The 63,466-nt window shown below is 37.4% G+C and overlaps 2 protein-coding genes and 4 long non-coding RNA genes across 15 annotated transcripts; 4 read left to right on the forward strand and 2 right to left on the reverse strand.

Annotated features, from left to right (window-relative positions):
- Positions 1–5,736: 5,736 nt before the first annotated feature.
- Positions 5,737–8,147, forward strand: LOC133742339 (uncharacterized). Its single transcript, XR_009862518.1, has 3 exons — positions 5,737–6,367; positions 6,922–6,999; positions 7,880–8,147. It is a non-coding gene; the product is annotated as an uncharacterized LOC133742339 (long non-coding RNA).
- Positions 8,148–11,382: 3,235 nt separating this feature from the next.
- LOC133744549 (uncharacterized) lies at positions 11,383–12,051 on the reverse strand. The gene is made up of 2 exons (XM_062172643.1): positions 11,686–12,051; positions 11,383–11,565 (listed from the first exon to the last, which is right to left on the reverse strand). Exons 1-2 carry the CDS (start codon positions 11,968–11,970, stop codon positions 11,383–11,385), a joined length of 468 nt encoding a protein of 155 aa, XP_062028627.1. The 5' UTR covers positions 11,971–12,051.
- Positions 12,052–18,487: 6,436 nt separating this feature from the next.
- LOC133706823 (uncharacterized) lies at positions 18,488–20,707 on the forward strand. The gene is made up of 5 exons (XR_009844737.1): positions 18,488–18,692; positions 18,820–18,844; positions 18,916–18,966; positions 19,772–19,837; positions 20,526–20,707. It is a non-coding gene; the product is annotated as an uncharacterized LOC133706823 (long non-coding RNA).
- An 8,264-nt stretch (positions 20,708–28,971) lies between these two features.
- Positions 28,972–43,711, forward strand: LOC133746192 (uncharacterized). 9 transcript variants are annotated; one of them, XR_009864018.1, is made up of 20 exons: positions 28,972–29,010; positions 29,138–29,231; positions 29,502–29,657; positions 29,765–29,981; positions 30,973–31,036; positions 32,190–32,296; positions 34,480–34,551; positions 36,448–36,622; positions 36,724–36,789; positions 36,872–36,987; positions 38,440–38,582; positions 38,700–38,858; positions 39,218–39,635; positions 39,751–39,967; positions 40,171–40,207; positions 40,379–40,436; positions 41,220–41,541; positions 41,665–41,902; positions 42,726–42,873; positions 43,031–43,711. It is a non-coding gene; the product is annotated as an uncharacterized LOC133746192 (long non-coding RNA). The 9 variants fall into 9 exon arrangements; XR_009864019.1 differs by lacking the exons at positions 28,972–29,010; positions 29,138–29,231; positions 29,502–29,657; ... (2 more) ...; positions 32,190–32,296; positions 34,480–34,551 and adding exons at positions 35,139–35,629; positions 36,182–36,277; XR_009864020.1 differs by lacking the exons at positions 28,972–29,010; positions 29,138–29,231; positions 29,502–29,657; ... (2 more) ...; positions 32,190–32,296; positions 34,480–34,551 and adding exons at positions 35,139–35,621; positions 36,182–36,277.
- A 172-nt stretch (positions 43,712–43,883) lies between these two features.
- On the reverse strand, positions 43,884–50,166 carry LOC133746191 (ATP-dependent RNA helicase DEAH13-like). 2 transcript variants are annotated; one of them, XM_062174355.1, is made up of 9 exons: positions 50,011–50,166; positions 49,806–49,927; positions 49,665–49,725; positions 49,318–49,584; positions 48,702–48,935; positions 48,335–48,565; positions 46,974–47,087; positions 45,668–46,894; positions 43,884–45,365 (listed from the first exon to the last, which is right to left on the reverse strand). In XM_062174355.1, exons 1-9 carry the CDS (start codon positions 50,062–50,064, stop codon positions 43,998–44,000), a joined length of 3,678 nt encoding a protein of 1,225 aa, XP_062030339.1. In that variant the 5' UTR covers positions 50,065–50,166; the 3' UTR covers positions 43,884–43,997. The 2 variants fall into 2 exon arrangements, with proteins under 2 accessions (XP_062030339.1, XP_062030340.1); XM_062174356.1 differs by lacking the exons at positions 49,665–49,725; positions 49,806–49,927; positions 50,011–50,166 and having other exon boundaries at positions 48,702–48,957; positions 49,318–49,456.
- A 1,933-nt stretch (positions 50,167–52,099) lies between these two features.
- On the forward strand, positions 52,100–54,260 carry LOC133741953 (uncharacterized). The gene is made up of 3 exons (XR_009862257.1): positions 52,100–52,482; positions 52,948–53,008; positions 54,038–54,260. It is a non-coding gene; the product is annotated as an uncharacterized LOC133741953 (long non-coding RNA).
- Positions 54,261–63,466: the final 9,206 nt, after the last annotated feature.

Genomic DNA, 63,466 nt, shown 5'->3' on the forward strand with positions numbered 1-63,466 from the left:
AGCATTACTTCACTGAAAGCTGCTTTTAAAACTTTGGGTGGTAAAACTGAACTGTACTCTAGTTCTGATGGGAAACAGTCCATTTCAGTTACTGTAGATGCTTGCTGTAATAAATCCAAGATTCTAAAAATCGGCCTAGGTGGCTGTAAGCCGTTTTGATTATGGCCTAATCGATCGAGCTAGGCGCGGGGGTGAAAATCGGCCGCCTAGGCAATCTAGGCAGTTCCTGGGCGGCCCTGACTGGGCGCTAGGCGATCTGTGACTAGGCGTTCCGTCCTTTTTTTTTTTTTTTTTTTAACTCGTCCTAAAAGGCTAAAACTAAACTCGATCTCTGACCTAAACTCAAACTAAACCTCCCCTCTCTCTCTCTCTCTCTCTCTCTCTCTCTCTCTCACTCGGCAAGGTTGCACGTCGCAAGGAGGCCTTTTCTTTCTTCGACAGTGACGCCGTGATAGACTGACAGTGCGCGGTAAGTCTGGGTTTATGTTTTTCACTCTTCAGTCTTCAATTGATTTATGGGTTTTTCTTACTTTCTGCTTCTGGGTATTCAATTTTCAGTCTTCAAGTCTGGGTTTGGCTCGAACTCAAGCAGGTGAAGCAGCAAAGCATAGACGTCGTCAAGGCTGAAACAGTTTTCTGGGTTCGATTTCAGTTTTTGACTTTTTGATTTCGGATTCTTCAAGCTTGGTTCGAATTGCATCTGTTACTTTTGCTATACATATGAGATGAAATTTGTATATGTAATCTGTTTTGCCTTTCTGGGTTTTCAACTTCAAGCCTCTTTGTAATTTGACTTGAAAACTTGAAATTGAGTTCAATTTATAGTTGTATTTGTACTCTTGTATCTGTTATTCCAGTTTTGGATAGGAACTAAATTGTATGATTTATTGATTTGTATCTATTTTGTGACTTTTGCCACTACCAGTTTTCGAATATTTGAAAATATTTATTGTGCTCTGTTGTGCTCTGCTAGTTTTGGTCTTTTGGATGGTATGATAATATGTATTGTGCAATTGATTGTGCATTTGTGCTCTGGCAGCTCTGCCGATTTTGGATGGTATGAAAATATGCATCTGTTCATTAACTTCATTTAATATATTGTGCATATGTTGTGCTCTGTTTGTCGTTCTTAGTTTTCAAATATATTAATCATTCAATTGTTACTTTGTTGGTCTATGATTCTATGGATATTGCATCTGTTACAATTGTTGTTGAATATTCTTTTTATTTATTTAGGGCAATGGTGGGTAGTACATCTTCCTCGGCATCTAATGCAATTTCTAAGATGGATAGATCATTAAAGCGTGGTTGGGGTGATATTGGGTGGGAGTATGCAGAGTTGGCGAATGCTTCAAACTTGGATAGGTTGAAGTGTAAGTTGTGTGGGAAATTAGTGAGTGGTGGAATATATCAGATGAAGCAACATATTGCCCACATCAAGGGAAATGTGGCTATTTGTAAAAAGTCTTCGGATGAGAATAAAGTCAAATGCAAGAATGCTATTGAAGAGGCAAAGTCTAAGAAGCAACAAAAGAGTAACATGAAGAAGAAGTGAGGCAAGAAGTTATTCTTGAAGAAGATGAAGACAATGAAGCGAGTCAAGGGGCTAGAAGAAATCCGCATACTCTTGGGCCTATGGACCTTTTTGCATCCACCATCGATCCGGTCTTCAATGTGCATCAATATTTGGCTAGATTGTTGTATGAAGCTGGGATTCCTTTTCATGCCATTGATAATGATAGCTTCAAGAGGTATGTGGAAGCGGTTGGTCAATTTGGCCTGGGTTACCGACTTCCAAGCCAATACCAATTAAGGGAGTCATGTAAAATATTATTTGGACCTAATATTATCTACATTAAGTAAATAACAAACTGATTAAACTTATTACAATAAATGGGAAATATATGAATTATCTACCTAGACACCTAATGAGCTTTGGTATGTCACTCATATGGTTAGGAATCCATTTTGATAAAGATAAATATCTAATTAGTTGATATGATAATTATAGCATCTTTCAGAAATAACTCATTGGCTGGAATCAAGGATTCTTTTATGGGAAGACCTATCTAGCTTATATATATAGGTGCTTGAAGTCCCTATTCACTGTGTGACAAAACATTCAGTCCTGCCCCATAGAGAGGAGTTAAACACATAGTTGAGTAGAAGATTTCTTGCGTGTGGCTGCTTGAAGTTTTGGAGCTCGGATTAATTGTGTTGAATAGCTGTGTTGCTGCTACTGCTTTTGAAGGAATGGCTGTTGTGCATGAAGCAGGTGATGCATCTCCTCTTGTTGTATTCTAGTTCATATTGTATTGATCATTTGGTTGTGTTTATGCATTTTGTGAAACGATCTTGGTTTGCTCATTAAGTTAACAAATGGTATCAGAGCCAAATTTCACAATTCATAAATCATTTTTAGAAGATCAATTCATTGTATTTTGAACTAGAGTTTTGTGTTATGTTGAATTGCAAAACGTTTTGGGAAATTAGGGTTTTGGTTAACAGGCCAAGAAAAAAAAAAATTAAAATCGGATAAAGATCGTTCTTCGGGAATACAAGTATTGGGAATTATTGCTTCCGCTAAAATTGTTGCAGAATTGCAGTCGCAAAGGTTAGGCCTTCCGAGAACCATGTTTCGATTCAAAGCTTTAATTCGTTTTCTGTTGAATTACAAGAACACTAGAAGCATTCCCGGCGTGCACCTAGGCTAGAGTAGATGGTGACCGGATGAAATTTAAGTTTTGGTGTGCTTGTGTCTCTGAATTGAATTGAGTTGAATTGAGTTGAATTGAAACGATTTTGTGCTTTCTCTGTGATTGCTTATGGATGGATGTGCTTAATATTTTGCATTCTGCTAATATATATCTGTGATTGAACAGTGATTATATGATAAATTGATGAATGTTTGAGTTAAGAAGTTCACTGTCTCCTTGTAAATGTTGTCATATTTTCATTGGGAAAATTGCAGATTGAGTAAAGTTTCTTTTCAAGTGCCTTGATGTCTTGAATGGAATTTAGTTAAACTTTATTTAGGTCACAGGTTGTTGCAAATAAAAATAGGCATGTTGCACAAAGCAATTTCTGTTATTATTTGCATTTGATCATTAAGATAAAAATGACCTGGAAACTTGTGTTAATTGTTTTCAAACTGTGCTTACTCGTGTCTTCCAAAGAAGTGTTAATATAGCATAGTTTGGTGACAAACAGCTTCACACATGATTTTGAATTCATATTTTGATACTTAAAGACTCTTCTACTGTCATAAGATGTTGATTGTCTTTTTGGATAACTTGAGTTCTCTAATTATGGGGTGAAGATTCAGAAACTTAAGTACATTATGTCTACTGCTACAAAAGTGTTGCCTAATGTGAAATTCAGATTTGGGGTATTTTCATTGACATAGTATCTTGTGGTACTTGTTGCCATTATGGTTGATATTTTGTTTTGGTGTTTTATGTGTTTTTGAACTGCTTTTGGAACTAACACATAAATATGCAAAAATATTGCTAATATAGATTCAACTTGTGCAACACGTGTGTGCAACACATAAATCTGAGCAGAAATATTGCTAATATAGATCATTGCAGTGAGTTACATAGGTGCAACCTTGTCCTGCAAAAGCAACCTATTCAATTAATACCAACCTGCCAATATAGATTCAACTTGTGCAACACGTGTGAAACTACATCAAAGTTTTCATATGTAGGAAACTAAATTTACAATCAGTAAAGTGCATCGTTGATAAGATTTTATATGAAGCAATTTTAAACAATAAAAAAGGGCTACAATTTATCATCAGCAACTCTCCTCAGTTCCACACTATACAAACAAAAAGCAGTAAATTAAACACTGTAAAATTCCAAAATTGCTCAGTTTTCTATTGCTGTTCAGCTTTCCAAAAAAAAAAAATGATGAAAATAGAAGAGATCAGACCTTGCATCGTTCGTCTCTGATATTAGGAGGGAGCCTTCCAAAGTGGTTTTGAGAGCTTCAACTGAGAGACAAATAGTTATGAGGTAAAATTTAGACCATAAGCTTTAAACCACTTTATTTAGAAAGAGGATAACATTACCATGTGTTTTCTTTGCATATGCTCAAGCTGTAATCAGTCTTTAATCAATAGTTGATGAGCAAGACTCATGCTCCAGGGTTGTTTTTGGGTTTTTCAACGCGCTAGAGCCATGGAAACTTGTCTTCTTTAAGATCTCGATGACATCAGAATTCCTTCTTAGCTCATCACCCTCCTATCCTTCTCCCTACAAAAACAGTCTGGCTAATTTCCACTGCCGATACGAAATGATACAATGCAGATTTATTAACTACAAAAACAATCTGGCTAATTTCCACTGCTGATCCGAAATGATAGAATGCACAGTTCTTCAATAAGATTGAAAACTATCTCCTACTGCCCTCAAGCAAAAAACACTACATTCACTAAACACATAAAAGAATCAAATTTTGATGATCTAATCAACAACCTTGCCCTCAAGCAAAAACACTACATTTACTCAACATACTCAGAGTAGCTTCAGCCACAACATTTTATACGTGTTAAGAAGAACAAAAAGTTGCTGCTCATACTTTGTAACTAATAATTAATAGCAGTCTCAATACACTAATGTATATAAAACAAAATACAATAATGTACACACTTCTTAAGCACATGGTCGCGGTTGTGAAGATCTACACATTGCAGCACAGAATTTAGACAAACAAACACAGATGGAGTCATCAAGTTACAAATTCATTTGTAGTCAATGTATTTTCAAAGAAATAGAAACTGAACAAAACAAAGGTGCAGTAAGCTTCAAAGCTTCTATGAATTGGATTAGTAAGTGCTTATGATTCTTTTCTGAATAGACACAAAATCCCATACAGATAACTCTAGAAAATCCAGACTAAATTTAATTAAAATACTTCAAAGGTAAAGATTGATTTGTGAGATTGTCAAACCCATAGAGCAATCTAACCAAAACCCTGTTTCATATACCATCTTTTAAGCATAAGAAGAGTTCCTCAACATCATATAATCTCACACCAGCTCATATCAGTTGTCTACTCTACACTCTGGCCATGGCTTTAAAATTGTACTAAAAAGTTCAAAACTTACAACTTCAAAGAAATTAATCCTCTAGAGAACTCAGAAAAAGAAACCTTATCAAAAAAGTTCTAAAGATTTAAATTTGAGCATGATTTCTCTGACAATTCTCATGCTAAATTCAACAAAAGTCTAGACAGCAAGAACACTTACCAAATGAGGTCTTCTTTGCCGAATCTATTCCGGCACAAAAAAATAACATGCATCAAGTAAAAACCCAGAACCCGCCCACCTAATTACCCTAATCAAAAGCAACCGGAGAAAAGGAACAAAAGCAAAGCATCGATGATCTGACCACAATTACCTTGATCAAAATCTAAATTCGCAAATCGCAAGCAACAAAGCTCCGTCTGTTGCCAAAAAAAAAAAAATCAAAAAATTATAAAACCCCCAAAAAAGAAATTGGTGAGAAAGAGCTTGCAATAATACCTGGGTTGCACCATCAAAAACTCCTCCAAGCGACGACTCTATCTCTCGATCATGGAGGAAAACATTGATGTAACAATCGGTTGTAGCTGGGTTGCACCGATACGTACCCTCTCTCTCTTTTTCTCTCGGCTGATTTTGTAATACCCCGAAAAATCCAAATTAAATTCCATGGTTTTTTAGAAATGATTTCACGATAGTAGGAGCGAGTACGAAGCTTGGAAAAGTTGTGGAATTAGTTCGAACGATTTTATTTTCGAAAACGAACGTTTTTAGGGGGTCAACAAAGTTGACTTTTTATACGTTCAAAATTTGGGAAAACTTCCTTCATGAAAGTTGTAGAGCTCGTCGATACGAGTTCGTGGACATGTGGAACGCATTATTTGGAGTTCGTATGAATAAGTTATGAATATTTTAAAATTGAGAATTTTCTATAAATACAAAAAATCAGATTTCTCAATAAGGAAACCCGAAAATTTCCAGATTTTTCTCCTCCTCGCTGCCTTGGCTTCACGGCGTCGCCACGACTTCATCCGGCCACCTATGGCCATGAAATTGATATCAATCTCTTCGCCTTGAAACCAGCTTTCCATTCATATATGTCTTGCATCCTATCATTCACCATAGACAACGAATCGAAGCAAAGAAGGTCAGACCATTTTTCATGCATTTCTTCAAATTCCAGCCAACTCCGGCAAAGGTAGGAGGGGAGACCAACTGGGCTTTGTTCGCCTTGCCATGCTCTATAAACTCACCAAGTTTCACATCTCGATTCAACCCGAGGAAGACGAATTTCAGATTTGAGCGATTTTGGGCGATTTCGGCCTCTTTCTTCTTGAGGTAATTTTCGACCACTTCCGGTCATTTTTAGACTTCATGCTAGTTAGGAAAGTGGTTGGGCTTGATGAGATGAAGAGGAGCAGCCCGGCCCCGACACCATTGGCGGTGGTCGGCGGCGGCTCTGCCACTAACTCCGGCGGCCCTTTCCGGCCAACTCCGGGGGTCAAAAATATAGTTTCTGTGCATTTTTAGATTCTATATTTCAATACGATCATTTCGATATATTATACGCAATTTTCGGATATCGTATGATTTAGTTATGAATTTTACGATTTCAAACGATTTCGATTGTTCGATTAATGATCTGTGAAGATCGGACCGTCTGATGGACTTGTAGTTTTGATATGTTGATCGTATGACTGTCCCAATGACCTTGTGTGGTCATGGGCGAAGATCCGACCGTTGGATCTTCGTATAATTGCAAAACAGTGATTCGGGAGGCGATTCGTGAGAATCCGTCCGTCGGATTTTTATATAAGTTAGAATCCGACCGTTGGATTGTCGTTTAAGTATGTTTTGGAATTGTTAGCTAAATTCAAGTCACATTTGATTAGGTGATTGGCGGATTGATTTGGCGGACGATTCGTAAAATCGTTGTTGAGCTGTTTAGAAGACGCAGCGGGATTATCGAGGTGAGTAAACCTCACGTGGTTCATATTACGAACCCAATATATTTAATTGCTTTATTTTGCAATCATATGAACTATTGTTGGTGTATTAGACATTCCTGTGTGAATGTCTGTATATATATTATTACGTGAAATAATATGTATTGTTGGAGTTGTGTTGAGTTTATTGTTGAGAAACAATATATTGTGAGAGGTATTGAGTTTATTGTTGAGAAACAATATATTGTGAGAGGTGTTGAGTTTTATTGTTGAGGAACAATAAATTGTTGTGATCTGTGGAGATCACTAGGTCACGAGGTGACCATGGCATCTATTAGTGAATCACGCTCTCGTACCGGGCTGGTGGTTATTAATAGTATTAAATCGTAATCACGTCTGTGGCCGGACGAGTGGTTACGTTCAGTTAGAGCTCTAGTCTGTCTGCCAAATGTGGAGTGACCTTATGAGTGAAATTGAGAGTAACTCATAAGTGTCAATATATATATGGTAACCTTATGAGGGAAATTGAGAGTAACTCATAAGTGTCTATATATATATATGAGTCTGTCTACCAAATGTTGGGAAATCTTATGAGCGAATTTGAGAGTAACTCATATGTGTCTATATATATATATATATGAGAGTGAGTGATCTTATGAGCTAAATTGAGAGTAACTCATAAGTGTATATATATATATATGAGAGTGAGTGATCTTATGAGCTAAATTGAGAGTAACTCATAAGTGTCTATATATATATATGAGAGTGAGAAAGTAACGTGGGTTTGTGGTGGTCTTGTAATTTAATAAATCAACAGTTCTTTCTTGTTTACTCATACTAGCTGTCAAAAGCTTACCGGGTTTTGTGTTGTTGCAACTCCCGGTACACTATTCAAATTGTGTAGCGGGTAATCCTACAGGACAGGAGAACCAGGACGGTGACCGTGCGGTTAGAGCAATTGTTAGAGTTTTACAGCAATTGTAAGTTGTGAGGTGTGTTATGCTCATTTAGAGCTTTACAATATTGCTTGTGAGAGTGAATTGTAATAATGAACTCGAGGTTTCGAGATTTGGAGTTTGTGTACCTTGTGGTGAGATTATATTGAGAAAAAAATTCAGAACGTTTATTTGATTAAGTGGTTTAATTCATGTTTCGGATTTGAATTTATTATTCAAAATTCGGGGCGTGACAGATTTCTTTCTGCTTCTCACTGTCGGGGAATGATCTAAGAGAGAATGAGAAATTGTGGAGGGACAATCCACTGAATAAGCCGATCAACAATCCAAAACAAACCCGGAGATGAGTTTGCTTGTTCAAAACTGATAGTATAGGGCCACAAAGAGTGAATTCCTAAAGAAATTGTATTGGGTACCTGAAATTAGAGGAGATTATGAGCAGAAAGAAAGAAAGCAAATCCAAATTTACAGATGAAAAGCAACGAACCTAACTCTCTCAATGTCGTTTATATGGCTGTAGAAGACATGGAGGAATCAGTAGTGGCACGATTGGGATCAACGATTTGGGTATTTGGGTGTGACAGGAGAGGTCAGTGTAAACAGATGCTTCCCGAAGAAAAAGATACAGTCGAAGGTTGAAGTCGGTGTAAATAGCAACATACCACAGGAAGTTCTTCCCTCTTTCCAGAAACTACTTGCTTACTGCTGAATCCTTTCTTCTTCCTCTAGTCTCTTCGCTCTCTATCTCTCTCTTTGTGCGGAGGAAAGAAGCAGACCCTGTATCTCACCATCGCTGTTTACCTGAAATTAGTGTTAGCATATGCAGTTGCATCAACAGTTGCTTTGAGTTTATCAAATCCTTTTGTGAAGTAGTTTGAAAATGACTCAAATAACCATGACTTGGATCAGGATGAAAATCTCAACACTCCTGTGAACAATAAGGTCTTGGAGAAGTAAGAAAAGTTAAGAAGGAAGAAACTATAAAAATGTTTCATGAAAAATTTTCAAATCCTTTTGTGAGGCAGTTTGAAAATGGCTCAAATAACCATGACTTGGATCAGGATGAAAATCTCAGCACTCCTACGAACAATAAGGTCTTGGAGAAGTAAGAAAAGTTAAGAAGGAAGAAACTAAAAGAAACTGTAAAAATGTTTCATGAAAAAATTTCAAATCCTTTTGTGAGGTAGTTTGAAAATGGCTCAAATAACCATGACTTGGATCAGGATGAAAATCTCAGCACTCCTACGAACAATAAGGTCTTGGAGAAGCAAGAAAAGTTAAGAAGGAAGAAACTAAAAGAAACTATAAAGATGTTTTGTGAATTTTTTTTTAATCCTATCAGTGATGTTTTGTCTGTAGCTTATGCTTTGCAATGCTACGAACTTTCTAGGAGTCCAGTAAAGTTCTGCAATGATAATGCCCTACACAAAAATGTTAGAGGAAATGTCTAAGCTGAGGAAGCAACTGCTCCAACTTGTATAGTCAATGTGGTGTATCTGGCAGTGAGAAGGATTTTACATGCATTTTTAGAAGTCTGGAAGATATTGGACATGTTTGGAGGGTTTCTCATGATAAGAGTCATCTTTCATTGTATAAGGAAGTGCTCTTAGGCCAAGCTACGGTGCTGGTTGGGCAAATAGGTGGCAAAACGCATTAAAGGAACCTCAGGGTCATCTGAAGTAGATAGAAAAGTTCATGCAGTGCAATATCAAGCCTTCATGATTAAAGAGAATGTGTTCCTCCACCGTTGGTCATCTATTTCTAATGTTGCACCAGAGTTTTTGGTGTATACTAAGCTAATACAAACAAGACATCTATACATGCATGGCGTTACTAGTGTAAAATCAGAACGGATTGTAAAGTATGCTCCGTCTTTATGCACTTTCTCTGCAGCCTCAACCGATGTCAAACAGTATTATGAGCCTGTGACAAACCAAGTGTTACATGATGTCATTCCAGCCTTTGGTCCTCATCTATGGAAGCTTCCGCACTTAGTTTGCCTATTACTAATTATGTCTCTTGAGTGGCAGTTTTCGCTTATGCTTTGCTTGAAGGCCAACTTTTGTCATGCTTCAAACATGCTCATGAGTTTATGAAGGCACCTCCAGCTAATATTTTACGGCCAGAGGCAGAAGGGCAAAGAGGGGCTGGAAATTTGTTAGCTAAGTTGAACATAAAAAAGATAGACAGCTGTGCTATGTTGAGAGAGATCTGGAAGGAATTCATCCTAATGAATTGCATTCAGAAATCCGATTGGTTTATGGAGAGTTTCCGTAAGAATTTGGCAGCACTATGGTCAGACATGCTTAGGGAAGTTCTTTTAGAGCCGCATGAACGGTTTTCAAAGAGACAGATCAGAAGAATTGAAGTTAAAAGATAAACTAAATGGTTAGTTTGGATGTTGGACAAGCACACTGACACGAACATTTTGTTTGCCTGATTATGAGAATCAAAATTGTACTATGTTTAAACTTTTTGTTTGCCTGATTATTATTCCATTTGAACTCCCAGCAATTTCACTTTTAACTATTGTTTGCTTACAGTTCTACACACCAGTATATTTTACGGCTGGTTAGTTACATAAAAAAAAGAAAGAAATATAAAAACTAAAGTAAACATGGGTAGATCAATTCAACAAATTACTTAAAAGTGTCATTTTAAAATTTATATTATCAATGAAATCACTATAGCTTTTATTTCTCATAAAACCACCAAAAAATAAAAAATATCAATGTTTGCAAAAAAAATGTGACATCCGGTAAACTTAACTTCAATTTTTTTAGTGTTCATCGAAAATTATTTTCTTTTAGGTGAGTTCTTCTTATCTGGATTGGTAAATTGACCTTATCTTGTTACTTATTTAGTATTTGTTTAATATGTTTCTGTTTTGTTTTATTTGTTGGTAATAAAACAAATTAAAGGCATTTAGTTAGTAAGCGTGGTTAAGACGATATACATGTGGCTACAGCTTATTAATATACATTTTGCTACAGCTAATTTAATTGAGAAAATACACTATACGACAAAGTGAATTAGACGACGGGCTAAAGCCTGTTGTCTGATTGAAAATGAGGTTGTTGTCTAGTAGCCTGTCGTCTGATTGCGTTCAATCAGATGACAAGCTTTTTATGTCGTCTTCTTCCTGATTCATACAACATGTATATGTAAATATGTGTTGTCTGAATTTATGCAATTTCTACTAATTTGGCTAAACTATCGTAGAGTATAGAATCACACAACAGTTTATTACCCAAGTGTTGTGTGAAATGATCATAGCACAACAATTTTTCCATGCATGTGTGGTTGTGTGATTCATCCAACAACATAGATATGATAAATATGTTGTCTGGAGTGAACCTCAAACAAGAGTTCATTTGGCAATGATAAATATGTTGTCTGAAGTAAACCTCATAATATAATTACTATTTTCTTCTATTGTCTGAATTCACCCTTAGATTGGGAATGGAAGCTTAGCTTCATCCACTAGAGAGCGTACAATCGAGACACACTTATTTCCTTCGTCATGGATAAGCTGGCTATTGCTTTCGTCATTGACTTCTATAATTGTTGCAATAGCCACAACATTATCGATTGAACCAGAAGCCAATTGGCACTCTTTTCCAATTGTCTGTGGCTAAAAATTACAAAGTGTTATATGGTGAGACACTAAACAAGATAGCTGAATGTATAACATGGCAGCACATCATCTAACTTAACAATATAATCATTCAATGCAGAATACATTTATAGTTACCTGAACTTCAGCCTTCTGTTTTTCCAAATCAACAAGAATGGGACCATTTTGCTCAGCCTTTGCCGTAGCATCCAATTTCTTTTCATTAATGGGACTGACATTTTCCACAGGCTCCTCATGAAGTTCTAACTCCAAGGACTTTCTGACTGTGGTTGGAATCCGCATTTCAGTTGCCTGGGCAGTGATACGCTCAAAGCAAGCGCATAATTTAACCCTGAAAATATCGTTAGTAGTATAAGCAAATAGGGATCGTTCTATTCCGGGGATTGAGGGTAAACCTGTCATTGTCAAACAATTAAACAATTAAAATTAAAACAAAGTAAAATATTCACACATATATATGTTATTTACGAATTCAAAGGGGGATTTTTGGTTTTGGTTTTCGAAAATTAAAAGAAAGAATTAAAACTAAATATAAACAAAAACACAAATACAAGAATGAAACATAAGAAACAAAGATTAGAACCAAGTTCATGATTAAATTCGAATGAACCCTACATTGTTCTTCCAAGTCATGTGAAAGGAATTGATCATGTGAAACATTTGAAGCAAACGATTTCCCATATTTTACTTTCAACGCTAATTAACCTAAGTGAAAGCACAAAGATTAATCCTATCAAACATGTAATCAAGCCCTAGAAAGCTAGTCAATCATACATATTCAACGCAAGAAACACATAGAAAGGCTATCAACTCAAGTGTACAACTTAGTATGAATAAGTTCATCTAATTGCAATCCTTTTCAATTGAATTCGATTTTTGTCCAAAACCTTTACTACTTTTGATTTTAAGTTCACAAAACAAAAAGTTGAATCATGTTCTTAATATCTAGCACCAATTACATGCAAATCCTATAAGTGTCGACCCAAATAAGATAAACATACAAGAGATATCTGTAAAGCAAATTCAATCGAACAATCACACATAAGCAACTTTGGAATCACAACATAGAATTCGAAATCCTTTATTCAATCATAAAATTTCAGATTATAAACCTTGTTCAAATATCATTGTCAACTAGAACAATTCTAACGAAATCAAACAAGGTTACAAAGAAAGAGGTTGAATTACACCGTGAGATGGAGATGGGGATGAAAGATAAAACGTATGGAGTCTTGAATCTCGAAAGCAAGCTTCAAGGTGGAGAATGGATGGTGATGCTCACGGCTTGGTTCTTCTTCTTCTTCTTCCTTGCTTGAAACGTTGAATGCCCTAGAGGATGGAGAGAGCTTTCGCGTATATAGTGAATTTCTGAATTATGGGGGGTGTGAGACGTCTAGGGATGTAGAGTATATATAGGGAACAGCCAAACTTGGTCTCCAAGCCGTGATATTCTTCTTAATATCCCATGGAATTAATCTGAAAATGCCACATAATTTCCTCCAATAATAGCTTGCCAAATAAGCCCTATGACATGGTCCAACCAATCACAAAACTCTATTTTAATTCCCTAATATCTTGGCCGAAATACCTTGAGATAATTTCTGATTTTGTAGTTCAATTTCGGCCAAACTTCCTTTAGAGAAAATAGGGAACGAATCTAGACACCTTTTAGAGCTCTTTGTGTTCAACACATATTCTCTTTCCATAAAAGTCTCCCAAGAAAATCTCCATCGAAATCTTCTTATATTTTCTGATTTTTTTCACGCCATTCCTTGTTTCTCTCTTGGCTTTGGACGGCAAACATCTCTAGGGTTTAGGTTTTGCGTCACAAACCCTAATTTCATGGGCCTTGATGGGCCTTGATCCATTTTGCCGAAAATCTAATTCAATCCAGAGTTCTTGGGCCTCGTTGCTTCAACTTCAAGCCTTGTCACCTTCCAACGTCATGACACTTCATTTTTCCATTTCTTTTTCATGATTGCGTTGGAAACTTCATTGGTAAGCTCTCCTCCATTTCGCAGGGTTTCCTGGTTGGAACAGGAAAGCTCATTTCTTCATTTCTGCTCAATTGTGTGGCCCTTTGTGTCTCATTTTTTTTGCTCCCCTTAATGTTCGCAAGCTCCTCTTTCCATTTGTGAGTTCATTTCCACTTTTTAGCTCCGAGGTCCTGAAAATAGAAACTATCAATAAAAATAGAAACTTTCCTAAAATGAAAAATGGCAACTTTCCTAAATTGAAAATGGGAAACTTTCTAAAAATGAAAAATAGAAACTACCGAAAATGGAAACTTACTAAAAATGATAAATAGAAACTACAAAAATGGAAACTTTCTACAAATAGGAACTTTCCCAATCGAAGAATGGAAACTTTCCTAAACAGAGTTTTATTAAGGGAATAACGCAAGAAATGTAAGGAAATGCAGTTAAAACGTCGCATTAAAATGCTCCTATCAGGCAGCTTTCTCATGCAGATTTGAACAACTTCCTTGTCCAGAACCCATTTGCCTGTCAATGGTGGAAACTTTGGGGGACTTAGTTTGCACAGCCTTCCCATTGAATTTATCTTCTAACCTCTTAAGCCTCTCTTCCCAAATTGCTCATTCTTCTGCCAGTATCTTCTCCCTCTCTTGTTCCATTATTTTCTAAATACTCAACCTAACAGTCTGTTTAACACTTTGCTTTCGGTGCTTTGGGAGGTTAAAGTATGCAGCTTTCCTCACATTTCCTCCTACACCTCTTACTATTCCAGTAATTTCAGGACTTCCCAATGCTGAGGTCAACACATCATCTGCTCTAGAAGTGCTTAACTCTCCCTCAGCCTCCTTTTTCTTCAAAACAGCCTGAAAAATATAAGTGGTCAGGTTATGTTGCAACATTACATTAAAAATGCCTTTTGACAAATCAAAATAGGAACGGCTTACAATTTTGTTGGCCTTCTCCTCTATTGAAGGATCTTTGAACCCACCATTCTTATCTTGACGTGCTTTGATCCACATTGTTGCACGATCAAGTTCACCATCAGCCATAGTTGCAGACTACATCAATTGATTATGTCAATATCTATACCATCGTATACATCAAATAAATCAAAATGCCACAAACCATGAAACCATTAATTGATAACTTACCAGTTCTTCCTCCAATCCAGCGTATCCTTTACGTGACAGCCGGTGAGGATACTTATTTGAAGCCCTTTTTTTTTTTTTTTTTCTGTTTTTCATGCACTTCCGATAACCTTTCCTTTACAAAAAATCTCCCAGTCTAGTTGATTAATGAAAAGATAGTCTTCTGGACGAGACTAGATAAGTTCGGGTTTATAAGGGAGAATGTAGCGAGTCGTCAAATGGTTCTTAAATTCTCTCCATTTCTGTCCTGCTGAGATTAAAACCATTCTTTTGTGCTCCGGACGCAACACAAATGCCAACTGCATACATGAAAATAGCAGTAAGCAACATCTAAGTAGTTAAACAAGTAAGCACATATTATATTCAACACTTTATAGATACCAAAAGAACAAAAAACATGACAGTTCTCATACCTTTACGTCTTCCCAGATTTTATTTTTCTATTCCATAAGAACATCCTTCCAAGTAGGAATCGTGATTGCAATCTTCTTGCGAGCTAACACCCCAATATATGACTGCATTTCTTTACCAGCTTTCCTTATGGGTTGTCCTTTCTCGTTAAACTTAACTGTCATCTTCTTTCCAATAATTTTTCGTCTAACAATGCGACTCATTGTTACACAACCTCGTTTCAGCAATTTCAGACCTTTTTTTTTGTAGTTGTTGAACCCTTCGATCTAGTTTTTCATTTCGATGACAACTTTGATGCAGCATATACTGAACCCTTAGTTCCAATTGATGTTGCTCCATTGGATCGCTTGGAAGTAGACCTTGTCCTTAGCTGGATTTCCCTCATTCTTTTTGCCATTGCTAGTGCTTGAGAAGAAGGTCTTCGTGTCGAAGGTGCCATTATCTGCAAACACAAAACCACAAACAATAAGCTTTTCAGTTCTAATATTAAGTGTTGCGATACAAAACCAAATACAGCCAAACCTCATAACATTTTAAGTGCTACAACAAGTAAATAAGAATTCAACCAGTTTGCTTCATAATTAATCAACAAAAACATATCAATACACATGATAAACAAGTTAACTGCCTATACTACAAATGCATTCAGATTAACTCTCAAAATCAACAAAAACATCTATAATACACGTCCTTGAATCCCCTAACTTGGTTAGTTTGATAACTTTGATAGTTATTATTTATCAACCCATATCCCTTCATTTCCTTGTCACATGTAGGGGTTCTGCTGATCACCGACTGTATTGTCATAGGTTTCGATGGGCGGCATTGTTGCTATGAAGGGCTGCTGCTCCATTTCCAGATTCCCAAGCTCTTCTTCTCCATCATGATCATGAGCATAATCCCTCTCATGACATGTTATAACTACTGACCAATTCTCTTTTCTTGGGTCCTCTACATACCATACTTGTTTCACATCCTTTCCTAACACAAAAGGATCAGATACATGACCTATCCTATTCAAGTTTACCAATGTAAACCCAAACTCATCGACTTTAATGCCCTTGGCATTTTTAACCCAATCGCACTTGAAGACAGGAATTCTGAACTTATTATAATTCATCTCCCATATAGCTGCAATAACTCCATAAAAATCCATGTCATCAATTTTGGGGTTTCTATCCTTTGCACCAGCAACTTGTAAGGCACGAGCATGTAGGAAAACACTGCTGTTCTGCACTTTCGTAACATCGTCACGTTCCTTAGTATTGAAATGAACCTAATTAACCATGTAACTAGAAAATGTTGGTACAACTGAGTTTACTCCATCTGCAATCCACCTCAATGAATCAGAGATGTTATTATTAGGATCCCCGAATGCTTCAACAACCTGCGAAAAGTTATAAACGACTTATGTTACAACCATTTATTCCAAATATAATCATCAAATACATTTCAAACAAAATTTGGTACTTCTCTCTATATATAACACTTACCCTTTCCTTTATCCAATTTGGAAAAGTTGACTTTTGTTTATCGGTCAGCCACCTTTCATCTTTTTTGTATTTAGGATATTGTTGCTTCAAAATCTCCATGTGTTCTCTGCAAACCAGTTAACTGATTAGTACTAGGATTTTAAAGCTAACATACATATAGAAATTAAACAGTAGCTCAAAATTGAAATAAATACTTACTCAAAGTATGGTCGGGCATCATCGAGATTCTGTAATACATTGAGATGTGCTAGCTCCAACTCCCTTTCATAAACAGATACAATACTTGCACCGGATAAGGGTTTGGTGCAGCTTTCGTCAAATATACGTACTGATGGGATGCCAACTGTATCTTCACCACAAAGTACACGTTCTGAGATAAATTCCACTGCTTCTTCAGCAATATATGACTCGGCAATGCAACCTTCTGGATGGTGTCGACTTCTAACATAACTTTTCAGGGTTTTCATGTACCTTTCAAAAGGGTACATCCACCTAAAGAATACGCGGGTCCACAAAGCTCAACTTCTCTAATAATATGAACTGTGAGATGGATCATGGTATCAAAGAAGGAAGGTGGGAAGTACTTCTCCAGCTCACAAACTGTCAAAACTAGATCTTCTTGCATTTTCTTCAGCTCTCTTACATCTATCACTTTACTGCATATAGCCTTGAAGAAGAGACAGAATCAAATTATTGCAAACCGGCCTGGTTTATCTAAACTTGAACGTATAGCAATAGGTAGTAGCTGTTGCATCACCATATGACAATCATGTGACTTGAGACCAACCAGCCTTAAGTCATCTAAGGAAATAAGATTTCGTATATTTGAGCAAATGCCATAAAGGCCTTTCATGTTGAAGAAAGACATGCACATTGCTCTCTTCTATTCTAGAAGTAGATTCCAACTAGCAAGTGGCAACTTGTCCTTTTTTGGCCTAGGTTTTGGTCCTAAACCAATCCATATACCCATGTCCACTATATCCATCCTAGCAGCAACTCCATCTTTTGTTTTTCCGGGAATGTTGAATAATGTACCAATAATACTATCACAAACATTTTTCTCAATATGCATAACATCGAGAATATGTCGAACCGGAAGAAATTTCCAATATTCAAGTTCAAAGAATATGGACTTCTTCTTCCAACATGGTCTGGTTTCATCTTCTACACCCTTATAACTTGGAGGATGATTTTGTGAGCCCCCGAAAATTTTGTTTAATTTTTAGAATGTAATTTTTCGCCAATAAGATTTTTCCGCAAGGTAATTTAAGTGAAGGAATTTATTTTGGAAATTATTTTGGTATCGAGACCACCTATTGGGCCGACAATTTAAGTTTGGGCCAAAGTCCTTTCATTTGGGCCTAGAAGGTACTAAAGTTCATTGCAGCAAAAAGATCGCCGAAGCAAATTTGAAATGAGAACATTTTAACTTTGTACTTTTTCTTGTTATTTTGATTTGTCGCATAACGTATGAAATTACGTATTCGTAAGGTACGAATGTATTCGAGATTAGATTAAGATTTTGAGGCCATTAAAAGGATTAAGAAAATAGAGAAAATCCAATTTGGGTCTAGGAAACTATTTTTAAAGTATCGAGGCTTAGGACAAGCCCGGAAAAAATTTTCCCGAAAGGATTCGGTGAAGTGTCGGAGAAATAAGGATGTGTGGTGTTGTAATTTTCGGATTGGGCTTGAGGAAATTAAGAGAAAAAGAAAGTTGGAGCAGCCCAAGCCCACTTAGCCTAAAAGGAGGGGCAGATTCGACTTTTCACAATTAAAATTGGGAGAGGTATATAAGGAACACATCCCTCTCAAACCCTAGCCACTTCCCTCATTTTCCTTCAGCTCTCTCTCTCTAGCCGAGACTCTCTCTCTCATCCCCCTTGCCGGAAATCGCCGCCGCCGCACCGCCGCCGGCCGCCGTCGTCGCCGGAACTCCTCTCCTCACCAAAATTTCCAGATTTTCTCCTCTTCCTTCCCTCTTTCCATTTCTCCAACCAAAATCAAGAAATTTGGCCATCCAACCCTCCAAAAACCCTAGAACCCGAAGCTAATTTGGGGGTTTTTGTGATTTCTTCTTTCCAAGCTTAAATCAAGGTAATATCCCTCCTAATCTAGCCTCTATTCATCCGATCTACATCTATTTCTTCCAAAATCCGAGTTTTGATTTGGGTTTGTGATTTTGTTTGCATGAACCCGATTTCTCCTTGAACCATGAAGCTAGGCTACGGGTTTGACAAGGATTTTTGGTAAGGATCTATCCATGCAACCTTGTTTTCGAGTTTTTTGGTTGAGATGTTGATGTTGGACGGATTTGTAGGTGAAGAAGGCCAAGGAGAAGGAATAGGATGTGATTTTTGAAGAGGAAATGGTAAGGAATGGGTTTTGGACAAACCCTAGAATTTTTGGAATTTATTTGGTTGATTTTGATTTTGTTGAGATATTGTTGTTGTTGGGAAAATTGTGAAAATTAGATATTTGAAGAGAGTTTAATTAGTAGGATTTTATTGGTCTAATTTTCAAAGGATTGGAAATTGGTGTTGAAGATTTTGGGGATTATTGTTGTGTAGTTTTGGCCAAAAGAAAAAGGAAAAGGAAGAAGAAAAGAAATGTGTTTGTTTTTGGAAGAAAAAGAAAATGAAGAAAATGGTAAAAGTTTGATTAAATGAGTTTTACCTTGGTAAATTGGTAAAAAAAAGTGAAGAAGGTGAAAGTAAAGGTAAATTCGGTAAAAAGGAGGTAAAAGGTAAAAGAGTATGTGTGGAGGTGAAATTCATGGTAAAAGTGAAAAGGTGAAAAAGGAGAAGTAAATTGGTAAAAGTGAAAGTAAAACCTTATTTATAATTATTTACTTATTTATTTTTAATAAATAAAGATAATGGTAAATAAAGGAATATTTGGTCAAAAGTCAGAAGTCAAAGTCAAAGGTCAAAAGTCAACTCCGAGAGTTGACCGACCTCGTAAAACGTGAGGAATCGACTCGACTTTGGTCGCTCGGATTGACGATAGTTTAGCGGAGCGATTAGGACGCTTTCCTTTTTAAGAAAGAAGTGAGTTTCCCAAATTGGTAAAAGTCGGAATAAATAATTAATGGCCTCATTGAAATAAAAAGGAATACTTAAAGTTGATCATGATGTTTACCTGAATAATTACTTACAAACTAAGTAATGGTTTAGGAAACACGATCGTTAAGGAAGCTTAAGCGGAAAGCACCAGATTGTGGAATACGCCGGCATTTCCAGGTAGGGTGAGCTGTCCTTTCCTTGTTAGAGGCTTTTCGTTATATGTGGAATGCTCTAGTATAATATTATGTTGCCTGCAAGTACGTTTTTGGTTGTTCATTAGTCGATGCCTCGTGATACATGTGTTTTCAGAACTGATAATTGCAAATTGTGAAAACCGAGGCTAGACTTGCATGTTGAGATACTGTACCCTTGTATGTGTGTACTTGTGACCTGAAAGTGAATGGGACCTAGACGCGTAGATTCCTAGGGATCCCACGGTGTCGATAACCGTGAACCTCCGGAGGGGGCCGTGCTCCTATGTTTGTCGAGAAAAAAAGTGAGTATAGACAGTGAACTAGTCATAGGAGACTCAGGGCCAGGAAATGGACACTTTCGCTACTTGTAGTCGGAAGTACTACAGAGTAGTTGGCCGGTTCTCGTACTCAGGACGAACCAGGTCGGTCACGGATTTATTTTACTTTAGCCGGCAGGTAAGTATCTCGGAGCTCCAAGTGTGTGAAGCATACTGCACATGTTTTATGAAAGAAAACAAATGTTTGTGGTTGCCACTTTTCTTAAAGCATTTTTCGATAAACGTGCACAATATTATGTAGTAAATATTTTCAAGTATATTATTTTTCAAACCTAGCATGGTTGGGTCGGCCCCTATTGGGCATGCGAGGACGAAAGCTCACCCCTACTATAGTGTGCAGGTTTCGAGCATGTGGTCGGGAAGCGTACAGGAGAGGCACATGGCACGGCTTGGCGCATTTCTCTTTAGTTTTATCAAAAGAAGGTTTTGGTCCTTAATCGGATTTTGTAGTAGCTTGTTTATTTACTTTTTATTTATTTCCTACTCGTTTACGAAAATTCCGGGAGACCCGTAACCCTGGGGCGCGTCTCCCTTACTTGTATTTACTTAGTGATTTGTTATTTTCCAAATTGGGCTCCGATCGCAAGCCCAAAACTCTTAGCCCATTTCGAATTCCGCTTTTGAAAATGTGTTGTTAGGTTGCTAGAATGATTTGTCCAAGAAAGTGTTTTGTAAACCAACAACCTAAACTCAAAAGGCCTTGCGGTTTCGGGTTGATGAGCTATCGAGATGCCATTCGTGACATGTCGATTCCTCATTGGCTCGGAGTCGCGGCGCTGTGGGACCCCCTTTCGGGTCACCACATTTTTTACCGAATGGCCAGTTCATGCCCTCAACCATTTTGAAGACTTCTTCTCCACTTAAAGGTTCAGGTGCAAGTTCAAACTCTGGTAGGTTATTGAACTGTTTGGTCTGCCTTCGATAAGGATGATGGCACGGTAACCATCTCCGGTGACCAATATGACTCATTTTCTGTCCATGAGACAACCGATAAGGTTTTGTATTCTCACAACATATATGACAACCATTATAACCCTTCGTAACACTACCTGATAAGTTCCCATAAGCAGGAAAATCATTTATTGTCCAAAACAGAACAGCTTTAAGTTTTAAAGTATTCTCCCTTAAATGCATGATACACTTCATCTATCCCATCCCACAGCTCTTTTAAATCGTTAATTAAGGGCTGCAAATATACATCAATATCATTTCCGGATTGTTTAGGTCCGGAAATCAATAAGGTTAGCATCATGAACTTCCTTTTCATGCATAGCCATGGGGGGAGGTTATAAGTAACAAGTATAACTGGCCAGCAAGAATATCTGCTACTCAAAGAGTTATGGGAATTGAAGTCATCAGATGAGAGTGCAAGTCTAAGGTTCCTAGGATCATTACCAAATTTTGGCCATTTTTGGTCCACTAACTTCCAAGTGGGGGCATCTGCTGGATGGCGCATAAACTCATCTTTTCGTCTTTCAGACGCATGCCAAGTTGGGTTTTTGGAAGTTTTTATCGATTGAAACATGTGCTTGAACCGTGGGATTGGGGGAAAGTACCACAATACTTTCCCGGGTACCCCTTGCTTCTCAATATTACCGTTGCCTAATTTCCACCTTGACTCCCCACAAGTAGGACAACTAGTCGCATTAACATGCTCTCCTCTATACAAAATGCAGTCATTAGGACATGCATGTATTTTTTTATATTCCATTCCTAATGAAACTAAAGTCTTTTTAGCCTCATACTCTGACCCTGGTATCTCATTACCTTCAGGGAGAAACATTCCAATCATGATCAACATGTCAGAATAGCACACATCAGACATTCCATGCTTTGCTTTCAGGTTATAAGTCTGTATAAGCGCATTCAATTTGGTGTGCTTCTTACAACCAGGGTATACAGGTTTATCTCCATCGTCGACTAACTTCATAAAGTCATTTGAGTCTGCTGAAAACTGCTCATCCTCACCATTATCGAAATAAACCTTATCCTCACCAGCTCTTTTTTCTCCCTAATCTCCCAACCCTATATTGTCTACCCCATCTTCTTCTTCTACCATATCTACAGTAGCTTCAGATGGTTTTTCATCGGCATTCATCGTTGCCCTAGAAGGTTCTCCATGCCATACTCACTTTGTAACTCTCATCTATACCATTCCAATATAGATGATCTTTTATCATTCTAATTGAAAATGTCTCATCTGTGCCCCCACATTTAGCGCAGAGACAGCAGATATTATCTACATCGCTAGCATTCTCAAAAGCAAACTTTAGAAATTCCTCAACACCTAGTTCATATGTGTGTGATCTTCTATCAGCATGCATCCAAGACTTATCCATCTTTAAAAATAAAACAAACTTAACTTCAGACAACTTAGAAAAGCATTCTCATATGTATCAACATAACACAACTACTTTAAAAGAAGAAGAAAACCAGAAAACAGAATAAGCCAATTCAATTCAGGTGTAACTTATTGTAAGTATGTTTCCATATTCCACAAAAATATAAAGACCTTGCATTAGCAGAATATAACATATTGTCTAACATGTCCAAATGTAAACCATTGCTACACACCTAGGATAATTAAGCAATATTGCAAGGCATATATACTCACATAACTCACAACCATAAGCAGTATGTTAGAAGGCATGAGACATATTTGTAAGTTCATGTTCAAAGAAGAAACTAAGAGGTATACCTTAAGGATAGCAAGGGCAAGCTTAATTTTGTCCAGTGATACTGTATGACCAGCGATACTATATGACCTTCTTCAAATCACAGATCTTTACACACCAAATACAGACCCTACATATTTGTGGGTATAAATAGTGCGTAAGTACATGGAAAAATCACAAACATAAGCAAAGAATCAAGATAGATCTTTGTACACCAACAAGATTCTATGAATAAGATCAATCAGACATGCCCACAAAATCTGCAAGTGTATTCCTCTATATCTAATCACATGACCTGGTATACTTCTAGTGCCAATCAACTTTCTAGATGTGTGAATTGAAGTTTTTTAATGTGCAGCTTGCTAGATCATTGTAAAAACTTAAGTTTAAGAACTATGCTTTTGATACTACTGTGCAAGAAAGAAACCAATTGAATAATCACATACAATGTCTTATCACTTCAAGAGAAACTTATTCCTAAAGTAACCAATGAAATCTAAGAAGTACTTCCAGTTTAAGTTTAGGGTCTATACCATAATTGAAAAAAAAAAAACTAAAACACAATTCTGCAACGTTTATTAGGTTAGCAAAACTAAAACGCACAGAGATACTAATTAAACTGATAATCCTAATAGAGACTGCATACCATAATTCAATGTTTCATATACTACATACTTCAATTCGATACTTCTATAGTTACCTCAAGTAGAAACAAATAGTATAATTACACACCCAAATGGTAATCCAAGGGAAGTCATGTTAGCTTCCTAGCTAATTGTGACTATCTTTGTTTTCTCTTACACTTCTCTACTCTTTTATCTTCGAATTTTGTAATTTTGATGTCTATGATTATGGGTTGTGAGTAATTTCTTTGTTGGGGGTTAGAGTTGTGTGCCCTAACCCAAATTTGATGTAATGGATGCTTAATTTAATTTATATATGGAATTTGTTAATTATTGGATGCTTGTGTTTTGTGATAATTGATTAGAATGCATGCTTAGGAATTGTTAACTCTTGGGTATGTGTTTTAAAATTTAGGGGATGACATCCTTAGATTTTAAGGCTAGAACCCCGATTTAATATTCGTGGGAAGTACAAGCATGGTTCACTACATGATTAGCTTGATCGCAATTATGGTGAGCTTGGTTGCCTAATTCCTCAATCTCTAGGCCTCTTGATGTGAATTAGTGACCACTGAACTGGTTCTAATTCATGCCAAGTGAGTTTCTACGGCCCTTGAACCGGAGTAGAAATACCATGAAAGGGAATTTCGGCCCTTGAGCCTTGAAAAGCCTTGGGTACGGCTTCTACCATCTTTAATAAATTGCATGTAAATCAAATTAACATCTAGAGCATTGAATTAGGGTTAGGATTCATCCCTAACTACCAATCCCCTATTTATATTCATTTTTTACTTTTCTTTCCTTTATTTAATTTAGTTGTTAATTAAAGTCTCCATTTAAATTCTTGCACTTTAGTTATTAGAAATGCAAATTACATTTTCGGTGACATTTCCTACTTCATTGTAAATAGTCATTACTAGGCTCATAGCTTTGATTACGCTTTGGTGCAAACCAAAGCTGAGCATTGCTAAGGCTTGGTGCTTTAGAGTAACTTTTTTATTTGTTTTCTTTTTCTTTCTTTGTTTGCTAAGTGTCTTTATTTCCGATTACCCAAGGATTGTGGGTTAGCCTCTAATCCTCATGGTACGATAACTCTGGGCATAATATTTCCCTATCTTGACAACGATACGTGCGCTTGCGTAAATGTGTATCAAGCCACTAGACATCAAAGTTCTGTAACGCTTGGTATCAAAAAGTATGACATACTGAATTTCGGAAGATGTCAGGAGATGCACCAGAAGATTACAGCTAACATTGGGCATTGGCAGGAGGGTTGTAGCAAAGAAGCCACACTAGAACCAGTTCTAAAAATTTACTTCCTATAATGTTCTGAATTTGTTTCGCTGTGCTGAAGTACACAAAACGGTCATCCAGGTTAGGAGTGAGGACAACTCAGAAACTACAAGAGCACAAGTGCAATTTACTATATACTAAAACAAGGTTGTGGTACTGTAGCTTAGGAACAGTGCCGGCTTAGTAACAGTACCGGCTCAAGCCGAGTCGTTCATGAAAAGATTGTTTTGCCCTTCTGTGTTTTACAGAATTTTACTATATACTAAAGGTGGGTAGTTCCTAAGGTACTGTTCATCGGCTTATGAACAATGACGGCTCCAGCTAGGGCTGCAAACAGATTGGATTGGATCGGTTTTGACTCCAAACCGTCTCTATGGCAAAGCAAGCGGTTTAGACATTTTAGACAACCGGTCATCGAAAAAAATAAGCTTAATCCGATCCAATCCAATCCATTTAAAGATGGTTTGGTTCGGTCGGTAAGGCGGTTTTAACCTATATAGCATTAACGTTTTGTTTACGAAAAACTCATAGTAAAATACTAAAACTCAATCTCAATAATAAAAATTTAATAATCAAAATCCAAAACTAATTTTTAAAGAACAAAGTCAAAAATAGTTTCAAAATTTTGTCGAAAAAAAAATAGTTTCAAAATGATTCACTTATTTGGGTTTTAAGCCTTTGGGTCTAGGATTCAATATGGTAGTATATCATTTTGAGAATCAAATTATAATTGGAGATTTAGAACTTACTTATAAAAGACTACCCACAAATATATATATATATATATATATATATATATATATATAATTTTTTTAAAAAATTCCTATTATATTTAATACATACCGGTCGGTTAGGGTTTCGCGGTTTAAGTAAAAGAAAAATCAAACCAAGCCAATTCATAAACGGTTTGGTTCGGTATTGAACCGGCTTTTATATTTTAACGTTAAAAAACCTTAACCAAACCATACTTACCGGTCGGTTTCGACCGGTTTGGCCGGTTTGTACCGTGTTTTGCACACCCCTAGCTCCAGCCGAGCCGGTCATGGAGGAAAAGACGATTTTGTCCCTGCTTCATCTCTGTTGCCCGACACCTGTCTACCGTCTCAAAACTCCCGCGTCTTTCTTCTCGACACCTGGTCTGCTGCTCAGTCCTATCGTGTCTTCGCTGCACAGAGAGGTGGAGAAAGAGAGAGAGATAGCGAAGGAGATGGTACTGTTTGTTGGCATCTACGATTTGGATTCGATCTTCCCTCTGTAAATCTGGAAGTCTCTATCTACACGAAGAGAGGCTTCTATCTACAGTAATATTTGCTGAGCCAGATTATCGGGTTTACTTATCGATCAAAGCTGGATAGAGTTTGGGTTTGTAATACCCCGAAAAAAATCCAAATTAATTTCCGTGGATTTTTAGAAATGATTTCACAATAGTGGGAGCGAGTACGAGGCTCTGAGAAGTTGTGGAATTAGTTCGAACGATTAATTTTCGAAAACGTACGTTATTTAGGGGCACGCGAAAATCGACTTTTTATACGTATGGAATTTGGGAAAACTTCCTTCATGAAAGTTGTAGAGCTCGTCGACACGATCGCGTGCATATATGGAACGCAAAAATCGGAGTTCGTATGAATTAGTTATGATTTTTTGAAAAAGTTTCCAATTTAGTATAAAGCTTCCATTTTGGAAATTTCCAAAAATAAAAACAGATTTTTCCAAAATTGGAAAATCGGCTGCGATTTTAGTTCCCCGCCTGAAATCGCCTCCAAAACTTCGATCGACGATTTCTTCCTCCTCCGGCCACCGATCCTCACCAAACTTCTTCCATTGGCTTCGTATGGTCCTTGCGCACCTGTCTGTGGTAGCCTTTCACGGCGGCGCGGCCTGTAGCGGCGGCGGCAAGCCCGGTCCGATTTAAGCTCGATTTTGGTCAACGCCGGTTTTCTCCTAGCTCCGGCCACCAAAACTTCCGATCCTTGGCTCCATGAACTCCCCTCAACCTGCTGATCATCATACTAGGAGGATTGCACCTAGAGTGACCGGTTTCACGTTCGTCGGAGCTCGGTAAGTTTTCAATCCGAAACGAAAATCTTTCGATCGGTATATCTCGAGCTGTAGTGCATCGTTTTGATTGATTCTTTTTCCAGTGGGTTCCCCTTGATGTTATTAACAACTCTCTAGAAGGCATCGAGGCCTGAAATTGAAGCTTTGACGTCAAAATCGAGCCTTGCCGGATTCTGCAAAATTTTGGAATTTTTCCGACCACAGAAGCTTTCGATCGATATATCTCGAGCTACAGACCATATTTTTCTGTGATTCTTGAACCAGTGAGTTCTTCTTGAGTTTCTTAACAACTCTTCAGAAGGAATCGAAGCCTTAAATTGACGTTTTTACGTCGAATTGGAGCTCGCCGTTTTCTGCAGTTTCTCGCCGGTTTCTGGAAAATTCCGGCCACCTTCATACTGTTCAAGGTAATTTTCGACCCCTTCCGGTCATTTTCAGACTTCGTGCTAGTTATGAAAGTTGTTAAGCATGATGAGAGGAAGAAGAGCAGCCCGGCCCCGACACCATTGGTGGTGGTTGGCGGCGGCTCTGCCACTAACTCCGGCGGCCCTTTCCGGCCACCTCCGGGGATCAAAAATATGGTTTCTGTACATTTTCAGATTCTATATTTCAATACGATCATTTCGAAATATTATACGCAATTTTTGGATATCGTATGATTAAGTTATGAATTTTACGATTTCGATCGATTTCGATCGTTCGATTTGTGATCTGTGAAGATCGGACCGTCCGATGGACTTGTAGTTTTGTTATGTTGATCTTATGACTGTCCCAGTGGCTTTGTGTGGTCATGGGCGAAGATCCGACCGTTGGATCTTCGTATAATTGTGAAATAGTGATTCGGAAGGCGATTCGTGAGAATCTAACCGTCGGATTTTCGTATAATTTTGAGGAGATGTTTGTTAGAGTGATTCAAGAAGATCTGACCGTTGGATCTTCGTGATAATTTTGGAGGATGATCCTAAGGGCGATCCGTGAGGATCCGACCGTTGGATCATCATATAAATTCGATCTGGCCGTTGGATCATCATTAAATTAGAATCCGACCGTTGGATTTCCGTATATGTGTGGTTTATGAATGATTGCTAAGTTAAGATCGTATCTGACTAGGTGATTGACGGTTTGAGTTAGTGGATGATTGTGGATCGTATTTTGAGCGGAATTGAAGACGCAGCGGGATTATCGAGGTGAGTAAACCTCACGTGGTTCATATTACGAACCGAGTACTTTTAATTAATTTATTTTTTGTCGTCATTGTGTGAACTATAGTTGGTATTAATGGGCATTCCTGTGTGAATGTCTATCTATATATATATTATTTATGTGAAATAATATGTATTGTTGAAATTGTGAGATATTATGTACTGTTATGGTTGTGTTGAGTTTATTGTTGAAAAGCAACAATATTGTGAGAGGTATTAAATTTATTGTTGAGAAACAATAAATTGTTGATTTGTTGAGATATATTGATCTGTGGAGATCAATAGGTCACGGGGGTGACCATGGCATCTATTAGTGAACCACGCCCTTGTACCGGGTAGGTGGAAACTAATAGCATTAAATCGTGAACCACGCCCTCGCGCTGGGTAGGTGGAAACGATCAGTTAGAGCTCTAGTCTGTCTGCCAAATGTTGAGTGACCTTATGAGGGTAACGGGGAGTGACTCATAAGTGTATAATATTTATATATATATATATTTATATATATATGAGAGTGAGAAAGTGAAGTGGTTTTGTGGTGATCATTGTAATTGTGATGTTTCTACATTTCTATACTTGAGTTAAAGGAAATGTATTTTATTAAATCAACAGTTCTTCTTGTTTACTCATACTGGCTGTAAAAAGCTTACCGGGTTTTGTGTTGTTGCAACTCCCGGTACACTATTCAAATTGTGTAGCGGGTAATCCTACAGGACAGGAGAACCAGGACGGTGATCGTGCGGTTAGAGCAATTGTTAGAGTTTTACAGCAATTGTACGTTGTGAGGTGTGTTATGCTCATTTGAGCTTTACAATATTGCTTGTGAGAGTGAATTGTAATAATGAACTCGAAGTTTCGAGATTTGGATTTTGTAATTGTAATTATTCATGTTTCGGATTTGAATTTATTATTCAAAATTCGGGGCGTGACAGGGTTCTTCTTGATAACGTTCAGTCTTCCAGATTATCAGGTTTGGTTATCGATCAAAGCTTGATAGAGTTTGAGTTTCTTTTGATAGAGTTTGGGTTTCTATTTCATATTAGACCTGATGAATTTTTTTTTTTCTTTTGGGATTTTGTTGTTCGTCGAGCACACAGAAAAAGAGAGGGAGAAGAGGACGGGGGAAGAAGGAAAAGAAGCAGAAGAGAGAGACCAGAAACTTTTGCTTGCTTGAGAGAAAACAAGTGGAAAGTATTTTTTTAATCTTAAATTTTCTGATTGAAATTGTTTCTGGGTTTGATTGTAGTGTGTTTCAAACAAGGAAAAGTAAAGTTTTTGTAGTGTGTTTGTTTTTTATTGTTCACTTTTGATCTGTGAATTTGGGTTTGTTTATTGTTTTCTGATCAGCATCTTTTGTCATTTCGATGTTCGTTATAGTTTGAAAAAGAGTGAGAGGGTTTCTGAGTATTTGATTTCTCTGAATAATTTTGGTTTATGGTGTTTAATTGAACTGATTTGCAGAAAGTGCTGGATTATTCAGTTTTGTTTTGCTGGTCAGGAAGCTGGATAAGCAACATCTCCACTACTTTTCCGTTTCCGGAAGCCTCCATCAACATCACCCTTTTCTCTTCGCCGACATTAGGATTACCCATCAACATCAGCACTGATCAAAACTTGGTAAGATTTTAACTTGATGTAATCAGCACAATACAACAAGCTTTGATCTTTTACTGAAACAACTTTTATCATCTACTTTATTAATTTGTGGTTTCCCTTTTGAATAGGTCCCAAATTCAGATTCTGTTCATAATCTGAAAAAAGAAAAAGTCCACGCTAAAAGCAAGTAGAACAGGTTTGATCTCTGAAAAAAAAAAACTATTGTTCTTAATTCTTTTTAATTCTGTCGCTATTCTTTAATTTTAGTGGAATTTACAGCAGATTGATCATTGGGTGAAGTAGAAGACAAGTGCTTTAGCTTAGAATATCTTTGAGCTTGCTCAGGTATTTAAATTTTTCTTTTGTTTAATTTATGCTTTTCCTTCTAAGTTTAAATGAATTTCTTTTTTGATATTCAGTGATTTTGAAAGACAGCCTTTTCTTTTGTTTGTTTTCTATTTATAATTTTGTGCAATCTATCTTCAGTTTCTTATTACATTCTTCATGTTTTGTGATTCTAGATTTGTTTGTTAATCATTAATAGACTTTAGAAAAAAATATGAGGGTAATAGATAATACTTCAATCTAATCAGCAAAAACAAAATGCTCAGCTTCTTATATTACTGATAGATTAACATATCAGTCTGAATATTGTTACAGCTTCTTATACTACTGTAGTTTTAATCATCAGTTATCTACAGCAATGTTTCATTATATAATAATCGAATAAACAACTATTGTTTGTTTATAGAAATTATACTCAAATTGGGGGCGAAGCATTGAGAAGTTGAAACTGAAGTTTTTATGTCTTACCAAAGAAGGTGCCACTAAAGATTAGGGATTATAGCGTTTGATGTTTCTCTTAGATGGTTGCAGAAGTGTCGCTTTCATGGTGCATTTTTAATGGCTAGATATATTTCAAACAGTCTTAGAAACGTTTAGTGGTCAATAAGTAGTGGAAGAGGTCAGAGGTGAGTAGGAAAACTATAGAAGGTTCTCATAAACAATAAAGCAAACTAAGACAAAAAGTTCAATTACTTCTTTAACCTATATCTGGCGTAAATCTAAAGTGTGGTTGACCTTTCAAGTTCAGCTTTGGATTTCTTCAATCAAGTCAATTTGTTATTTGGTACCCTCACAGAGTTAATCACATTATTTGCTAAAACAAACAATAACAAACAAATTTACTGATGCCCATCCTTTTTCAAGTGCATTTGTAATTTAGTGATGCCCTTCTCAAGCCTTCTATCTCTAATAATCTCTAGCAGAAAGAACATGGCTTTTATGTTCCGTTTCATTAATCTTTTTATTTAAACACAGTATCTACCTTTTGTAGAGACATGAATAAAAATTTTACTTGAAGAGGAACGCTTTCCACTCCATGCAAGCCAATACCACAGGTAAAACTCATCTACACAAATCTTATCCTTCTCTATCAACTGTCCAGAGAAATTGCTAAACCTGCATGATAGTTGAATGTCACTATTCATTTTAGTAATATACTGTTATTGAATAAGCACTCCTTTCCTGATTTATAACTGTCATCAACACCAAGAAAGGGCTGAGGGTAGAAAATGTTGCAATTGAAACTCTGGAAGTCTTATCTTGCAGACTAAGACACACACATTGCTAAATTGATTAGGGCTATTTACATATGCATTACATTTCTGCAAGCAAATAAAGTTCTAAGTTGTGATGTGATGTCTAAATTTTATAGCTTTGATTTACTCAGTTTTGCATTGTGATTATATATGTGTTCATGTGATACAGTTAGGTGTAAAGTATATGTTCTATTCAATACATTTGAGATAATCTTGCCTGTAAGAAAAATGAGTAAAGATAATCTTGCCTGAAAGTGCAGCAATGTAAACCTAAACGACAGTGTTATGCAGATTATGCCATTCAAAGTGCACATATAAAATAGAAGCGCAATACTGAATTTAACTTATGCAGATATGAAAGCAATAAGTGATGTATTTGAACTTTGAACATCAAACTTGAAGTTATTTTGACTGAGACAAGAACCTGATCAACACGGTTCACGAAAAAACAAAATAGCAATTAGACAATCTAGAGGTGTAGAAACTTATAAAAAAAAAAAAGATCTAGGTGTAAAAAGATGGGGGTCAATGATATTAGGTGAAAATGCAATTGACACCAATAATTGCCTCAAGCTGTACCTTAGATGGTAAATGGTGGCAAGTTTTCAGACATTTGCCGTCAATAAGAAATTCACCTCCATAAATAGGACCAGAAGCATTTTCCTAATGTGGACAGGCATGAAATTATTAGTTATTTTTTTGATATGCACTCTAGAACTGGAGGAAATATTCCATGAAGCTCATGAATGGAAATTAATACTCCCAGCCACTGCATTGTATTGATTCACTCAGAATACAGTTTGCACTGAAATCTTAAGTCCAGAAAATGTATTCTCCCATAGTCCCATATATAAATGAATCATGCCCAAAACTTGGTTATTCCATTTTCCTTATTGTCTACACATATTTTTCGTTGTCTTTCTATGTCTTACCATTTCTTTGGTCAATGCAGAGTTCTCTTTGGCCGGCCAACACATAATCGACCTCAGAGACTAAGCCCATCAGAGATGCTCAGTATCCCGAATCTATCAAATCAAAGTTGTCAGCTGCTTCAGCCAGGTACAAATGGTTCTGTCAGGCTCCTCATTGATCTGTTATATAAATTTGCACACATTCATAATCAATATTCAAATTGTATCACTCATGAGCAGTGACTTTCCTCAATGTTCATATATAGTAACTAGCTCCATATGATAAGAAAGATTGGTATATTTATGTAGCACTTCACATATCTGTCTATTTTGGTGGATAAAAAAAAAAGGGATTTTGTCCATTTACCCCATTTTTAGGGATTTTTTTCCCACTTACCCCATTAAGTTTTTTTAATTACCTCTTACCCAATACAATCTAAGGGACTCTTCCCTAATACCCCATTAAGATTTTTTTTTTGTTTTTAATTTTTTTTTAATACCATTTTACCCCTCACCCCTTTGTTACTTAGAGAGAGAAAAAAAATGGAAGAGAGAGAAGCCATAGGAGACTTTCGCCGGAGCCCGTCACCGGCCGCCGGCCGCCGGAATCCGGTCACCGGCCGCCGGATTCCGGCCAATTTTCGCCGGAATCCGGTCACCGGCCGCCGGACATGTTTATTACCCCAATAAACGTCTATTGCTCCCCAAGGGAGGGGCAATAGAGGTCTATTGCCCCAATAGATGTATATTAGCCCCCAATAGATGTCTATTGCCTCCAATAGTCTATTGCCCCCCAACAGACGTCTATTGCCCCCCAATAGATGTCTATCAGCCATGTATTGCCCCCCAATAGCCGTCTATTGCCCCTCAATAAGACTTTCAATTGCCAGAATAAGAACTAATGTCCCTCAATTTAGACAAATAAAACTTTGATTAAAGAAAAAAACGAGGAGATTACGTCAATTCAAAATGTCTATTGCCCCTCAATAGAAGTCTATTGGCCCCCAATAGCCCTATATTACAAGATAATAAAACGTTTTTTCTTTTCTCTTTTTCTTTCATTCTGACCATAATTTACAAAAAAAAAAAACAAAACAAAATTTTGATTGGGCACCCAGAAAATGATATGGGCACCCACGTCCCCCTTCTCCCTTCTTCCTGGTTGCAGACCACCGAACGTCGTCTTCAGGCGAGTGGCGCTGAGCCAAAATCCAACCGGAAATTACGAAACCGAGCCTACAGAAGCGAGAGGACACGACGATGAAGCCACCCACGACGATAAAGCCGCCCACGACGACGGAGCCGAGGGAGGAGAGAGAGCACGTGGCAGGGAATCTGGCACCGACTATCTGCGCCGAGAGAAAATTGCAGCGATCAAAAATGAGGCGGCGACGAGGAGAGAGTCCGGCGCCGACGATCTGCACGGAAAGAAAATCACAGCGACCAAAAACGAGGCTGTGACGAGGAGAAAGAGTCTGGTGCCGGCGATCTGCACGGAGAGAGAGAGAAACAGAGAGCAAAAACAGAGGCAGCGACTAGGACAGATTCCGGCACCGGCGATCTGCACCGAGGGGAGAGAGTGAGAGAGAGTTTCCCTCGGTCAAAGTCGAAATGGAGAGAGGGTGAAAAGAGATTGTCAATGGCATTGACGTAATTTGATAATTAAGTTGAGCCTAAAAGTGTCTTTTTCTTTTACATTGGGTTAGTGGGAACAAAAATCTCTTGCTGGGGTAAGTGGGATCATTTTAGTCTATTTTGATGCTTTGGGTCAAGGACCCAAAAAAAAAAAAAAAGAGAGAACACCTAGGAAGAAAAATTGCAAAGAAATAATATTAACATTAACTATTTCCTATTTCTGATATGAATTTCTGAAGATTCTGGGTATGGTTGTTAAGTATATGAGTCCAAACTGTAGCTTAAATACAATTGTGCATAGACTTTTTTATCTGGGTTTTGCCCCATTATGAAGCTTGCAATGAGTAATGCTTGACTCTCCCTGTATCCTGAGATATGCCTATTGAAACAAACAAGCGAGTTGGCCAGGGTATGCTATACTATGAGCATTTAGTATTTGTGTTTCAGGAAAAGGCATATATTTAGGTAGATCAAGTGTGAGCGTCAGAGGTCATGGTTTTGGCATCAAAGGAGGTTTAATGCTGTGAGAGGCTTCATTATGAAAATTATCTGAAATGGATGAGAATGATATGAAGTTTGGTTTTGGTGTAATTGTGAAGTATCAGGAATTAAGTACTTCCAATTTTTTTTTTTACGCTTATTCTCATCGATGAAGCTTTTGGTTTCTGAATGACTAACACTATTACCTAAATTCAGGTGTTGGAAAGAGTTGCCTACTTTTACGATTCTCTGATGGCTCCTTCACAACCAGCTTCATACCACTATTGGGTTTGTATTCTTAGAAACTTTGGACATTTTATATTCAGAAACTCTTTAGCAGATAAATATTGATTTATCACATTAAGTCAATTGGATGATGATCTATGCTTATAGAATATAGAAATATGGCATTATAAAGTGAAATGTGTTTTTTGTTTTAATGTACTAGAGTCATTACATGAATATATCTTATAATGCAAGATAGCCAAATTTAGTACCAAATTTATAATTTTCGACCATTTTGAAATTTGTAAATACACAAGTCTGGTTAGAACACCAGTTTTTGCGATCTGCAAAATAATAACAACTTCAGTTACATTCCATATCCAGCATGAAAATAAACTGATTTCCAGCATGAAAATAAACTGATTTCGTGAATTATCTTCGCTACTTTATCACGCATAGAATTTAGGAAGAATACAAACCCGCAGCAGAGCGCGGGCAACTTTTTCTAGTGCAATACTAAAACAAGGTTGCGGTACTGTAGCTTAGGAACAATGCCATCTTAGTAACAGTACCGGCTCAAGCCGAGCCGTTCATGAAAAGATTGTTTTGCCCTTCTATGTTTTACAGAATTGCATGTAGAGGAGTCCACCTGTGCTGTTACGTGTTTGCTTCTCCTTCCATCGATTAGCATTGCTTGAGTACAGAGAGTGACAGAGGTAGAGAGAGAGAGTGAGGGTCTTCTTCTTTGCTTCCGCAGAAAGAGAGAGAAGGGAAATGGGTTCTGGTTCCGCGCCTAAGCCAAGAATTGGTTATGGTTCTGATCATCTCTGCATCTTCGTTTCCCCTTCAGCTTGAAATTCAATTTCTTTCCGATTTTCATTCACAACTATCAGCCGTGGAATACCCCTTTCAAATTTGCATGTATGAAAAATCAAAATTTTTTACGACACTACCATTCACCGAGGTATAAAATCCTATCGATCAGCCACAGAGTTCTGTTTTGTTTTCCGCTCTCTCCCCGCTCTTCTTTTCGTCAGTCGTCTCAGAGCTTCTTCATATTGATCGGCGCAATGAAATCCCTTCTGAGCTTCATCGCAAACCCTAAATAAAAACTTGAATTCGTCACCAGCAAGGTCATTAAGTGGGTGGATTTTTTTTCTTTGATTCTAGATTGTTCAATTTTTTTAATGCATGTTCGTTCTGGGAATTTTTTTTTTTTTTATGCATGAATAGATTCGTCGGAGGCTCGGCGCCTTCGATAAGTGTTTTTGCTATCTAGAATTTTGTTGGGTACCGATTAATTTCCCACTTTGAATTTAGCATGAGAATTGATTTGGTTACAGGAGACCGGTTATTGGGCGAAGGAGAAGATGATTCTTTTTGGTTTGCTATGAATCTGGTTTTGTGTAATTCGTCAGTTTGGTTGTGTATGTGTTCAAATTAAAGTATGCAGCTGGTTCTTTTGTTTTGTATTGTTGAGTGGTTGAATGAAGTTGAATACTGTGCTATTTGTCCCTGTGTATCAAAATTAACCTTGCATCAGTTGTGTTGTTAAATTCTTGAATTTTTCATTTTCTCAAGTTGAGTAGTTTCAGCATAGATATGAGGTTAGATGTAAGTTCAGTTCCAGTGGAAACATGATGTTGCATAGTCATATTTTATGTAGTTGACATGGTCTGATACTCTAATGTAGATAAACCCATATGTCATTGGAATTCTTGAAGAAGCTGGCCTAAAATTTGTAAGGAAGGATGACAGAGGAAGAAGAATGGAGCTGGTTTTTCTTCTGGTCTGATGTTTGGCTGCCTTGCTTACATTAACTTGAACATTTGTCAGAGTTTAGTTCTTTATAGTTGCACAAATTCCTATTCTTTTGTATACGTACTGAAAAGTGTTTACGGTGTTTTCTGTCTTGAAGCTTATTAATTTATGTATCTATTATTATTATCATATTGGCAGGGTGATTTTCTACTTTGCACGAAGTTTTCTGAATATGGAAACTATGGGGAAGAAAAATGACAGTGAGCAGAATGGAGAGACTGCGAACCAAGGCCCCCCCCTTTGAAATGATACCGCGTCACTTCCCTCTCAGGCCATAATAATTTGACCAGGACTTGCTTGATGGTGTGAGAAGGTATGTTACATGGATAGAGTTTCTTATTGGTGCTTAATTTGCTTTACATGGTGGTTGAGAGTTCAGTTAATTTCACTTGATAATTTCTTTTCTTATGGCAGATGTGTGGAGCAAATTGACAAAGCTAGCCGCGGGATCTGAGTGCCGATGAATTGAAGGTGGTGCAGGTAAGCTTTTCAACATTAATCTTGATGACTGATTTATGTTTCTGTAATTTACATATGATATTGACTCAATTTCTTCTTGCAGACTAAGGGAATGCAGGACCCAGCGTCGTGTTATCCGGAATTGAGCCGCTAATGCAGAAGATACATTGTGAAATTTGGCTCGTAGATGCTGGAATTCTAGCTGCAGTTAATCAACAGGTGATGATCATCTTCGTATTAACAAGAAATGTTATTGTTGTGTCATGGACTAAAAATTATGATAAGTATGTACATTCTTTGTTACTTAAGAAGCTGGATATATCTATGAAATGCCTGCATAATTAAACGTTCCCAAGATAAGTGAGCTGTATAAAATTTGTGCATAAACTATAGCCAAATATATTTGCAGCCCATGGAGTAAGAAGGAAGAGACACGTAGCTAGAGACTGGAATGATCACGCAATGCGCATGTTAAGCTAAGGACAAATAGAGATTTTATGGTCAGCAGTCAATTTGATAGAATGATCGATCTTAACCAACCCTTATATTATCCTACATTTTTTTAAATCCCTTTAAATAATATTCTGAGATGATTTCTTGCTTCTATAATGCTATATACATATGCATTCTTAAAGCACTTAGATGTGTTATTACAGATTGAAAGGAGTTGTTAAACAAAACAAAGAGTACGAGTCTCAGTTAAAAACTCTTTTATTCCAAATAGGATGGTTAACATATGAATATGCAAGTCCTACGATGTACAGAAGGCTTTAGGAAAAATTGGGTTGGCAAGGATTTCACTGCCATTTTATCATATTAGTATCTTAATATCTCTCAGTTTTAAGTGAAAACTGTGTTTCTGCATACCCTTTTACATATTATGCATACATGTGCTTTTTACATGTTATGCATATATCATTAGGGCTTCAGATTCTTATATTGATAACAATGACTTTCCGAGAGCCATAAATGATATGCTCTTTGTGATCGATCTCATGGAAAACCCTATAATATTTGAACCCTAAACCATGTAAATTTGAATCTGTTAGTGTGGAGAAGGTTGGCGAGTGCATTGTGAATTTGTGATGCATATCAGCTGCCACTGTGGGGTACCCTATCAGTTTCTTCTTGCTAGAGGCAAATGCTACGACAAGCTCATATCGTATTAGACTGTCTGTAGATTTCACTACTGACTTGACTAAGAGGACTCATCATTCATTCAGTTTCTTTGCCTTTTCTGGTTTTTAGTTCATACTGTTTTGGAAATACAGATAAAGCTATAATTCTTTGCAAAGGGATTCTTTTTAGATAATGCTTACAGAGTCACAATGAGATAATCAGCAATGGAAACTTCTGGTCAATGTCTCTACTTTGTATTCAGTAATTATGCAGTTATAACAACTTGACATGAAATCATGTTCATACTTGATTATGCTCTCATAAGAAAAAGCCCTCAGTGCCTTTTTTGTTTGGTTTCTTTTAAGCTATTTTTTGCTTAAAACGACGATGCCACACCCCACCCCCCCCCCCCCCCCCGGGGTGCGGCCGCTGCCGCCCGGCGTTCTTAGCAACTTGATATCTGATGAGTAGATGAGCTTTTCATTTACTGATCATTTTATGGAATTCATGCTATGAGTGGAGAAACTGATTCTAGAAACTATGCTTTTGCAGCAGGTTGTCGAATCTGAGAATATCCTGCAGAGCTTTCTTAACGGTTCATTTCAAAGTAGTGCAGTGAATTTGTACAAGTACACCTGCCTTCATTTGTTGAGGAAGCTATTGGAGAGACCCAGAAGCCGACCTATGCTTCTATAGTATGGACAGAACCTGTTCGCCATTATTGTATCTTAAAAATATCATAATTTTTGTATTTGACCCAATTTGCCTACTTGATATTTGACCCAATTTTCCTGCTTGATTCTTTTTTGAAGTTGCGCATTGCTAAAGGACAAGCTGCATCATCTGTGGCTCCTCAGCATTCAATTTACGAGACTGCACTACTGGCTTCAGATTGGAATGACTTTTCAGTCCAATGCAGTTGAAAGGGCTGTAGCAGAGACAGCAGGAAGTTTCCACCCTAGAAGATGAAGGTGAACCTCTTGGCTTCCTTCAATTGTTACCATTGAGCCTTAGGGATTCAGCCTTTATGAGTTATACTGCTCTATTAAAGATCATATACTTTGTTGTTACATACATTTCATTTTTGATATATCTGATTGGCGCAATACTGATTTTAACAATTTTCTTTAAATAAGGCCTTGGACAGCAATATTAAGAATATGTTATTTGTAATATGTATAAATTTGATAACATTCGCAGTTAACGTTTTTTTAGCAAACAACCCCGCAGCATCGCGTGGGTCAACTACCTAGTTCTCTCTTCTAAAGATGCAACAGTAACTCCCCTTATGAATAGTGTGCTGACGGTTTTGCCCTTTTGTGTGTTTAAGGAATTGCAGAGCCCACCTGTACGATTTATGTGGCACCGTGTTTTCGTCTTCCGCGTGTCTTCTTCTCCTCTCCACCGAACGACCTCTTGGGGGAGAGACATCACATCAGAAAATGCTGCAGACACCACTCAAATTACATATTCTGATCGTACACCATTGTACCTTTAAACCCTCTGCCTGTCTCGAGTAAATCTCGATTGCCACGGAGTGTTGTGCTGTCTCTTTCTGGCCATCTGCCGTGTTGTTCTGTTGCCATGAAGAGAGAGGGTTCGATCGGTAGCCTAAAAGAGAGAGGTAGAGTATCGGTTTAATCCAGAGAGACAGAAAAAGAGAGAGATAGATAGAGGGCGAGGAGTTTGCATGACTGGCGATTTGAGCTGTTTTGGCGCAGAGATTTTGGTTGTTGTTTGCTGACGAGGTATCAGGCAGCAAAGATTATTAGTTTTGGGGGTGAATTCAGATTTCCTTTTGTCTTCATTGATTCAGAAGAGTTTCAATTTATCTGATTTCTGTTTATTATGGTTGTCTTGCAGTTGTCTACTATTTGGTTGGTAATTTTTTCTTCGTCAATAATGTTTGTGTTGATTCCCTCTGATGTTCTTAATTTGCTGAAAAGAAAAAGTGGGATTGTTCGAGGTTCAATCTTCTCAGGATTATTTGCTTGGGAACAAAGAAAGAAAGAAAGTAGGGATCAATATTCGGGAACCTCTCCTTCTGGAAAAACAGGTCCAATGGTGGCTGGAATTTAAGGTCAAAGCTTAAACTATTAAATTAAAGTGATTTCAGTGATCAGTCAGTCCATTCTCTACTTGATCAAAGTCTCGGTTTTGCAGATTTTTTATTTCTGTTTTTTTTTTTCAGTAACTTTTTTTTAGTTGATGTTTATTATTGCATGATTCTTTGTTGAAATGAAAGTGCTATTGCTGATAACTTTTTGTTGAAATATAATGCAGGTCCACTTGACCCAATCCCAGCATCAAGCAGATCTTGGTAAGAATTTTTCAATTTTCTACCTACAGGACTTCTCAATGTGCATGCATCCCTAAATTACAGTGTTAACCTATCTCAAGTTTATGGAATGTTTACCCATCATTTAAGTCATCAACTATGAAAAAGGCTAGCACTAGGAGCTAACAAAGTTTTTTTTTTTTGCAAATACAGAGATATAGCAACCTGTTAAACCAATATCTCCAGCAATAAAGCCTCATTATTGTTACAGGTATATGCTAGGCAAATGTTATTTATAATTACTGATCACTACAAAAAAAATTTGAAAACAAATAATCAATGGACCTATAAAGAAATGTATGGGATTATGTTTAGATCTTCAAGGACGATGCAATTTAATGGTTTAGTTGTCTGAGCTAATGTCCTTTTGAATTTGGTTGATCTGAATACACAATTCAGTTGGGATTGCAATGACCTGCATTATGATTTAAATCAGATGTATTATAGATTTAAAGTGATAGGACCTGCATTTTGGTATTCAAAATCTAATCAGATGTGTTCTTTGTTTCCATGTTCAAATCAGATGTATTATAGATTTAGAGTGATAGGACCTGCATTTTGGTATTCAAAATCTAAACTGATGCTTTATGAGGTTTAGCTTGGGTATTAGTTTGTTTATTATGTTGGGGATGTTATAGTTTAGGAATTTAGTATGTAATAGTATGGAATAAACTGAGCAATGGGATAATCTGAGATAAACTCTACTTGAGCTCATAATATTATCAGCCTCTTGCTTTTGGAGTTTTGATAATAACTTTCTTCTATATCGACTAAGATGGTAAAGACCAACAAAATAAGTCCATCTATGCTTTCTGTTTGTTAAATTGTGTTTATTCGTATGTAATGTTTTATATAGGTGCCAGCAATTCTTTAGCTTTCATGACAAAGTTGATCTCTTTTTCTTTTGTGTACAAGATTGCTTTCATATTGTACTTGGTCTGACTTCTTTCTGTTAGCCACTTTTGTTTTCATTTTTTGGTTTTGGATTCTGCAGATCTGAAGCTCAAAAGATCAATTCATTGGTATTTAGATTATAAAGAATGACATCTTGAAGCCAATTACATGGATACAGAATGCTAAAAACGACAGCCAAAAATTGATGGATCGATCTGCTATTGGGTTGTCTCCTTGGAAAAGGGCATTATGCGCTCCTTAGACAAGCAGAGCTAAAAACATTGGTGGATCTGCATGCGAATGAGGTTTGCTTCTTACTAAATGCATAGAGCAAACAAGTTGAAGGAAATCTGTCTTTTGTGACAGACTTCTGTTATGCAAAGCAGGGCCAGGGAAAGGTGGAGATTTGTTGCATCATGAAAGTACGACTATTGGTGATGCTTTGGATTTGATGCAGAAAACTTTTGCTCTGTGCCTTTTCTTATCTAAGTATTGCTTGATTCCTTGGATTCGTGCTTATTTGTGGTTGCATGTTGATTTTGCAGGTGAGGCTTACTCTTGAGGAAAAGAGAGGAGACAATAAGTGGGTTCCGCCGATACACAGCAAAAGAGAGGAGATGAGAGGAGGGACAAGGGGATGGGAAGAGCATGAATCTGGCTATTTGATTGTTAAAGCATCAGGTGAAAGTCATTCAGTTTGTAATTGTCTCTTTGACTGGATGGGGTGTGCTTATCTTTAGTGGATACAAGTTTTTCACCGGAGACAAAGGCAAGATGGAAGAGGTACTTCATGTTTTTTTAAACCTTCAGCATTATGTTCTGTTTTTTTTTCTTTGGGTTACGGTTTGACCTAGACATTAAATATGCAAAGTGACATTTCATTTCGAGGTTGTTTGGATGTGTATTGTTGTCAATATGAAAAAAAAAGTGTGTAGTGGATTCTGCTCATAATTTTAAGGCAGTGAAGCAAACTCATATGGATCCCTTTATATGATTCTTTTCCTAAAAGATCCAATGCGAATATTTTGCACATCATGTTGTACTGCAACCTCATTACCTGCAATGTTATTTGCTTTGGGACCCAAGTGCCAAATTTTCCAGAATTTCTGCCCCCATCTTAACCGTCTTCTCTTTTACATGCTTTCATGGAGATTGAAGGTTGCATTATCGAGCTCACCGCTAAACTGAAGCTTTTTTAGTTTTACCCACTTAAGAGAAAGTCTTATGGAGATTCAATGCTGAATCAGACTTGGTAAGTTTGGTGGTCAACTGCAATGTCAAAAGACTCTTTAACCTGATAGTTAAAAACTTATGGGTTCCCTTTGAGTTGCATTTAGTAGCACGATCTGGTAGTAAGACACATTGATTAGTTACGTTTCTGAAAAGTGAAAACCATGTAAACAAACTAAGTCGATCATCTTTGAACAAAATTTTTACTGTCCAAGTTTTTGTTTTGTTTTGTTTGGACATACCTCATGATATTTAGAAGCATTGCTTTTTTATATGAGTCGATTAATGGCTGACATGATCCCTCTATACTACCTCATTGACTTTTCGTATTTCATCAGAAATGGGTCTAAATGATTTGCTTTGTCTATTCTTCTAGGGAAATATCTAAGGCATGCATCACCATGTGGCACGATGGAGTTCGATTCTATTAAGCATCATATACCTTTCTTCCCCTGGATTGCATCAACAGGAAATGGAGCACCTGGATGGAAACAAGCACTCTCAGCTTTACAATGTCAAGAAGGGTAAGAGTATGTAAAAATAAAATTTGCTAAATTTTGATCATATTAATTATTTCCAACCACCATTCCAAAGCCTATGAGATCAAAATTTTTTGGATTATATAATGATTGAGATCAACCTTACTTTTGTAATTGTTTTTATGTCCCATAAAATTGCTAGGCAAGGTAAGTTTGGGTCAGGCGGTTTGTTGCAGATGTAGGAGTTCAGAGAGGTTTTTAAACAAAATTGTGGCCTTTATGCATGGTTTTGAAGACGAGGAATTAATTGACATTTGAATTGATAGTGGCTATATCAGCTAGCATTGGTTCTATTGCTCATTCAAAAAAATAAAATAACAATAAATAAAGAGATGATCACCAGAGAGGAAGGAATTGTTCAAAGCAAAACCGAGCAAGAACCCAAAAAGGCAAGTTTTAAAATTTTCGCTTCAATTCTAATTTCAGGACCGTACTCATTGTTTGCAGTTTCTTTTCCACTTAGTTTTTGCGTTTTATCTACTCTGTCCGTTCTATTTAGTCATCCCTTAGTTAATGAGCCAATCTTTTATGTATAACCTTCATTTGCTCTGTATATTTCAGAATTCAGACACAACTATGAAGATGAAACAACACCATCAGATCAGACCAGCACAAATACATTGGTTCAATCTGATACAAAAGACCTTACCTAGCCACTTCTGCTTTGTAATCTTATGCTTTTTGTCAAGCTGTGCAACTTTTTTCCATAAGGACCATTCTCTATGTTTTTGGTAATGCTAACGGTCCATGAAAAACAATCAACCAAAACAGCAGACATTTTGTACATCTACGGATCAATGTACATAAAAGCTTTTTTGCTATTCTTCTTTGTTTTCTCATTCAGTTTTTTTGCACATTACACCAATTGTTATTGCGACTAAAAAACCCGCAGCATCGCGCAGGTCTTTCTAACTAGTATATATTAAAATTCTTCCATGAACAGCAAGCACAACCTCATAACAAAAGACATGTATTGATTAATCACTGCAGAAAGATAGAAAAGAAGTCCAGACTAATACATCATTGAAAATACAAGGTGTTTATTTAGTTGCCTACAAAAGAAGAGACATTAAATAAATGGATGTATGCAGGTTACTGCAAACCAGACATTAGTAAATGGCTTCGCGAAGCATTTCGACCCAAATATCCTTAAACTTACAGTGGAAATTCTTTCTAAACCAGTTCCGGATTTCCAGATACAATTCGTTGGGATTTTTACTCCACACCTCTCTCAACATAGCACGGCTGTGTATCTTCTTCTCCCCCAACTTCAACAAGAGATTCTGAACCCGTTCTCGATTTGCTGCCACTGGCTTTAAAACAGTACGAGGATGTTCTGCCATGAATGCACGCACAGGTCTCAGGCAACGCAGAACCTTGCCGTCCAACAAAGCAAAAGCAAAAGCTTGCACTGCACCTTTAAACTCAGTCTCATCAATAGGCAAACAATGTTCTGGAAGCTTCCACAAATGAGGACCAAAGGTTGGAGTGACATTGTATAGTACCTTGTCACTTACACGGTCATAGTAAGGTGCACTGCCCTTTGGGAGCTTGCATAAGACCCGACCACAGTCAACAAGCCATTCTGGTTCGATACAAGTAACACCGTGCATGTATGGTTTCTTTTTCTGTATCAACTCACTGTACACCAAATATTCAGGAGCAATTTTAGAAACAGATGACTGGCGGTCGAGGAAGACATTCTCATTACTCAAGCAGGTTTGATACTGATTTTTACTTCCTTTAATGCGCTTGGCAACTCTATCTGCCCAACCAGCACAGATGGCCCGGCACAAGAGGCCTTCCTCATCCAAAGAAAGAGGGATAACATCAGCCCTCCAATCATGTTCAACATCTTCCTGACTACCATGGATCCATGAAAATTCACCACCAGAGACACCACTATGATAAAAGACAAGTTTGAGTAGCTGCTCTCTCAGCTCGGATATTTCATGCATGGTTTCTGGGTGTAGAGCATTGTCCTTGCAGAAATGCAATCGGCTCTTGGAAAGTTCATAGAGCCGCAAAACATAAGCTCTGGAAAGGGCATCACTGCTATGACTACTAAAATTTTCACAAGACGCTCTCACTTTCTTCTCTTTGATCACTCTCTCTTGCTTGTCTATAACTTCACTGTGAACTGGAGCACTGGAATTTCCATCAATTAAGTCATGGTTTTCTGTGCAACTGTCTTCAAACTGACTAACAAAAATATTTGACAAACTCAAAGCTGCAGCTGAAGCAACTGCATATGCTAGTACTAAATTAGGTCGTTTATAGCTTTTCTCCTTATTCAACATTTTGATGGCTGTTAGGAGCATCTTAGAGTGGCGAGGACTTATGGGGTAATAAGCCATGGCCTTCCCTAGAGGTGTCACTTCTCCATCCTCAGTAAGCGCTTCGAGGATCTCCAAGCAACGCTGTCCTCCATTAAGAGCATCATCCTTTGGACGAGTAAGAAAAGGAAAAGCAGACAACTGGGATGCACAAGGGAGAAAAAAAAAAGGATCAGATTACAAGAGCACTTGATATATAATAGAAGAAACAGTATCGAACACAGTCTGAGAACCTACCAAGGATGAGACAAAAGAGTGAACAAAACTATGAAGATGGATAAAATATCAATAGCAAACAAATCACAAAATAACAGGGATTATTGAAAACAGATCTAACCAAGCTTTAAAAATAGTCATAATTTTTTTTAACAGTAATAAATAGCTTAAGTCCCATCAAGAGATGTTCTGCTGTTTAAGAATAGATCAAGAATTGTTGGACTCACCTCAATGTCCATGGACTTCAAAAGAAGGATAAGACCTTCAAGAGGGACTTTGGATATTTCAGATGGGGAACTGTCATCGAAGATATTATTAAATGCTGCCGAAGAATAAAGGCGGAAACAGTGACCAGGCCCTGTTCTTCCAGCTCTTCCTGCACGTTGAACAGCCGACGCCTTACTAATCCACTGTACTTTATATATTTCACTTCCATTTTTAAAGTTGTATTCCTTCGATTTCACTTTTCCAGTATCGACAACATACTTTATCCCAGGTATAGTGACAGAGGTTTCAGCAACATTGGTGGCCACAACAACAAGCCGTTCTCCCTCCTTTACTTTATCAAATACACGATGCTGAGCTGCTGCAGGCAGCATGGAATAAAGAGGAAGAACACGCAGAGAGCCTGGAACACTATCGTCTACAACCGCATCTTTTTTCCCCAACCTGCGACTATGATTGGATTGGCTAGAGCAAAAGTCTAGAGTTCGTGAAATAGGTTCTTTGCAAGAAGTAGAATCTGAAGAAGATTTTCCAGCCAATGATTCAAAAGAGGCTTTCAGTGATGCAATGCTCACGTTCTCTCCTAAAATCTGTGCAACCTCACCATCGACTTCTGGGGCATCTTGACACAATGAATCCGCATCGTCACCAATAATTTCCAGCTCACTCTCTGTTTCTGTATCATATGAAGAACCAAACTCATCGTCATCTACCTCGCACTGATCTTCATCAGTGTAACTAAATACATCATTCTGATGGTTGGCTGAATGAAATGCTTTGCTGTTCTCCTTCATATTTACCTCTCCAACAGAGTTTATTACAGAACCTTCCATCACACAACACCCTTTTTTTTTTTTCATAGTCAGTTCCCTTGAAGCTCTACGTAGCTTTTCACACAATACCTCCACTTCCCAGTACCCAGTGACAAACACAAGTATGCCTCCTTGTGGCATATTCTTGTGAATTTCCAAGACCTTTTTACATGCTTCCTTAGTATAATCAGCTTTAGTTGTCGTCGAGAACTGAATGTCTACTTTAAATTGTCTAGACAAAACATTTATCTCTTGTGGGGGGTCAGGAAACAGCTTCCTATAAGAAATGAAGTCTTCCACTGGCATGGTAGCACTCATGAGCACAAGCTTCAGTGGAAAAACAAGTTTCTCCCGATCTATAGATATTCCTAAATGCGAGTACTGCTGCAAAAACTCCTGCTGACGTTCGTACTCTTTCTGCCATGACATGCAAATGATTATTACAATGGGTTAGATAATATAAGATCTAACCATTTGCACCAGTATTAAGATTCACCTGACGACAAATGATAACACGTGAAAGCATTCCAATGAGTGTATCTGTGCTCAAGTTCCGCTCATGAACCTCATCAAGAATTATCACAGAGTATCTCTTCAACCAAAAATCACCCTGCACAAAAGAGGAGTTCTTATGAACTACACTAGAAAGTCTCAGACAACCATACTCCAAAATGTATCAATGCATACATACTACGAATAATGTATATCGCGCAGCATGCCCGTTAATATTTTAGCAAGACACTACCATTTTTATGCAATTTTTTTTCCCTAATAGTCTTCTGAAAAATCCAAAAGCTGAAAGCTATATTGCAGCAGCCATATCCAGGTTTTTGTTTTTAACCCAAGAATATCCAATAGGCACTGGTCACTAGGTCTCCTATCAAAGGCTTACTAAAATTCCTAGTTATGGAGTAGGCTTACTAAATAAGTAGCCTGTGGAATATATATCCATGCATAGTGAACCCTAGAATACTAACACCATGTCCAAATTTCAGAGAGATGATTTTAAGTGGATAAGTTCATAGTCACTGGGCTTACAGAGGCATCTGTCAAATGCTTACTGAAATTCGCATTTATGGAGCAGCTTACTAAATAAGAACACTCCAAAAATTCTCATTAGTGGGTAACTTACTAATACTCAGGATATATACAGAGAACCCACATTGTCAATCAAAGTGGGTGTGAAAAAACAAGTACACCCTTGCACCTAAATTAACTGTTTTTAATAAATGAACAACATTATAGTAATAAACAAGAGAACAAGAAAAAAAAAGAACTTCCACTTTTTTTTTTTGCCTCTCTTTAATCTCTCACTTAAACCTCTCCGCTTCATGTTTTCTACACACATTCAGTGTGTTTCCCGTCTAGTACATATCAACAGTGTGTTACTATTTCAGACTTTCCCGTCTAGTACATATCAACAGTGTTACTATTTCAGACAGAAAAATACTTGCTACAAGATCTTTTTTTTTTTTTTTGGCAGATCTAAGTAGCCCATAGGCCCACAGCCATGCACAAACCATTCCAGCACCATTCCAAAGTTTTTGTTTTTATTTGTCTGAACTCAGGACCCTGAACCCGCTTCAGGGACCCAGGTTCATAACTGAGACCCCCTGCTAAACCCTACAATTGATAAATTTATATTAAGTTGACAAGTCCAGAGCCACTAGGCTTACTAGGGATTCATATTGCAGATGCAAAAGGAGGGTAAAGTCCATCAGTGTAATAGGTCTGCCTTACAGACAAACAGGTTCCAAAGTAAAACCCAAATAGATATACTAGCGTAGATGGAGAAATTTGTATGCTTAGCTGTCCATAACAGAACACGTAGTAAATAATATCAATTGGTCAACTAACCTGGAGTTCTCGTAGCAATATTCCATCCGTCATGAAGTTGATGGAGCAACTTTTGCCTATCTTTTTGTCATATCTAACTTGATACCCAACCTCCTCACCCACGCGTACACCAAGCTCATATGCCACACGACTAGCAGTAGCATAGACTGCAATGCGACGGGGTTGAGTAACACCAAGGATACCACTTCCAAGAGGAGACACACTTGAACCAATGCCAACTTCATAAAGAAACTACACAATGCCAAACGAAATGGGGAGTTTATAAGTTTCGAGGGGAGTTAAACAAGGTATCTGGGAATGATTATTAGAATGACCAAGCATATAAAAAAAATATAATGAGGAAAAAAAAATGATAAAAGCAAACCACCTGTGGAACTTGGGTTGTTTTACCACATCCAGTCTCTCCGCGTATAATAACAGTGGAATTTTCATTTATGGCCTCCATTATCTCTTGCTCCATCATTATAATAGGAATATCACTCCTTGCCTTTACCACTTCAGGAGGTCTTGATACATGCCGCCTATTTTTTGGATCTTTCAGAATACTTGGTGCAGGAAGCTTTGAGCTGTAACTTGACTCAGGACTCTCTTCTACTTTATCCTGCATGAGATGCACCCCATACCTACGTAGTCAATAACAATATTGATAAAGCATCGAGGGATCATATAAGGACCAAATCACTCTAGATCGGATTTGGTACAAAAAAAAAATAATTGGTCCAATCCTATAATCTGACAAATTACTGATAGTGTAAACCATATCAGATCCACTGAGTTGAAAACTTTACTGAAATAAATTAGGGGTTTACATGTAGAATAGGAATTCAAGTTACACAAATATACTCAATACCATATCCAAAATGCACATGTGATGATAAGATGCAATTAGCTGATAAATGAATTGCTATATTTGAATGAGGAAAATCGCCGGGGATATAATCCATCCAGTTATTAAAATTACAGAATCTGAATAGAAAAATTACCATGAAGTTTATGCTTTCACTCCAGTTATGATCCATGCTAGAAGTTCCATCTTCTGGTAAAGAGTTGTCATGAATATCAGGAGGCCTTGTGCCACAAAGTAGCATTGTAGAGGAGTCCGAACAAGTAGACGTGTTCTTTTGTACCATTAACGATTGATCCTGTGTTGATTGAGTTATTTCCGACTCAGGTTCACTTTCACTGGAAGCATGGGATGTAAGTTTCAAGTGGAGTAAACCTTTGCTGCGTTTAACCTTTCTGGACTCAACCTAACACGAAGAAAAAAATAGTGGGACTAAAGACATGAAACAAAAAAAGTAAATAAATATCAATAAGGACAAATCCAAACCTGGCCAATATTTCGTGATGACTGGAGAAGAGCCCGTGCACCCTCTGGAATCTTATATTTCCTGCTAGTGCAAAGAAAACAATTGGATCAAAGATGGGACTAAAATAATAATCAACAATCAAAAAGGCAAAAGGATCTCACTCTAACGCCTCAACGCTTTTTGATAGCACAAGGTCGTTTTCCTTCTCCTCCTTCAACTTCTTAAGCTTCCTTTTGTGAGATGTGCTCATCCTCCTCTGGGTTTCTCTAAGTTTCTGACATTCCTGAGGTAATCAAATTGATAAATCCTTGAGACTTAAAATACAAAATGTGAATGCTCAATTGCTGCCCATACATTGATACATACCTCATTGGTTCGCTTTCTTTTATTATTCCTTCTCTTGTCTGGCAACATGTTCATCAGCCAGCTCCCTTCAAGCTCCAAAATTTAAGTTAACAAGAACCAAAACACTGAATGAGTTCTGAGGCTTGAGAGTTGAGAACAAACTCTGGTGCTGCGGCTGCGCGCTCAAAGTTCTTCCCTTTATCAATTTATATTTATATATATATCGGTCAACACTTCTCATATTTGCCAGGCCGCCCCCAACACTTCTCATATTTACTGGGCCGCCCCGTTTTAGCCCTTAAAACCAGAGTTCTAAATATCTGCGATATTTCTGATATATCTTCCGATATCCTCCTTTTTCGATGTACCGATATGTCTTAGGGGGTGAATATCTTATCTTCTACAGTTTCTGCGAAATTTCTCCGACATCGTCAAAGTAAATAAATATCTGTAAAATCTTATGGAAAAAACAAAAAATATAAAAAATTAAGTAATTCTCTAAATGCAAATCTGTGTGAAGACAGATCTCCTCAAGGCAAATTTAGGCGAGTAGAAAATCCCCTCAAGGCGAATCTAGGTGAGGAGAAAATCCCTTCAAGGCGAATCTAGGTGAGGAGAAATACCCTCAAGGAGATTCTGGGTGAGAAATAATTCTCTAAATGCAAATTTGTGGGTGGAGGTGAAAGATATGATTATATGAATATGGACAATCTTCTGTGGGTGGAGGATTAAACCAATTTACCTGTGAAGGTAAGATCATACCACCTAAGATGAAGATCACGGAGTGAGAACAGCTAGTCATGGTGCTCAAGAGAAGACCTGATATGGGAGGAGGACTAGAGGTGCAACTGATGATCAAAGTACCCGGCCCCATCTGATGTTTCTTCAATTGCCTTAAGTTTTGACTCTATCAATTTAGGCACAGAGCGCAGTGGGATCTCAAATGAATCTCATAAAGGCAACAATCAATTTGGCTAGAACGCTTATGGATATAATCAATATAGAGAAGTATATGATCAGTCATCTAGTTGGATTCATCCTTATTATCCCTTTATAGGGAAACAGTGAACAACTCTAAAGAGATCTATAACTATCATGTTCATCACTACAATTCGTACTATATAAGTCATATGTTTTGGTCTGATTATTGCAATTTCGTATACCAGCGAGCGGCTTTTCAACTACCTAGAGTCTCTTTTTGGATGTAGATGAAGTTGTCATTCATATGTATTTATATGTAATTCTAATAAATTGACATTTTCAAAAACGATATATTTTCTCCTATATCCTCGATATATCCCCGATATTTCCGATATCTTTTTTTTTTTTAAGTTCCGATAAATATTCAAAATCGATATTTAAAACCTTGCTTAAAACTATAAACTAAGTCAACTTAAAGACAACTCCAACCATGAAATCTCATTTTAGGGGTGCTATCATTATTTTAGAACCTCGTTCTTGCACTATTTAAAAAATAAGAAAAAAAATATAGCACCCAATTGTCATCTTCAACCAATTAGGTCATTTAGGTACTACATAGGGGTGTTATTTTCGCTATTCTTGATTAAAATATTAGGGCTTGTTTTAGTGGGCTTAAAGGGTCGGGCTGGGCATGCATCCATGATACAAGGGCCAAGGCGGCTTGAAATGGGCTTAGAGCCTGAGGGCCAAATGATGACCCCTTAAGGCAACTCCAACAATGGGGGTTCTATTCCATATTTAAAACTCAAATGAGACTTGAGCTCTCCAACAATCCATTTTAGGACAACTCCAACGGTGGGAGTGTCATACTAGTTGTAACGTCCCGTATCTCAATTTACATGTTTACTAGTCATTTGGACGGTAAACGACCTTTACTTTCACTTTTACTGTCGTTTTAGTACTTTTAGTGGCCCTAAAAAAATTGACTTTTTGTTCGGGTCAAAATTTGAGAAAATGTTCTTCATGAAAGTTGTAGAGGACGTTAAACCGAGCGCGTGCATATGTGGTACGTAAAAATCGGAGTTCGTATACGAAAGTTATAAGCGAAATACGAAAATTACTGTTCATGGTAGATAGTATATATTTGAATTTTTACTGTTGGGCCAGGTAACTTTTCATTTCTCTCTCTCTCTCTCCTCCTCCCCGCGTCTCTCTCCCTCTTCTCTGCAACTCCGGCCACCTCTTGATTCCGGCCACCTGGGAACGAACAAGTGCCACCGCTGGACTCCTCTACTCCTACCCAACCTCCCCACGGCAATAACTCACGGCGGTTTGGACGGAAAACGAAGAATCAAGCCCGGAAACTTTACTGTAGCAGTTTGAGTCAACGCCGATTTCTCTCGATTCCGGCCATCTCCGGCCACCAAACCGGCGTCGAAGGTTCGGTTTCTGACAAGGATCATTTTCCCCCTAGCCTTGAGCCACGATTTGCAGTGTAGAGGAAGAATCGACGATTGGAAGATTACGGTCACTATTCACAGTTTGAGTTCAAGCTTCTCCTTAATTGTTGAGGTACTTCCGCTCATTTTCTAACTTGGTTACAGTTGAAAGAATTATTGGGTCCGTTGAGTAGGTGCTGCTGCCAAAGTTTGGTGGCCATCGGAGCTGGTGGCGGTGGCGGCGGCGCCGTCACTGTGGGCGGCGGTAGCGGCGGCTAGGGTAGCTTTTTAATTTCATTTTCTGGCTAGTTAAATTCTATAATTATCATAGAGCTTGTATGTGAAGTTTGGTGAATTTTGGAGGAGTTTGGAATTGTTTGTGAATTTCCGAAGTTTGAAGTTTTGTGATGGAATTGTGGGAAATCCGGCCGTTGGATTTCCCTTGTTTTCATTGTGGAATACGTAAATTGAGGAATTGGTGTTGTGGAAGAGATTTGGGTGGAATTTGAGAAGTAATGGAGATAGGGATTTTTGGGTTTCGTTTAGGTTCGTATTTATTTTATCGGATTGTCGTTTATGGAAATGTACTTGTGTACAGGACGATGTTGCGAGCTACGGCTAGATGAAGGAACTCGTTTACATGGTCGCCCAATAGTACTGTGAGTGGACGTTTGTTTTTGAATATTGATGCATGCATTTATTTTTCGAATTAATGTTTTATTAATTATCATATGATTTTAGTTTCGGATATGATTTCGGTTTTGGAATATTGCTTGGATTTTCCATCATGATTTTTGGAACGTGAGTTTTATTCGCTTGGATTTGAACTTGTGATTTAAGTGATTTTCGACGAATTATTTTCCGAGGTGATTTCCGGAATTTATTAATATATTTTATTCGTCGATATTGAGATTTCTGGAATATTTTTCGAAATGAGATTTCGATGGAATTATATTTCTTGTTTATTTATCGATTTACGGTTTTGGCATTGGGAATGCCTCATTGATGATTCTGGATTCGGTTTTGTTTCGGAACTGCGATTTATAATTGATCTAATTATTCTTTTAGCGTGTGGGACACGCTGTTGATTTATGTGACTTTTTACGAGAATTTCCGGGTACGGTTGGGAATCGTACTCGTGTGTTTTTATTCGCGGGACTTATGGGGAAGCCTTATAGATTTACTGGATTTGAATGGTTTTTACCCGCCATACCTGGGTCGTCATATTTATTGCTAGCTAGCCTATTAGTACTCCTCCCTGCTTACTATGTGTTTGTGGGTGAGTAAGAGCAGAGCATGGGATGCTCCAGAGTGTGGGACACTCCGACCCGAGCCTGGGAGGCTCCCTTCTTTCGTATGGTGAAACTTCTTCCCCATATTTTATCGTTGCTAGTCCGATTTTCACTGTAGCCAGCGGGGCTGGTCTTATCCTCTTGAGAAACGAGATTTCGGTTTTACGATACATTATTTTCGAATGTTTTGACTAGCGAGGCTAGTCGGTTTATAGTTTTGAAATCCTTGGATTTAAAGCTAAATGTGTTTTACCATTTGTGCATGCATCGAGGTTTTTAATGGAATAAATGTGGGAAAGTATGAAATCCTTCTTATTTTAAATTGTTTATTTTTGTCCACTCACGCTAACGTTTTTCGTCTACTTTCCCCTGGGCCTTTCGGTTTCTAATGCCCAGTTTGCAGGCGTTATTAGTTGAGGTCGGGCGTACATGGATCGAGGCATAGTTGACGAATAGCTTCCGCACTTCTTTGTTTGGCTCTGATCTATTGTGGGTTACTATTTTGGGTAGTCCACTTTAGGGGTGACTCGACCAGTTCTCGGTAGAGTTATCTCTAAGGTGGGCCCCGCAGGGCCACCTCGGATTTCAGGGTGAAATTCGGGGCGGGTCCTGTCACTAGTTTTGAGACTTAAACATGTTTTGGGTTTTCCAACAATGGGTTCTAGGGGGATTTGGTCTCGGAATTATGGAACTTGGTCTCAAACCAAGTCCTATATATGGGACTTTTTCACAGCCAAGACCCAACTACAGTGATCGGGACCACTGAATTGGGCTGCATCAGCCTAACTTAAACTTTAACACGCCGAAGGACAAAGTGCAAAGGACGCGCTTGGTTCTGCTGCAGGATTGACATGCACGCGCTAGAGAGAGAAGACATCCCAGAATTTGGTCAAATATGGTGGGCCCCTGCTAACCGTTGCGAGTTTACGATAGTTATGTTTTGGACGACCATGATTTGTCTATTTTGAATATGGACGGTTCTGATGTCGCCCTTTTTTTTTTATTGCAACAATTGTAATTTTGAATCTGATGGCTCAGATTTGAGGGGAAAAAATGATCAACGGCTCTTATTAAATCAAGGGTTATTAATTTCTCAAATGGTATGGAAACATATAACATAAAGTGGATAAGTAAGGCATCAGCTGCTCAACGTAAAGGAAGAGCCGAAAGAACGGGACTCGGGCACTGTCTTTATTCTTCTGCAGTATATAATAATGAGTTTCTCGAATTTTCTCCAGCTGAAATAATGAAAGTCCCTATTGATGGCGTTGTCTTTCTCATGAAATCTATGAATATTGAAAAGGTTCCTCTCTATTTACATTTACATTCCTCTAATTGTACATAACTTGCCTCGGGTTAGATTGTTCCATATCTATTTATTTCTGTATATTATTAGCTGTAGTCTGTAGATGTATTATTTGTCTTCTAGTGTTCATGGTTTGGATGTTCTTCCAACTTTCTTTTTCATTGATTGCCCCTTCTAATCTTCTATATCTGAAAGTATATATGCTTCTTTTTTCTTTTTACTTTTTTTCATCTGAAAGGATTCCTTTTTTTTTTTTTTTATTGTTTTTTGTTTTTTTTTTTCGCGTCTTTGTGTGTTTGGACGTATTCTAGTATATGACCTTGTGTTGTGGGAATCCCAGTTATCCAATTTTCATTTCCAACTCCATGTGAGCCCCGGAAAAATGTATCGAGCGTAGTGGAGGTCGTACGATAAATTATTTAACGGTCTCGGTGATCATCCAAGCGCTCGGGGAAATTTTCAGAAATTTTCACAAAGTGAAATCCTCAATTTAGGAGTTGGATAATAAAGTACATGACATGACGAGTTCGTGGAAATTTTCAGAGAAGTTTTCGAGTAATCGAGCTATTTATATCGATTTTCCGGAGTTGTGGGATTTTAGAAAATGAATTAAAGAAACATAAATTTCCCCCGCGGTGCAATCCTAGTCATCCATAAATCCACCGCTTCATCCTAGCCCTTGAATAAAATTTAAATTGGGGTATATATGGGCCTTTGATCAGAGAGAGAGAGAGCTGGGAGCTCTTTGACCCGAGACGGACCGCAACCCGACACCTCAACCCGGTCGGAGCTCCACCGTCAAGCCACCTCCGGCCGGCGCACGGAGGTTTGTCTCGCTGTCGCCAACAACGTCCCATACTTGAATCATTCATGCATTGAACAGAGAAGGAGAAACGAAGACCCGAAGCTTCGAACCTTCTCCGGCAACTTCTGCAACTTCCGCCGACTCCGGCCACCGTTTGGGCTGTCTGTGGTATGAAACTTCCTCTTGATACGCTAAAAGTAAGCGCGCAATTTAACCCTGCAAAATGTAGTTGTCAGTATAGAATAAGTAGGGATCGTTCTAGCCGGGGATTGAGGGTACACCTGTAATTGCAAAAACAATTAATTAATTAGTAAAAGTAAAAAGTATTATTTACAAAAATAAAACAAAGAAAAGAAATATATACAAGTAAACACAAATAAGGGGGTCTTAGGAATATAAAATTAATAAATAAAATAAAGAAAATGTAAAAACATATATACAAGGCGGATTATTTAAATATGCATGATTTTAATTCAAAGGCGGATGGGAACCGGGGGGGGGGGGGGAGAGAAAATGTACTCTTGGGAATTGGAGTGGGTGATGTGGCTTTGTATACAAAAGGAAGAAATAAGGCGGTGGATAAGGTAGCCGGGGAGAAAGAAAATGTACTTCCCGGAGGTGCACAAGGAAGGAATACCTCTTTATCTCATTCTACATCTTCAAAGTCTCATGTGTCTACTTTTTCATCCGCACCACCTAAGTATGTTCACTTTGTGTCTACTACTACTGCATCATTTTCTAGTGATCATATGGGGAGCAATAAAGTGGAAGACCGGGGGAGAAATAAGGTGGAAGACCCTTCTAAAAGGTGTTCAAAATTCAAAGTCTACCCCAAAGGGGAGAAATAAGGCGAAAGATTCTCATATGACTAGTGGAGGTCCTAAGGATAGGAGTACTCCAGTCTATTCTTCACTAGGGGAGGCCGTGTTAGCTACGGATCCTAGTGGGACCGTTAGCACCCTTAAGGGTCCCATGGGTAACTTGAAATTTAACCCACCATTAGTTTTCTCTCAAGAGCCGATTTTGCCATATCCTAATGTGAAGAGGATGCAAGACCTCAAGAAGAAGAAAGAGCGTCAAAATGTAGAGTTCATGGAATTGTTCAAGAAGGTGAATATTAATATCCACTTTTGGATGCCATTAAGCAAGTACCCTCATATGCCAAGTACTTGAAGGAATTGTGCACAAACAAGAGAAGGTTTAAGGATGATGAGAATGTTTATTTTAGAGAGGAGGCCTAATCTATAATTCAACGAACGCTTCCTCCTAAACTTGGAGATCTCGAATGCTTTACCGTCCCTTGTACCATTGGATTGAGAAATTTTGATAAGGCACTTCTAGATCTTGGAGCGAGTATCAATCTCATGCCTTATGAAGTCTACAAAACACTTGCTTTGGAGGACATTAAACCGGTCAAGATTAGGTTGCAAATGGCTGATTGAAGCGTGGTTTATCTGAGAGGAGTGGTAGAGGATGTCTTGGTGAAAATTGATGAAATATTGGTACCCGCCAACTTTGTGGTTTTGGATATGGAGCTTTTGGGTAGTAATAGAGAGGAGCTTCCCATTATTTTGGGCGGGAGTTCATGGCAACCGCCATCACTAAGATTGATGTTCAAAAGGGAATCTTAACTATGATGGTGTTTGATACTACTATTGGGTTTCGAATCTTTGATGTCATGAAGAGTTCGGTGTATCTCAAAGATTGCTTTTGAATAGAGATAGTGGATATTATTGATGATCTTGTTGAGGAGTTTTTCATTACCTCGTCACATTCTAAGGATCAATTTGAGGCCTCTATAGACCACCATGACTTTAGATTCAATGATGATGACATTATGGAGGACGTGAATCACATGGAGACTATAATGTCATTCCAGAAGGCATACAAGCCCAAGGTAGTGCCTTTACCTCCTATTACTACTAGAGCGGTACATTCTCTTGAGAGCCCACCTACACTTGAGTTGAAGCCTTTGCCGCCCACATTGAAGTATGTTTTTCTTGAAGACAATGATACTCTTCCGATTATTATTTCATCAAAGCTTAGTGGAGGAAGGGAAGCTTCTTGGAGTATGAAGTCAAGATTTCATTCCTAACATTATCCTTCACTCATCCTAGGTGAGTGTTAAAGATTATCAAGTTCAGAAAACTTCAAAGGTAATCTTCTATCATTTTGGAAAGATTTGGTTAGCAAGTGCGTATATGAGTCATTGTTTGATAGTGTTGTGCTTGAGAGATGCATGAATTATATGATTCAATTGTCAAGGTCATTACTCGAATTTTAGAGTCATTTCTTACAATAAATATATTTATTAATCAAACTTTGAATTATGAATTGCATGTGTTCTGTGCAAAATAACTGGTCATTCATCTTTGTGAAGCATGCATGACTTTCCATGAAGTCAGAAATTAAAAAATTGTTATAAACTACATTGACTATGTTATTCAAGATGCTCCGAAGCAGTCTTCTTTTCTTAAAAGTGATGTGCTCTATTTTGCAATCATACGGCCTACGGATAATATCTAGGGAATGCATGACTTATTTCACACATATTCTATCATCCTAAGAATTATTACTAATTTCCCATTTTAATTATTATACTTTTTCTTACAATTAATAAAAACAATGTTCAAGAACGAATAGAGAAGTTAAATAAGGAGGGAGATGCTAGTAGCTGAGACTCTTACGGATGTTAGTTGCACTGATACTGTCTACGGATGATATCTAGGAAATAGACAACTTATTTCTTACATATTCTATCATCCTAAGAAGTATTACTAATTTCCTAAGTTAATTTCTATACTTTTTCTTGCAAGTAATAAAAACAATGTTCAAGAACGAGTAGAGAAGTTAAATAATGAGGGAGATGCTAATTGCTAGGACTCTTACGGATGCTAGTTGCACTCATACTGCCTATGAATGATATTTAGGAAATGTATGATTTATTTCTCACATATTCTATCATCCTAAGAAGTATTACTAATTTCCTACTTTAATTTCTATAATTTTTCTTGCAAGTAACAAAAACAATGTTCAAGAACGAGTAGAAAAATTAAATAAGGAGGGAGATGTTAGTTGCTAGGACTCTTATGACATGTTCATTGACTCTTATTTAGTTATGTGCAGAATAACAGTTTATTGCCAAACCGCTACTCGGATGGGTCTTTAACTGCTTCCATTGTACATAGATGTTGTTAATTCACCTCATTTTAGAAAAAATTACTGTTAGAAAATATGATGCTAAAGAACAAACAGAGGAGCCTCATGTGGAGTCACTGAACAAGACTTCTACAGATACTCATAAAATTACTCTGTTGCAACGGATGATTACAAAAATATTTCAAGGATAAGAAGTTCCATAACATGATCGAAATCTGCGGTAAAATCCTAAACACCCCATCATGCAGATCACCAACATTAAAGATACCTACATTGGTATATAAGTGCTTGTAATAATTATAGACTACATTGGTATTTTGACGCAGTAGATGAACCAATCTAGACTTATTTAAGAAAAAATTCAACCCCCGCTGTAAAGAGGACTGCAAATGGCATTTAGGGAGGCTACTTATAAGGTACTGCACATCAATCTTCGTCTTATGGAAATTATCAAAAGCAGTAAACCACTCATAAACTAAAATTTGACTGAGCCCATGTTGCGTAACCAGATAACCATTCTTACAATATAACATCATTGTCATAGCAGTGAGAACAAATTTGACAGAATCGCGCGTAGTTCGTAAGTGAGGATGAATTGTCATAAACAGCACATCACTCCTATATAAAGAAAATATCAGAAATGGAGAATAAAACAAAACCGATATAGAAACAGAAAAATAAATAAAGAAGTTCTGAGTTAGAGTTATTAGTAAAAAAAGAAAATAAAAATGATTTGATTTGCCCATGTTTTATAATCTCTTAGTTTTTACTTATTAACTTAACCACATATGTAGGTTATTTCTCAATCGCTACCGAGATGATGTTGACTATATTTGAACATTGTCATAGAGGCACCTAAAAATATGATTGGAAAATACCCATCAAAGTTTCGTAAGGATCGTTCCTTGAAATATCTTGGATGGACATTGATTGATAAAGTACGTTTCAAACCACAGATAAATTGTACACTTATTTCCTCTTTATTTTTGCTTATGTGCTAGAAAAACCTCAATTTCCCACTCATTTATTGCTTCTAAGAGTGCCGATGTAAGGACAGGTTTAATACGTGGAATAAAACATATTTACAAAGTTGATCCTAGTGCGAAAACACTTGGTTTACTCACTGATAATATATCTACTCGAGTTCTAATTACAAATTCTAAGCAAGTATTCCATAGATCGAGTTCTAATTGATTATGTCATAGATTACGTTTGGAAGCATATGACAGAGATGAAGGTTTGTTACTGTTACTGTTTCTTAGGATGGAGGTTCATGTTCTATTTTGCTTATTATCAACATTTTATTTGGAATAAATTTTATCTTTTGTTTGACTATTATCAACCTTTTTTCTAGAATCAATTTTGTGTTCTATTGTACTTATTATGAACCTTTTCTTAGGATTATGATGTATTAAAAAGTAAATATGGAATGAATTTTGGTTATCATCAACTTCTCTTTTACTGTTATATTTTCTTAGGCTGGTGGTTCATGTTCTATTTGTAGAACTGGAATTGTAAAATCTCCATGCTCTTGAAGGAGCTCCTATGGTCTAAGAATAGCGATGAGAATGAAACAAACTTGGTATGGCTTCTTTGTGCATCTATCAAAAAGGCAGTATGAGAGAGGATTGTTTGTGCTATTGATATTCGAAAGCCATCTTATAGAACAGATGAAAAAGTCTGTAATTTTTCACTTTCGTCTTTTATTTTGTTTGTTTGAATAACAACAATAGCATAATCTTTCATCAAAATTTTATAGCTTGGTCAAAGACAAATATATTGCGTCTGGTTTGGAGAATGTTTGTTTTTCATATCTAACATGCGCGCTTCTGGAGAAAGGCATAATCAAGTACAAAGGGTCCAGCTTGGGTTGAGTGTTGACTACTAATCCAAAAAAAATAAAATAAAAAATGAAGGGATAAAATTGAATCGTGCCTTTCGGGCTTTCAGGTTTATGGATACCAGGGCCTGGGAACTGCTCGTTAAAACTCAAATGGTCGGGCCTTATTTCTTTGTGTATTTTTTTCCTCAAAGCCCGGCCCGAACCCGATGGTTCAGATCGGTCCAGTCCAGGTTTCAACTAAAATGCCCAGGCCTACTATTTTATGGAGGCTGCTGAATCTTTAGTCCCTAGGCTTTCTTTTGTTAATTACTGCTGTATCCCTCCAGTTGGTCATTCTGGTGGCTTGTTTTTAGTCTGGAACTCTACTTATCATATTTATGTTATTAAAGTACATTCTTGGTTTGTTCATTGTAAGCTTGTTAATGATTGTTCTGGTGATGTTTGGTTCATGACTTTTCTTTATATGTCTCCTCATAAAGATCAACAACATGAATTATGGGATGAACTTGTTCACTTACAAGTCTCTCCCCATGATCCTTGGTATATTATGAGAGATTTCAATTGCATCCTTGATTTACAGGAGAAACAAGGAGGTATTCGCTTAATTAGTTGACCGTTTTATGCTTCAATTTCGGAATAACCTCAATAAACTTGGCATGATTTCTTTGCCTTGTACGGGCTCTTGCTTTACCTGGACTAATAAACAAAAGCATAATCATAAAATTGCTAAACATTTAGATCAATTGGTTGTTAATAGCTGCCTGATTATGTTTCCCCATGCTAGTCTTCATAACTTGCCTATTGCGGGTTCAAATCATGGTCCTATTTATTTAACACTTTCTCCTACTGTGAATAGGAAACGTAAGCCTTTTAAACTAGAAGCTATGTGGCTTAATCATGCAGACTTTAATTCAGTTGTTACAACTACTTGGCAAAATCATACTACTGGCAATGCTGTTCAAAGTTTTGTAGCCAAAGTTAATGCTTTTCAGGCCCTTGCCAAACATTGGAACTTTACTGTTTTTGATGACTTACACCAGAAAATGAGACAACTTCATGCTTAACTTTTGCATGTTCAGTCTAATAGAAACTTCTCGCCGCAAAGCTTACATCAGGAACTTACTCTCACTAATAATCTTGAGCAGTTATTTAGAGATGAAGAGCTTTTTTGGGCTCAGAGATCAAAATCTAAATGGTTGGAGTTGGGAGATAAGAATACTAGATTTTTTCAAACTCAAGCAACTATTTTACGCAAAAAGAACCGGATTTCTAAGTTTAAAGATGATGCTGGCTATTGGTCAACTGACCCTGATTACATAGCTCTTATTCTTGTTAATGCTTTCAAGCATCGTTTTACAAGTACCTCATGTCCACATAGAGACTCTGCTCGTTCCTTCATTTCTTGTATTTCACCTGTTATTACTGCTAAAGATAACCAAAGACTTTTAGCTCCAGTTTCTCTTGATGAAGTTCATGCTGGTATTCATGGTATTGGTGCCCTCAAGGTTCCAGGACCAGATGGCATACTAGCTTTATTTTATCAACGTTATTAGGATCAAGTTAAAACTCCTTTGTTCAGGTTAATTTCCAATTTCTTTCAGTATAATATTGATTCATCCCTTATTAATAGAACTCATATAGCCCTCATTCCTAAAATTGAAGAACCAGAAACTGTAAATCATTTTCGCCCTATTAGCCTTTGTAATGTGGCTTACAAGATCATTACAAAAATTATGGTAACTAGACTTAAACCTTTGCTTTCCAAATGCATCTCCTGTAATCAGGGTGTGTTTGCTCCTTGGTAAGTCTATTTTTGACAATATTCTTATAGCACATGAGATGTTTACTCATTTTACCAACAACAAACGTAAAGTTGGCTTCATGGCTCTCAAGTTAGATCTTGAAAAGGCTTATGATTTTATTAATTGGTACTATCTCATGGCCTGTCTTGCGGTTTTTGGATTTGATAAAAAATGGAACCAACTAATTTACTCCTGTCTCAAATCAGTTTCTTTTTCTATTGTGCTTAATGGTGTTGATCATAGTTCCTTCTCCCCTACTAAAAGGATTAGGGGGAGGGAGATTCTTTGTCTCCTTATCTTTTTATTTTGGCTATGGAATCGTTCATTAGAACTTTTAAATAACTTAGCTGCTACTTCTAAATCCCATGTTGGTCTTCTTACTTCACCTAGAGGTTTTAGAGTCTCTAATTTAATGTTTGCTAATGATTGCTTAATCTTTGCTAAAGCTAACCATACCGCAGCTAAGAATATTTTAGCAGTCCTTCAAAACTTTGCTGACACTTCTGGCCAACAGGTGAATTACCATAAGACTACTTTATATTTTTCTACTACTGTCTCTTCTTCAATTAAACCTGATATTTCTGCCTGTTTAGGCATTCAGCATAAGCTATCCATTGGTAAGTATCTAGGCATTCATAATATTGTTTGGTGAAACGATCCTATTAATAAGAATGAGCTTTTGCTTCGAATGCATAAGAATTTTCGAGTTGGAAAGCAAATACTCTTTCTAGAGCAGGTAAGTTAGTTTTTTTAAAAGTCAATATCTCAAGGATGCCTAATCATATGTTATCCTGCTTTAAATGCCCTACTAATTTGAACCGTGAAATTGATTAAGCCTACAGGAGGTTTTTCTGGGGTAACTCTGTTCCTACAGTCCCTTGGTCTCAAGTAACATTACCAAAAGATAAGG

Source organism: Rosa rugosa, chromosome 4 (genome assembly GCF_958449725.1).
Source record: "Rosa rugosa chromosome 4, drRosRugo1.1, whole genome shotgun sequence".
In the NCBI taxonomy this organism is placed as follows: domain Eukaryota; kingdom Viridiplantae; phylum Streptophyta; class Magnoliopsida; order Rosales; family Rosaceae; genus Rosa; species Rosa rugosa.

Excerpts from the sequence above, each read along its gene's own strand:
- LOC133744549 (XM_062172643.1), bottom strand. The coding sequence starts at position 11,970 with ATGACAGGTTTACCCTCAATCCCCGGAATAGAACGATCCCTATTTGCT. Across the intron at positions 11,566-11,685 it reads AACAGAAGGCTGAAGTTCAG|CCACAGACAATTGGAAAAGA; the intron begins GTAACTATAAAT and ends TGTAATTTTTAG.
- LOC133746191 (XM_062174355.1), bottom strand. The coding sequence starts at position 50,064 with ATGAACATGTTGCCAGACAAGAGAAGGAATAATAAAAGAAAGCGAACC. Across the intron at positions 49,928-50,010 it reads AAAGAAAGCGAACCAATGAG|GAATGTCAGAAACTTAGAGA; the intron begins GTATGTATCAAT and ends TGATTACCTCAG. Across the intron at positions 48,936-49,317 it reads GTGAAAGCATAAACTTCATG|GATAAAGTAGAAGAGAGTCC; the intron begins GTAATTTTTCTA and ends CATCTCATGCAG.